The sequence below is a fragment of the Patiria miniata genome, unplaced genomic scaffold (genome assembly GCF_015706575.1).
Source record: "Patiria miniata isolate m_02_andy unplaced genomic scaffold, ASM1570657v1 HiC_scaffold_3, whole genome shotgun sequence".
In the NCBI taxonomy this organism is placed as follows: domain Eukaryota; kingdom Metazoa; phylum Echinodermata; class Asteroidea; order Valvatida; family Asterinidae; genus Patiria; species Patiria miniata.
This window is the reverse complement of record NW_024037069.1, coordinates 39,592,633-39,652,642: the sequence shown is the minus strand read 5'-3', so window position 1 is coordinate 39,652,642 and position 60,010 is coordinate 39,592,633. Positions and strand designations below refer to the sequence as shown.

The 60,010-nt window shown below is 42.0% G+C and overlaps 3 protein-coding genes across 5 annotated transcripts; 1 reads left to right on the top strand and 2 right to left on the bottom strand.

Annotated features, from left to right (window-relative positions):
- Window positions 1-2,884: 2,884 nt before the first annotated feature.
- Window positions 2,885-19,457, bottom strand: LOC119736399 (dynein assembly factor 5, axonemal-like). Of its 2 annotated transcripts, none has more exons than XM_038210417.1 (9): window positions 18,561-19,457; window positions 17,886-17,994; window positions 17,050-17,282; window positions 15,912-16,121; window positions 15,069-15,212; window positions 14,372-14,540; window positions 13,635-13,933; window positions 12,601-12,949; window positions 2,885-3,531 (listed from the first exon to the last, which is right to left on the bottom strand). In XM_038210417.1, exons 1-9 carry the CDS (start codon window positions 19,419-19,421, stop codon window positions 3,401-3,403), a joined length of 2,505 nt encoding a protein of 834 aa, XP_038066345.1. In that variant the 5' UTR covers window positions 19,422-19,457; the 3' UTR covers window positions 2,885-3,400. The 2 variants fall into 2 exon arrangements, with proteins under 2 accessions (XP_038066345.1, XP_038066344.1); XM_038210416.1 differs by lacking the exon at window positions 2,885-3,531 and adding an exon at window positions 10,969-11,945 and having other exon boundaries at window positions 18,561-19,456.
- A 2,967-nt stretch (window positions 19,458-22,424) lies between these two features.
- On the top strand, window positions 22,425-32,721 carry LOC119736400 (SPRY domain-containing SOCS box protein 3-like). Of its 2 annotated transcripts, none has more exons than XM_038210418.1 (4): window positions 22,425-23,128; window positions 27,784-27,980; window positions 29,338-29,575; window positions 30,815-32,717. In XM_038210418.1, the coding sequence occupies exons 1-4, from the start codon at window positions 22,567-22,569 to the stop codon at window positions 31,192-31,194; spliced, it is 1,377 nt and encodes a 458-aa protein (XP_038066346.1). In that variant the 5' UTR covers window positions 22,425-22,566; the 3' UTR covers window positions 31,195-32,717. The 2 variants fall into 2 exon arrangements, with proteins under 2 accessions (XP_038066346.1, XP_038066348.1); XM_038210420.1 differs by lacking the exon at window positions 22,425-23,128 and adding an exon at window positions 25,297-25,690 and having other exon boundaries at window positions 30,815-32,721.
- A 2,858-nt stretch (window positions 32,722-35,579) lies between these two features.
- On the bottom strand, window positions 35,580-59,351 carry LOC119737610. Its single transcript, XM_038212071.1, has 13 exons — window positions 59,095-59,351; window positions 57,188-57,485; window positions 55,002-55,876; window positions 53,574-53,669; window positions 52,469-52,516; window positions 51,535-51,705; window positions 51,084-51,176; window positions 50,781-50,902; window positions 40,418-40,559; window positions 38,774-38,889; window positions 37,888-38,077; window positions 37,270-37,326; window positions 35,580-37,021 (listed from the first exon to the last, which is right to left on the bottom strand). The coding sequence occupies exons 1-13, from the start codon at window positions 59,221-59,223 to the stop codon at window positions 36,914-36,916; spliced, it is 2,445 nt and encodes an 814-aa protein (XP_038067999.1). The 5' UTR covers window positions 59,224-59,351; the 3' UTR covers window positions 35,580-36,913.
- Between the last annotated feature and the right edge of the window lie 659 nt (window positions 59,352-60,010).

Below are 60,010 nucleotides of genomic sequence, written 5' to 3'. Positions count from 1 at the left end.
CTTTCCCATAGAATAGGTCAAACTGTACCCGGTTCCTTATACCCACACCTATTCCCTATTCATCTCATCCATTCATTAGGTCAAACTGTGCCCAGAATTTCATAACTTCATTAATTCATTTTTATATCTACATATTTCCATATTTACATATTTTTGTGACCTTTACATATTTCTATGCCAAAGGTCAAAGCGTACCAGACAGTCTACTTAAACTACTCAAAGCCTCCAATCTTACTTATGTCCACTTTGTAGATGTATTCAATCTGCATCCTTGAGATTCCTACTTCCATTTTTTTTAAATAAATATATCAATAAAATCATTTTGGTTATTTTTGGTGAACCGATTCTTCGCAATCCCCTTTCCCACGATCAATCAACAGGACTTTTCGTTCTATTCTAACGTTGGTGTTGCCCTGTTCTCGTTATTTCCAGGGTAACTATTCCTATCGAATATGACTTCGAGAACTGCGAAGGAAACTTTGACGTAGAAAACTGCCTGTATACGTTGACAAGGAAAAACGACACAGACATAGCGTGCGAGTTTTATGCAGCTGTAATCAACTAAGGCACGACTTTCATTTTGCATTAAGCTGGTTGGTTGGTTGGCCGCATAAGATCCAATGGGGATCATGCTACCGCTCCTTGGGCTGATTGTTTTCGGCGCGCCCGTCCTTCCTTGCGCCACTTCTTCTCCGCCGCATCTGCTCCCTCATGGACTGCTTTCCGCCACGCTCCCCTCACAGCACATAGCTCCTCCACTCCGCGTTCCTTGATCTGGCAGTGTCGTAGTTCGTCCCGTACGCGGTCTTGGAAACGGAGTAGAGGTCTTCCACAGGGTGTCTATGCAAGCAGATATCCTTTTAATTTAGAACCGCGCCTGTAGCTATTGTTCCGATAATCCGTCACAGTTGCTTTTGTACAATAGCAAGCACAATGATTTCTACATTGAACTTGAAAGGGGCCTCGTCAGCGTACAATGATCACGTGTAGATTTGTCTATAGGTAGGCCTACACTGGTTGTAAGCGTCAAAGTGTGATTGCTGCTTTTGTTTAACCGAATGCTCATGCGATCATTGATCATGGCCATAAGCAACACACAGTGCTTAAACTTATCTTCAGAAATATTGTAATGAAACAGCATTAGCCATTACCTGTAAAGTTGGGTACGGTACTGGGGTGGATGTAGCTTTGGCTAAAAGAGGGGGGGGGGTCACTGACAAGAGGATTGGCGGTTTACAGGCACGTGCTACTTTTTCTTCATGATTCTATTATTTATTTATTTTGCAGCCCAAGGGAGGGGGTTGGCAGACCACCACCCCCCCCCTTCCGTAGACTCGCAACTGGTAATTATGACCAAATAGATAAACCAGTGTATGAGTAATCTGAGTTTACAAAGACAATACTTTGAACCTCAAGTTGTCAACAACAAAAATCTGCAATACACTGGGAGTAAAAAAATCATAATTGTATAAGTTGATGCAGTACCAAAATCCAAGGTGCACAATCCCTTCAAGACTTCAAAAAATCAGCAAACTGGACAAAAGTCATAAAATACTTAATATTTGCAGCAAATAGAAATAAGCAAATGCTGGTTTGTGTGAACACTAGAATGATCAATCGATAGAATGGTAAATTCCAGCAGGTCAATTGGGTAATAAAAAATAGCAAGGTTTTAAAATAAACTCACAAACTATGGCACATAAAACATATGGTTGATGCTGTACCGTCTGTCAGATTGGTTTTTCTTTTAATAGATTTCTTGGCCCAAAGTCCAGCCAGCATTGCCTTTCGGATAAATAAGAGCAGTGCATGTATTTAGTTATTTCGGATTTAAGAAATGAAAGACAACATTTTCATAAATTCTGTGTCAATTTAATAGTCAACTTTGATGAAAATGCAAATTAAATCTCCCCAAAAAATGGTAACACAAATTCTAATAAATGTCACATGAGATTTGTTTTTTTCTTTTTTCAAATTTCTATTTTCCAAACTTCGTTGAACTTGAGGATTGGCTACTTTAAAAACAAAATGGTTCAGTGGGCCATTATCATAGACAACTGTGGAGGGGAGAGAGAGCGCTAGGCATTTGAAGGAATACCCTGCTTTTTGAAGAAGATTTTGCTCCAGACTTTAGGATCCCAAGCTATTGAAAATGATACAGATGGGAGCACTTAGTTTTGAACACTGGCTCAAAATGACGGGCCATTCAGAGTCTGATAGTGGCCAGTGCATAGATTATCAGACTGACATATGATTTAGGGGGTCAACCTAATTTAGATATCCACGTGCATACCAATAGCATATGGTGTTAAGGGTGAAGTCTGAGTGTGAAGTGATTTTCATCGGGTCAGGTTGACGAGGCTAAACCGACCAGAGACATTTATTTTATAAACCAAATCAGAACGGAAACCGAACTGGACTACCTAAAACCGACCCGACCTGATAACAATACAAAGAAAACCGACCCGAACCGAGCCGAAACCAAACCAACCCGAAAAAACCCCGAATATCATGCTTCGGCAAATGTGTCCGCTTCTTGCGCCTGAACTGACCAGCTTTCTGTAAAAAAAAAATGGCGGCTTTCGGTAACGGAATCATGCCGTGTGGTACTCGCAATGTGACCTACAGGACTACATGCTATAGATAATGAAAGGTTTGCGGAAACACCATGTGCGAATAATTTCTCAACTAAGAGAATGGTTCTGAAAGAACCAGAGGTAGAAACTCGACGTTCCGGTCAGTATGCTCTGACCGTCTTCAGGAGACTCTCCTGAAGACGGTCAGAGCATACTGACCGGAACGTCGAGTTTATTCCTCTGGTTCTTTTCAGAACCATTCTCTTAGTTGAGAAATTATTTGCACATGGTGTTTCCGCAAATCTTTCATTATTTAGTATCTCCACCATGCAAAGCCTCAAATCTTATTTACATGTTATAGACGATCCAGCCAGACTGCAAACCATTTTCAGTCGCACTGCGCGCAGTGATTCTGCACTAAATAGTGCACCATGTGAATTTCCATTCAGCTTCGGTTCATTTTGGTTTATTTCAAGGTTTTTCCAAAATGGCTTAACCGACCCGACCGGAAAATTGCAAACGCAAAACCGAAACTGACCCGACCCGACTAACATGATGGACAAACTGACCCGACCCGACCCGAAGTCGGTTTCGGGTTGGGAGACATAGGCCAATCAAACTATAGGGGAGGTGGCACAGCCGAGACGCAAAGCAACCAATATTAGATATCAGAAGCACTAGGCCATTGCCTGTCCTAAGATCAGGTCTTCAGGTCTTTGGTCTGGGCAGTTCTTTGCCCCCACTCTCAGAAATATTTCACAGCCGCTGCCTTACTCCTCAACAAAACAAGAGACGTAGTTTGTGACAGCGTTCGTTGGTTCCGTTCATTCTGTGAGAGTCTTAATGTGTTGAAGGAGCTCATCGCAGAGCAAGAAGCTTCGGTGTTTGTGTCGGACCGTCTCCACCTCCTCTTGGAGTAGTTTGGGATGCAGAGGGGCTGCCTGCTTCAGTATGTCTGTGGGAAAATCAAAACCACTACAGGGATGAGAGGGGGAGGGGAGGGAGATGAAAATCCACAACATAATTGGCAGAGGGTTTGGGGGCCGTTGAAGGCCACGGAGTAATGTTTGTACTCGCCAAAAGGCAACCTTAAAACTACCCTATTCTCCAGGTGTGCCTGGTACAGAACCCTGTCGTAGTCGGCAGGGAAACACTGGAAGAAGGTCTCGAACGTCTTGGCCACGGCCAATACATGCACTTTTAAAGTTACATTAGATACATGGCACAAGTGAGTGAACTAAAAAATATTGACCCATTATTTAAAAGCAAACAAAAGCAAACGAACAACTGAAACGGACAAACACACAAACAGCAGACCATAGAACAGATACATAGATAACGAAGGACATTACAAAAACAACAAACGGGCAGAAACAGACAAACAAACTCATGGCAATTATTTTAAAATGTACCTAAGTGCAGTAGTTGTGGATCTCCTGTACCTGGTGGTACGGGATTTTGGTATTTGGAGACCAGCAGTGCATGGTACTTTTAACATTCCAACTGCAATTATTATCGACTGGAGGGGGGCACTTCCCCCCCCCCCCCCCCCCCGATTTACCCAAGTACCCATCTTGCTGACAAAAAAATGTTTTTGAAATAACTGGGAAAATCAGGGGCGGCGAAATCAGGGGGTGGGGGCTGGGGGGGGGCACTTTCCCCCAGCCCCCCCCCCCCCCATTTTCCCAAGAGGGGCACTTGCCCACCCCCCCCCCCCCCGATTTACCCAAGTGCCCCTCTTGCTGGCGCAAATGTGCTCCCTCGAGCATAAATGTGCCCCCTCGCGATGAAAACAGAACTAGTCCAAACATTTCGGGTAATTTGTTTTCAGTTACAATTTCCCAAAATGGCATAAAGAGTTCTGATATGAACGAGGAATATGAAAACCGAGCCCCAAAACCCTTACAATGGGCCCTTAAATAGGCCCTGCAAAATGGCCGGTTTTGAAAAGCGCCCCCTATTTTGGAAGATAGTACCAGAGGCCCCCCCCCCCCCCCCCCCCCCCCCCCCATTTGATTTTACGAAGGCCAAGTGTCCGGTGAAAAAAACGTGTCGACATTTTAGCTCGGATGAAGCAAGTGACCCTTTTTGGTGAAGCCCCCCCCCCCCCCCCCCAGTTTGACAACCTCGGACGAAATTGAATGTTAGAGTTGGTGAATGTGAATTTAAATGTTTTAAAATAGCCGGGAAAACCTATATTATATTTTGGAGGGGTGATAATAATGCTCTATTTTCATTCCATATACGACTGCACGTTTGGAATATCAAAACTAATGAGTATCATGTATAAGGCCAAAATAGAATCTCCGGTTTCTGGTATGCGCACGCGTCGCCGTAGCCATGCGCGTCGACAAAATGAAAAAGTTTTTAACAATTTTAACATGTTTTTAGATGGTTACGATCGAGTATAAGCTTTATGTGGCCTCTCTGAACTCCCATATATGCACTGAGTCCGGCACCATTTGTCGTCACCAGCCGACATTTTGAAAAAAAAAACGGTAAAAAAAAAAGCCGCGCCGTCGCACCACTTTTTGGGAAAGCTCCATACCAGAAACCGGAGACTTTTCTTTTTGCCTAAAGGGCCCATGTAAATTTTCATTGCCTATGATAAGCACTCATTATATTGAGCCATTCGTCCCCACGTCACCTAGAAAAGCGCACATGTAAATACAGCATGACGTCATTAGGTCTATTTGGTGACTTGTTCACGTACAAGCTCCGTGGGCCCCTGGTTGAGGGACATGCAGCGCCACGTGACCAGAGCTCAGCCCTTATATCACTATGACCCCGGAAGTGGACAACCTAATTTACCCTTTTTTTTAATGCTATAGCAGAATTTTAGGGTTTTTTTAAGTTGCTACACCCGGTTTTAAAAATGTCAATTGTCTGCTAGCAGAATTTTGGATTTTACTTTTACTTGGACAACTCTCTCGGCGCCCAAATTACCCCAGACACAGCATTAAAAACACCACTGATTTAAAGCACAGCCAGGCACCAGTCTATTCTTAATTTGCATGTACAAGATTTTTGACCATCCAATACCAGGGTGAGAGAGCCGGTGGTGGGAGCGTGCTGCTGGACACCGTGGGAACGAGGCTGCATTCAATGTGCTTATCATTTTTTTTACGAAACATTCTGTTGTGTCGGAGACCTAATTAATGATTGCTATCCATTTACCTTTTTTTTTTAAATATTGAATTTCTATTGTGAAGGGGATTAACATGGCCCTATTAGCTGGCGATCGATCAAAATTAATGACACATTATCAATAACCAATCCATAATATCTTGAGTATATAACGATCTCATTGTTGATCCAATTAAAGATGCGACACATTATCGATTCTACGTGGGAGCCAGTCTAAAGCAGTCACCCTTCGAGAATATCACAAAGACAACCAAACTAATAAAATTCACAACTGGACCTTTAAACCGTGAGAATATTGACAAACCTGCAGACAATTTATTTTTAGATTTATGGAAATGTCAATGTTACATTGTTGGCAATCCAAATCAATGCGGCACGGGGAGTATTTAAACCAAAATTGTAGAACAGATCGTCACAAACCTCAGATAGCTAGAGTAACAGCGGGAGAAATCACAGATTATAATATTGGAATCCATTCCGATACGAGCGTCAAGGTATGTATTACATAATTTGTTTTTAATCTATGGCTTGTGGCGTTGGAACTTTTGTGGAAGATTTTTCACATGAAAGGAAATTTATAAGAATTCAGCTTTCGCTTTTGAAATACTTGATGAAAAGGCTATTGTATACTGCTTTACGTCATTTGTTATAAACTCCAACTCAATATGTCCCAAATATATTTCCTTCTTTAATTTGACCGCATATCAAACATTATAGAGTTCAGATTTTCTGAGACTTGTATACATTTATTTCCTCTCTTTATCCAGATCAAAATTGCCAAATGTGTATGTGTGTGTGCGCGCAGTTTAAAACTCAATTTTGCTCAATTCAAAAATTTGTTTTATCTATACAACTAACCGATTTAAAACTGTAAAAATACAACGGAATAAAATACAGGCTTTCAGCTTAAGAAAAGCTCACAATACGGTGAAATCGCGATGTATCTTATATAGTCTTGTTTTGGGAGTCGTAGACTAAACAAAAAGTCAGTGTGGATATGGGTTGGTATTTCACAACTGCTGACACTAGTCTTTGACAAATTACTTCCCAATAACTAGCAGGTAACTTCATACCAATGTTGGGCAACATGCCCAACAGTTCTTTTTACCCAAACTCTTTATGAAGTGTAAATGACAATCAGAGAAGTTTCCCAAAATCTTCCTTCCTGTATTAGGACTCTCAGAATGAAGGGGGCTGTTATTTTGGCCATGGTCCTACTCGTCGTAGCAAAAGCCTACGCTGCAATGTTCATGGTGGCTGACAGTAAGCATCTCGGCCGGTCTTTCATTTATTTATAAATGTAGCCGTTAGTTTTTGTCTCTTTCCCGCCACAAAGTTACAAAAGTTACATTAATTAAAGCTGCGTCCCCGTGCTCTTTTTGAGTTACAAGCCCTTCCCCCCCCCCCACGCCAATAAAATTCTTTTCCAAATTGCTATTTTTCTAGCAATACAAAAGTTATTCACTTGTGAATAAGACATTGACCGGAAAAAACCCGTGTTTTGAATTATTAATTTGCAATTACGAAATATTGGTTGCCAGGCCGTGCTCGTGGCGTAGCTGGTTATTGGGATTATCGGGATTTAAGCCCATAAGCGGCACCCTAACCATCCCGAGTAAGCCCCCCCCCCCTCTCAAACAGATCAGTCTGATATCCAAATTGCGATTTTCTTTTTTATTAGACTGAATTTCTGGGAATAAATTTCAAGTTTTGAAAAGGTCCCTCTTCGTTCCCATATCAGTTGACTGTACTCCGGGAAAGGGGTTCAACTCTTCGGATGAATTCGACCTCCCGCCATGCTACAAGTGCAGCTGTTTTCAGATGTCCGAAGGCATGGCAGGCGCAAGTTGTCATGGAACATAAGCATTTCATTTCTCTTAATATATGCCTAAGCTATTCAATTTCTAAAGCATGCACCGCCCGATGGTAATGTTTTAAAACGTAGGTAGAATAACACGCAATGTCAGCCATTTTGCAAATTTGAAAATTGCTTGTTATTCTACTATATTTTTTCAAAAGACAAATCTGCAATGACCATATAGCCAAATATCGTTTTAAGACATAATCTGTGTGCCAAGTGCCATGCTTTTATCATCAAAGGCACAATTGCCCCAAATATTTCCCCTACTGCCTCACTATATGTTCGATATGATGTCATCCATTAGAAATTTTTAATTCAAGTTTTATAGCCTTCCTAAAAATGAAACTTCCATTGATTTTGGGTTTTTTCAGAGTGGGATACGGTTTATTTTCTTTCTCCATTCGCGCCAGTATACTGACACGCATTCCCGCAAATTGTTTGGTTGGCAGTCACAATGAATGATGCCGTAAAAGACAATGTTCAAATAGTTAGGTGACGTGACGTCATCTGCACGTCCTCTATCCTATCCCGTCATACAAAAATCAATGAAAGAAGTTTTTTAAATGCGAGTTGTGAATCAGGATCACATCCAAATACATGTCCACTTTTAAATGAAAAGTTTGCGAAAACACCATGTGGGAATAATTTACCAAAGAGAATGGTTCTAAATAGAACCAGAGGTATACACTCGACGTTCTTGTCAGTATGTTCTGACCGTCTTCAGGAGAGTGAAGACGGTCAGACCATACTGACTGGAACGTCGAGTTTATACCTCTGGTTCTTTTCATAACCATTCTCTTAGTTTGAGAAATTTTTCCCACATGATGTTTCCGCAAACCTTTCATTCATTAGTATCTCCACCACGCAAAGCCTCAAATCTCACTTATGTCCACTTTGTAGATGTATTCAATCTGCATCCTTGAGATTCCTACTTCCAATATTTTTAAATAAATATATCAATAAAATCATTTGGGTTATTTTTGGTGAACCGATTCTTCGCAATCCCCTTTCCCACTATCAATCAACAGGCTTTTTCTTTCTATTCTAACGTTGGCGCTGCCCTGTTCTCGTTATTTCCAGGGTAACCGTTCCTAGGGAATATGACTTCGAGAACTGCGAATCAATCTTTGACGAAGAAAAGTGCCTGTATACCGTGACAAGGAAAAACGACACAGACATAGCGTGCGAGGTTTACGCAGCTGTAATCAACTAAGGCACGACTTTCATTTTGCATTATGCTGGTTGGTTGGTTGGCCGCATAAGATCCAATGGGGATCATGCTACCGCTCCTTGGGCTGATTGTTTTCGGCGCGCCCGTCCTTCCTAGCGCCACTTCTTCTCCGCCGCATCTGCTCCCTCATGGACTGCTTTCCGCCACGCTCCCCTCACAGCACATAGCTCCTCCACTCCGCGTTCCTTGATCTGGCAGTGTCGTAGGTCGTCCCGCACGCGGTCTTGGAAACGGAGTAGAGGTCTTCCACAGGGTGTCTATGCAAGCAGATATCCTTTTAATTTAGAACCGCGCCTGTAGCTATTGTTCCGATAATCCGTCACAGTTGCTTTTGTACAATAGCATGCACAATGATTTCTACATTGAACTTGAAGGGGGCCTCGTCAGCGTACAATGATCACGTGTAGATTTGTCTATAGGTAGGCCTACACTGGTTGTAAGCGTCAAAGTGCGATTGCTGCTTTTGTTTAACCGAATGCTCATGCGATCATTGATCATGGCCATAAGCAACACACAGTGCTTAAACTTATCTTCAGAAATATTGTAATGAAACAGCATTAGCCATTACCTGTAAAGTTGGGTACGGTACTCGGGTGGATGTAGCTTTGGCTAAAAGAGCGGGGGGGGGGGGTCACTGACAAGAGGATTGGCGGTTTACAGGCACGTGCTACTTTTTCTTCATGATTCTATTATTTTTTTTGGAAGCCCAAGGGAGGGGGTTGACAGACCAACACCCCCCCCTTCCGTAGACTCGCAACTGGTAATTATGACCAAATAGATAAACCAGTGTATGAGTAATCTGAGTTTATAAAGACAATACTTTGAACCTCAAGTTGTCAACAACAAAAATCTGCAATACAATGGGAGTAAAAAAATCATAATTGTATAAGTTGATGCAGTACCAAAACCCAAGGTGCACAATCCCTTCAAGACTTCAAAAAATCAGCAAACTGGACAAAAGTCATAAAATACTTAATATTTGCAGCAAACAGAAATAGGCAAATGCTGGTTTGTGTGAACACTAGAATGATCAATCGATAGAATGGTAAATTCCAGCAGGTCAATAGGGTAATAAAAAATAGCAAGGTTTTAAAATAAACTCACAAACTATGGCACATAAAACATATGGTTGATGCTGTACAATCTGTCTGATTGGTTTTTCTTTTAATAGATTTCTTGGCCCAAAGTCCAGCCAGCATTGCCTTTCGGATAAATAAGAGCAGTACATGTATTTAGTTATTTTGGATTTAAGAAATGAAAGACATTTTCATAAATTCTGTGTCAATTTAATAGTCAACTTTGATGAAAATGCAAATTAAATCTCCCCCAAAAAATGGTAACACTAATTCTAATAAATGTCACATGATATTTTTTTTTTTTTTTCAAATTTCTATTTTCCAAACTTCGTTGAACTTGAGGATTGGCTACTTTAAAAACAAAATGGTTCAGTGGGCCATTATCATAGACAACTGTGGAGGGGAGAGAGAGCGCTACGCATTTGAAGAAATACCCTGCTTTTTTAAAGAAGATTTTGCTCCAGACTTTAGGATCCCAAGCTATTGAAAATGATAAAGATGGGAGCACTTAGTTTTGAACACTGGCTCAAAATGATGGGCCATTCAGAGTCTGATAGTGGCCAGTGCATAGATTATCAGACTGACATATGATGCAGGGGTCAACCTAATTTAGATATCCACGTGCATACCAATAGCATATGGTGTTAAAGAGGTTGTGGAATGCTCGAAGACATTTCCGTCATTTTTCGGGTATATGTAGCCTAAGGTGTGATGAAATAAAAACAACTATTGTTTCTGTCGTGAAATGAGTGCAAAAGGTACTTTTGAGAGCTGTTTTTCAGGTCCAGTTTCGACCCGAACGTGCAATTGTGTAAAAGTCGTCGTTGCGGGCAGCAAACAAAACACAGTAAATCGTGACGTAATAAACAGGACTCGTGTATGCTACTGTGCATCGGGAGTCCTGTTTATTACGTCACGATTTACTGTGTTTTGTTTGCTGCCCGCAACGACGACTTTTACACAATTGCACGTTCGGGTCGAAACTGGACCTGAAAAACAGCTCTCAAAAGTACCTTTTGCACTCATTTCATGACAGAAACAATAGTCGTTTTATTTCATCACACCTTAGGCTACATATACCCGAAAAATGACGGAAATGTTTTCGAGCATTCCACAACCTCTTTAAGGGTGAAGTCCGAGTGTGAAGTGATTTTCATCGGGTCAGGTTGACGAGGCTAAACCGACCAGAGACATTTATTTGATAAACCAAATCAGAGCCGAAACCGAACTGGACTACCTAAAACCGACCCGACCTGATAACAATACAAAGAAAACCGACCCGAACCGAGCCGAAACCAAACCAACCCGAAAAAAACACCGAATATCATGCTTCGGCAAATGTGTCCGCTTTTTGCGCCTGAACTGACCCGCTTCGTGTAAAAAAATGTCAGCTTTCAGTAACTGAATCATGCCGTGTGGTACTCACAATGTGACCTACTGGACTACATATGTTATAGACCGATCCAGCCAGACTGCAAACCATTTTCAGTCGCACTGCGCGCAGTGATTCTGCACTAAATAGTGCACCATGTGAATTTCCATTCAGCTTCGGTTCATTTTGGTTTATTTCAGGTTTTTCCAAAATGGCTTAACCGACCCGACCGGAAAATTGCAAACGCAAAACCGAAACTGACCCGACCCGACTAACATGATGGACAAACTGACCCGACCCGACCCGAAGTCGGTTTCGGGTTGGGAGACATAGGCCAATCAAACTATAGGGAAGGTGGCACAGCCGAGACGCAAAGCAACCAATATTAGATATCAGAAGCACTAGGCCATTGCCTGTCCGAAGATCAGGTCTTCAGGTCTTTGGTCTGGGCAGTTCTTTGCCCCCACTCTCAGAAATGTTTCACAGCTGCTGCCTTAATACTCCTCAACAAAACAAGAGACCTAGTTTGTGACAGCGTTCGTTGGTTCCGTTCATTCTGTGAGAGTCTTAATGTGTTGAAGGAGCTCATCGCAGAGCAAGAAGCTGCGGTGTTTGTGTCGGACCGTCTCCACCTCCTCTTGGAGGAGCTTGGGGTGCAGAGGGGCTGCCTGCTTCAGTATGTCTGTGGGAGAATCAAAACCACTACAGGGATGAGACGGGGAGGGGGTGAGAATCCACAACATAATTGGCAGAGGGTTTGGGGCCATTGAGGGCCACAGAGTAATGTTTGTATTCGCCAAAAAGCACCCTAAAACTACCCCATTCTTTTGTTCGACATTGACATTGATACATACAGAGAACTTGAATCTCACAAATCCCAGATTTCAAAGGGATTTTTTTAACAATCCTGACAAATCTCAACCATGCCTATCCTTAATTAAGGATAGCAGTTAAATTGTGGAGTTGAAGATATTGTCCTCAAGCAGCTTCTTATCCATGAGGCTACACAAAAAAAGCAGATTTTTTTCTGATCCTTTTTTGCCAATAATGTCTTTGAACTCAATTTTGTTATAAAATTTTAAATTGACTACCTCATATGTAAATCATAGCCAACACGAATGACAAGTTATACACTTTGAAATTATTTGGGAAGAAATAGCTTGTTCCATATGTAAATTCTTTAAATATTAAGGAGAATGGATCATTTAAAAAAACACATCAAATTCCCTAAACACATGTTACTATAAATTTTCAGTTATAACCGATAAATTGCTTAACGTTGTGGGAGACTGAAATTTACCAAACTCTCTCAGTCCCTGAAACGGGTCGAGCCTTACCTAGTACAGCCTGCTGTATATTTGGATCCGGGTCATCCATGTGGACCAGCAGGCCTCTGTACAGCGTCTCCAGGTGCGCCCGGTACAGAACCCTGTCGTAGTCGGCAGGGAAACACTGGAAGAAGGTCTGGAACGTCTTGGCCACGGCGACGCGTATCTCGTCGCTGCTGTCGTCCATGCGCTTCAGCAGCTCCATGTACATGGTGTGCAGGCGGTCCGGGTCAAAGGTCGCGCCGCAGAGGGCCAGGATCTTGCGGAAGACGCGGCAGGTGATGAGGCGGGTGGAGCGGCTGTCGTCCTCGAGGAGGGAGGTCAGTTGGGTTTGAAGGTCATCCATCACGCTGCTTACCTGAAAGGTATCAATTTATGTTGAGTCATGAAAAATCAGACTTTTATGTGTCAAGGCGATGTAATTCGTTCCTCAAATATAGGGTTTTACCCCAAACTGACGTAAGGTTCTAAGCACTGCACACAAATTGCCTTTTTGAACCTGTGAGAATCAAGTCAGAAAGTCACTCAATTTGACACTACAACATTTTTGTATCTTAAGTTTGTTATAACAGAGGGCCAGAACCTTGAGTGGATGAACTATATCCTTACAGAGGTAAAGTCCAATGCACTTCACGTACATGTAGAGCCCGGTTCACACTTCATGCGAAAATGAAAGCCAAGCGAAATTTGTGACATCGACAATACGTTCAAAGCGCGTCCACCATTGTTGACGACATGAATTTTGCTTCGCACTTGCTTTCGCGTTAAATATGAACCGGGCTTAATGCCAAGACAAAGTCAAAATGAAGACCTTCACATTCAGATCGCATCTTTTTTTCTTATTTAAATGTTAGCTAATAATAGAGTCTGTATCACCCACTGTCTGTGGCCGTTTTTAGAATTCTGTTGCATTGTGTAAAACAGCAGTTACTGTGACTTGAAAATTCAGTGCAAATTGAGGTTGGGATTTGGGTTGGGGTTTGGGTTGGGGTAGTTTGAACAGTAAAAACCCGAGCACTTTAGCGCTTTTGACCCTAACTCACTTGTTCAGCAGTCAGCAAGCCACTCTGCAGCAGCGCCCAAAGACACGATATGCCAGTGGTCCGAATGGCGGAAGCCGTCCTTCCGCCATGCCACACGCAGTTGGGTATGACCATCTCCCTGACCACTACTAAGGAGAAGTCACCAAATCTGGCCTTGGCTTCGGGCGACTCGCCGGCTTTCATCACCAGCCGCGACAGGAGAGAGAAGAACTTGAGACGGAGTTCCGGGTCCTTGTCGGTCTTGAGGTTGGCTTGCAAGACGGGGAAAATGTCGTCGAGGAGCTCGATGACCAGCACACCTGATGATGAAGATTGTATTAATTTTTGAATGAAAAAGTTAAAATAGATTTGATAAAAAAAATCTATTTTGCAGAGTGAAACTTGAAATAGCACGAGGAATGCATATTTTAAGAATTATGGTGGAAACAAGTCACTTAGGTGGGAGTGTGGACTAGTGGCTAGGGTTCGTGACTCATGATCAGAGGATCAGGGGTTCGACTCCAGCTGCTTGGCCACATGTTGTGTCCTTGGGCAAGCCACTTCACCCCCACTTGCCTCTCTCCATCCAGGAATATAAATGGGTACCGGCATTAGCTGGGAGTAAACTGTGATGGACTAGCATCCCATCCAGGGGAATAGAAATATTCTCAGTCGTTTCATGCTACTGAAACCGGAGATAAAAGCCGGCCTCATGAGCCACATTGGCTCGTGACAGACTTTACTTACAATTTACTTACCAGATTCCGTAAGCAAAGTGTCAAAGATTGGCCGCTCCACTGAGAAGTTCGTCCACTGCTCGTAGTTTCCCTTCAGCAAGTCAAGCATCTGACGGCTGTGCTGCCTATAGAGGGCGCTGCTACTCTCCATGCCTTGTACTTGGGCGAGGGACTCTATGACGTCTCTGGTCTGCGGTTAAAAAAAGGGTGTAATGGACTTTATGTCATCTTTATTGTTGACAAATGATAAAATAACCCACATAGACAAATTGACTAGGTGTACTTTCTGATCAATATTAGGTTGATCAAGGGAATTGACTGGAACATGATTTAAAATCTGTAATATTGACCCATTAGGAGACCAAAAACAACATTGCGTCAATGGGAGACTGCCCACCTATGGCTGATATCTTGGTAAAACCAGTGCCACAGGTTTAAATCCACTTCAACTTTATATTTTTGTCAACAGAGTTGATACGTTCTTACAAATTCAGAAAGAAGTGGTAAGGCGATTGGACTTTCCATCACACTGAATTTTGAAAGTTGGATTTTACTGCAAGACAGCCTCTAAAATGTAGCCTTTTAGTCAGTGGTGAAATAGGTTGTGACTGTTCTGTAAACTTTAGCAAGTGTTTCTAACTCCAATCATCACTGTAACAGATAATAAAAAGTTTGATTGGGACAAAAACAAAAAACCAAAATTCCAGTACTGATATACCTTATTTTTCAGTGCATCGTCCCTCTCCAATGCTAGCACAGTTACAAGCACCATGAGTAATGATAGGCTGACTTCGCTGCACTGCTCCTTGCTAGTACCCATGATAGCTTCAATGCAGGACACCAGATGAATTTGGTAGGAATGCTGAAGAAGATAAAGCAAAAATCACAAACAATTATGTGTCAGTTTGAACCATCAAGACTTATATCTGTTGTTGAACACTGTGTTGTTAATTAGGTCCAATTTCATGGCTCCGCGAACCACAGGATTCCGTGCTTACGATCACCACTTTGTGCTAATAGCGCTAGCAGAAACATTTGGTGCTTACCCGGTAAGCACAGAATCCTTAGTTACGGGATGTAGGCATGTTCAGAAACCAAAATTCCTCGCTAACCCATGAAATACGCTGAATAATACAAAATATTTATATGGCGCTATACGATGAACAGAGCACCTTACAATAACAAAGAGGGGAGAGATGTGAACATGTACACAATGCAAAAACCAAACCCACAATTACGAACTAACAAAGTAAACAAGCATATCAGGAAGGTTTTGGGAAAAGAAATGTCTTGAGGAGGCGTTTGAGGACAGGCAACGAAATGAATTCTTTGTTTAACAGGAAGCCAATGCAGCTCTGCCAGCAGGCTACCAGAAGGCTGGTCCCATCCACATGCCAAGACTAGCCGCGCTGCCTTATTTTGCAGGCGTTGTAGGCGTTTCAGGTCAAGTTCATGCACTCCAAACAAAGTAGAATTGGCGTAGTCAAGGCGGGAGAGGACCATACTTCTGACAGCATGATGGCAGGCTTCTTGTGTGAGAAATTGGCGTGCAGGCTCTGACCTGTTCGCCGCGGCAGACTTCAGGATCCACCAGCACGTCGCACACGCTCTGCAGCTGTGGATGGAAGCCTTCCTGCGTGGATCCACGGATCAACGCAGCCAGCGTCATCAGCACGCCTGGACTCTGAGCCAACTGCACAGTTGGGGACATCAACTTCCAGTAGATGGCTGGATCCACAAAGAAGCCCACCAGCTCTGCAGACTGGAGTATCTGTATTCGGTACATCACAAACAAACAAACCATAGAAGAAATTGTACGGCAAGATTACCATATGTGAAGTTCACTAATTTTCCTCTGTATTGACTAACAAGCCCCCAGATAGCAATTTCATGTCATCAAAGTCAATTTGAGCAGTGAGAAAATACAAGCATTTTCTTAGAAAACACTTAGAAAATTTTTCAGTCCACTCTCATAGGGTTTGTACACAGAGTGTTGAGTGAACTTCGTATATGGAAATCTGTCCAATTGTACCCTTGAAAATCAGCTTTGACTACGGCCGTGTCCGAAACGGGCATCCAGAGCTACGGCTACGTCTATTGTCAGCGCGTCCCCGCGTATTGCGAATGGGCGCAGACCTAGACCTAGCTCTAGACGGCTGATTCGGATGCAGCCTTAGGGATATTTCAAATTGTAAGTTTACTCCGTCTACTTGACTTGCTTTTATTGCGCTGATTATCATCCTAGATGCAGTGTGATTTGGCAACTTTATGAAGGTGACTCGAAATCTAGTAATATAAATTTTTTCTTTTCAAATTTTTTTTAACTTTCTGTTGTTCACATGCTGTTGCCTCTTGTTGTTGACTTAATTCAGGCCGAGAGTACAATGCTCTCGGTTATTGTCCGAAGCATTTTAGTTATGACTTTTATTGAACTTTATGCAAAAAAGTCTGTGATCTCTGTACTTTCGAAAGAAAATGTGTAAAAATCACATAACTGTATATGAATTTTAGATGTGCCAATAAATGGTTCAAAAACCTTCTTAATCTGTAACCCTTCAAAATTTTGATTACTAAGAATTAAAATGGTAAGTACTGCGTGTACCCTCAAAACACTGAAGGGATACAAGACCTGTTGGATACAAGACCTGTTAGATCTTGATACACTGGGCAGGTTTATCAACCATCCGTGCATACTGTACCTGCGTCACAACCTCTTTCTCCTCGTCGCCACAGGCCTTGTACATTCCCGACAGCAGCTTCTCCATGTGCTGGGTGGTGTGGTCCTCGGCGTTCAACAGCAGCATCCGCAGCAGTTTGGCCGACATGATGCGATTGGAGGTGGTCCAGTCAGTCAGGTCGTGGAGGAGCCCCGGCAGGATCTTGGACAGGTTACGGAAGATCAGGGTGCGGCAGCCCAAATTGGGTCTTTTGGCTACAGATTCCATGGATAACAAAGTTGGAAATATTGTTAGTATTTACGCAGACTGGGACCTGGAGTGTTCTTAAACGTGTAAAACTAAATCAGGCCAACTTTACTCACTCTTCAGCCAGCCAATTTCTCCAAAATTTTCGTTGGGCAAAGAAAAGGGCCTCAGTGTTTCACCAACCAAGTTTGAAGACTCAATCTAATTTTTAAAGGAGACATTTCTTAAATATTTTGCACATGAGAGGGAAGTCCAATCATTTCAAAATGAGACTAAAGACTACACTGGTATGTCCAACTGTTTGAAAAGACTGACCTCTTCATTCAGTGTCATTAGTCTGGTGACTGACTATGGAGAAATGTGTCGTAAATAGAGACTAGTTCCTAACTTGCCACATGTTTCTTTTGGCACAGTTGATTGATGCAGTACTGAAGCTGTTTTGGACTGGTTGTTTTAGGTGCCAGTCTATTTTCTTGTTTTGCATGTTTTCAATACCTTACGTTTTGGGACTCTCATACAGATCAGTATGTTATTAATGTATTAGATTTACGTAGGAACACAAAAATACAAGACCAGGATCAAAGCAACTGACTGGTCATCGGAAAACGTACTTTCTCCAGGAGGTAACTTGACATATTTTCCAAAGTCCATCTGGTCTTTCAGTTCTTCTTCATTCTCCTTGGCATATTTGTCTCCAATATCATCCCAAAGTTTGAAAGCCTGTCGATGAGAAAGGTTAAAAAAAAAACACACACACACAGAATTAGAAATATTGAACAAGAATCAAACTTTTAAGTTCAATTGGGTTTTGACATATTAAAATATTTGTATACAAAAAACAAAGAACAATTGGGAAGCAATTATAAAATTAAAATTAACTTAACATTGAATCAAAATTGTCTTAGTGAATTTAAGTATTTTATCATATTATCACCGTTTGCTCGATATTTGTAATTTTTTATTTAGAACAGTAGCTTTATTTATATCCAGCCCTAGCGCCTCAGAAATTGTTGATTACATATTTCAAAACACAAGCACACAAGTTACAGCTCTTTACGGCCAACTCGCAGGCAACAGCTAGTCAGTTGGTCATCTACAGGTGAGATACAATAAAAGGCCTATTGTTTTCTCTTGGTACAGTTATATTCCCTCCTCCCCCCCCCCCCTTTGGTTCACTTATATCTTATTCCCCCCCCCCCCCCCCCAGAAATTTATGTCAGGCCATGGAGCTATAGGTCAGGCTGCCTTCGTAAACCCCAAAATGTCCAAGGAAATATATGATTCACCCTCTGCTGTATGTCTGGCAGTTCATCTGTCTGGCTGGTGAGTAGAAGAGGGATCAACTTATGATGGAAAGAGTACCGGTCAACAAAGTCCAGCAGCCATCCGCCCACCACATCAGTCACTGCTACCCGTACCTGCGGCGACTGGTCAAACAATCGCTGCGCAAGGTGGGATATAACCTTGTCCATTGGTTTGTGACTGCCGTACTGTAAAACATCACCGATTGTCAAGGTGCACTGCGTGCGAACTTTTGCGTGTTGGTGACTGATGCAATGCAGAAGTGGTGTGATGAGCGATTCGGACTGCATGTGGAAATGCTCAGGAATTGAACGCGCCACCAGACTTGTACACTTGCAGCTCTCTCTTCGGACATCCGGAAATGGATCGACGATAGTTCGTTGCAAAATTTTGACCAGGTCATCAAGATATGGCGCAATTTTCTTTTTTGTTAACTCGGAAAGCTTTACGAGTAAACTCACAAGGCTTAGCCGCAGTTCCTCTGATGTTTCAACTATTTCTTGGTTTCCTAATCGTTGCACGACTGTTGGCATAAGATACGGTAACGACCCCTCTGGCATGGGAACAGCGTCAAGAAATTCTGACACAGCATCAATGGCCAGTTCGCGACATCTCTCAACGCTGTCTGCGAAGCATTTCAACAGCGGTTTGAGTAAACTGTCGAAAACGCGCTGCAATATCTCGGGATCCAGAGCCGGTTTCTTGCCCAAAGTTTCCCTGCGGATGCTTTCGAGTGCCCGCTTTTTGGTAGCCCGGTTGTTTTCGGAGAGGCAGTTGATATGACGAGTTACTGCCTGAAGAATTTCCGTGGTTCTTGCATCAACACTCTCCACGTTTTCCGCCATTTTGTTGGTGACGACTCCTCGTTCGTAACTATTAGACATACCAACTTTAATATATACACTTCGGTTTAAATTGAAATTTAAATTTGAAATGAAAAAAAATAAAATTATAAATTGTATTCATTTTAACGTAATAAAAGTTTATTAATAATATTAAAAATTGAAAATTAATTTCTTTAGAAAAAAATATTACAAAATACAAGAGGCAAAAGTTAGACTGGTAACGTAAGCTGGCAACTAAATAGACTAGTAAGCAGGAAACTAACTGCAACCCCGTAGGGGGAGCTAGCTAGGCAAGCGCTCCAAATGAAAACGTCAGTGGCCCCAATATTAAAGGGAAAATACAACATTTGCAAACATCAAAAAACGAAATGATCAAATTATCACGAAATACCTTACTGAATTGTTATGGAATGACAATCTAAAGCATCCTGTAAAATCGTGGCTCCTGGTGTGCTGACATTTTATTTTTACAACGCTGGCAGCCGACCAGCCTTGGAGAAACTGGCTTTTTTTCAAAAATTGTTCTTGATTTAGATGTTACGAAACGGGGGCGGGGGAATCGGATGTCAGTCTCCGTCATAAAAAAAAATGGGGGGGGGCTGGGCCGGGCGGCCAGGAGGGGGATTATTGCAACTATTCAAAAATAAGGGCCCCACTTCCGCCGACCATTATTGTCTCCAAAATATATTCAAAATTTAATCAAATTAATGAGGATATTATGTCCTGAACCAAAAATGTAAATATTATGTAAAATCATGGAGGAATAAGAAGGAATTTAGAGCAGGCGCGAGTCACCATTGGTAATGGGAAAGCTGACAGGTTTTTGCCAGTACTAATTTTTTTCCAGGCTGCTCCACAAATTCTGAGTTCAATGGGGAGGATCATTGGCGTAGGCTATCCGGAAGCCGGCGGGACTGAGGGGGGAAACTCCCCCTCAGCGGATGATGTTTTATTTTTGTTTATAAAGAGAGGTCTGGCATGAACGACGAATAAATAAAGCCAAAAAAAACATAACAATGTGTCAGCTTGTCAGCAACAGAAAATGACAAAAGGTAGATTTTTGCAAACCCCCCCCCCCCCCCCTCACATCAAATGTTGAATAAGCCGCTAAGACTTTTGATTTTGTAACCCCCCCCCCCCCCCGGCCCTGCCCACTGACATCAAAAGCTGGATTTACGTCGCTGGGAGAGTTCAATTAGGTGTGGCCGTGCCATATATTATACGCTTTTTGTTAGCAAGGGCGTCAATTTTCACTTCTCAACGGTGGGGGGAGGGGTTATACCTTGAGTACTAAATGCGAGAGCGAAGCCCTAACGGCGTGGGGTTGGTTGGGGGCCCCAAAAATTGTGCTGTGGTGCAATCTGAGGCGGCACTGACTACTAAGATCATCTTCTAAACTGAAAGATCATCTTTTAAACATCATTTTCGAGTTTGGAATCATTGAATCAGCTATTCTGAGCTATAGAATCATTATAAAGGCTGCAATATTTATTCGGGGACGAAAAAGTGGGGGAGGGGGACAAACGATATGATCCCCCCCCCACTTTAAAAAGTGTGGGGGGTTGTCCCCCCCCCCCCCCCCCCGTCTCCCACCGATTGACGCCCATGCTCGTCAGTAGTGGCGCTGCTGTGCCAGTTGGAAGGAAAGAGAAGGAATTGCCTTCTTTCCGTCTATATAATTTCGGCAAATGGCACACCAACGTCATATGAAACTACTGAGAAGCATTATACTTTAAGTATAGTAGGGTTGGGGGATGGCCGGCACGACCATGCCACACCCCTAGACCCCCAAACGGCGTATCCAAGCTCTTGACGGTCAGCCGAAACGGGTGGGGGCCGGGCAAAATCAAAGTCTGGGCATTGTTAGTTCGACTTACTGAATGCAGAAACTTTAACCTGTACCTCAGCGTTTGTCACTGTACCGTCGAGTCCAGCATTCCCCGGTGTTGCCTTGACGACTCAGAATGAGGAAGGAATTAGGACATGCTTGTAGGGACTATGTACTAAATAATATTTAACTTACCATTTTGCCTCTGAAGCAGATCTTTTTCAGATCAAAACGTCAGACCGCATTAATTGTTTAGATTTGTACTAAATAATAGTTATTTAATAAAAAATTTAAAAAGGACAAACAATGCAGTATTAACTACATGTGAAATATAAGTAAATTTATGAATTCACCCATCATTCAGTAAAAGCAAGAGTGTGTGATGTCAAAAAATGAGGTAGGCAACCACGGTTCTAGAGCCTATATTTTAGGGGGGGGGGGCTAGCAGGGCCCTAGGGTGGATCCAGATATTTTTGCAGGGAGGAGGCGTGCTGAAATGTAGACCGCGTAAGTTTTTTTCTCCGGACTTAGGCCCACGAAAATAAATAGGTGATGGGGGAACCGTTAGCACGTGACGTCACCTTCTAACATTTGCTGTTGCCATTTTTTGTATGGGTTAAAGCCAAAGCCAAAGCCCCCCCCCCCCCCCCTAGAACCGCGCCTGAAGGTGGGTGACGTAATGTCAGTCGGTCTTGGGGATATACCCGGGAAAGTCCAGCAGGGATGAAGGGTTACATTTTTAATCATCAAGTTGGAACAATGAGGAAGTTCATGGCCTGCTTTCCCGGCCTTAATTCCACCGCGGAGTTCATTTCTTGGAATGAAGGGTCCGACGCCATATCAAGAAAATGCTTGCCAAAATCAATTAATGTGGGACACCTGTCACTAAATATTTTAATTCACTTTTATCTCGGGGAAAAAAGTCTTTTCATTTCCAAAATACAATTTACAAATCCAAAAGGGACGGTAAAAGTTTATGGAAAAAATCACATAAAAAAGCTAATTTGAACAGCATTATTGTAAAATTGACAGAAAATACTGCTGACCAAACTTAAATGCTCATTGTTACTTAAGAACAAAATACGGTAACAATAATTATGTCTATGATGTGCTGACCACAGACATAATCAACAGCATGCCTTGCACACACGAAATTACAGATTGGCAACATTCTTTTTGATCGCTAGAGGGCGTAGTTGTTTCCTAATCATGTTTACGTCGCTGCAAAGAAACCCGAAGTTCCGAATCGCCTAAATTTGACCAATTTGAACCGAATACAGGAACCTTCCATCGCATAGTTTTCTATAGCAGAGCAGGATGACGAATCATGCCAAGAAAGGTAGCAGAACTAGAGAGGGGTCTCCACGATCTTCGGATTTAACTGACACGGATCACCCATCACGACCGAAGCGAGCTCGACAGCAGTCGGGTACGGGTTCCGCGTCAAGCAGCGTATCCGGGTCAGCTGCACTGCCGCCGCCCCGTGGCGCAATGTCCTCGTCGACGGCAACTGGAGATTACGGTCTGTCTCAAGAGCAGACTGACAGTGACATGACTGAAGTGCGTGATTCTAGTGAATGCTCACTTACAGCTTTAGCGAAGCCGCAGGAAACCCACCGAAGAACTGGCGATATTTCGGACTCAAAAGACAAAATGAAAGACACTGCAACTAGAGGGGAAATCAGAATGTCTCCTCCCGAATGCCCAGCCTTGCCTCATGATCCCCAATTCGTTGCCATAGTAACTGTTGACGATGAACATGATGATGAGGGGAGAAAGGAGGAGACCTCTTGTAGTTCTGTAGATGATGGACATGTGGTCAGGAAATGGGTGTCAAAACAGAAGTCTAAAAACACTACATGTAAAAGCTGTATTTTAAGTGAGTATTTCCTTAAATTTTTATTATTATTTTAAATTTTTAATGTAACTTGTACGCAGTATTTCTACTACAGTTTTCTAATCCTTGACAATGTACATACATGTACATTTAATTAGGTGTTATTTCATTTGCTGTCCATACGTTTATGACAATTGCAGTTTTTTCCCTAAAAATATCTCCAGTCTCTCACTCTTTAAGCACAAATACAAAAATAAATTATTGGAAAAATATTTAAGTACTTAATTTTTTTTTTTTCACGGGGTTGCAGCTGCATGTTATTCGAATATTCATGTCTGGTGTTATGTCCTTATGTTTAGTTTGTGTGTGTAACTTGTAATATTTTTGTATGATTGTAACTGGGGATCTCTACTCGACAAGCATTGCTTTTTAGGGATCCCCATCCACATATTTTGCATACATTTAACTCTGATCGTCTTTTTTTATGTGGAAAATAAAGTGAATTGAATTGATTGAATTGATTGACAATATCTAAATAACTGATTACATTTTATCATTTTACAGTTACACATTGTAAAATTATTTGTAAACAATATATTTTAAATACCTTTGGGGCAATTCCACGGTAACGGAAGGATGTTTTCACTCATTAAACAAAATTTCAAATGTGTGTATCACAGACACTGTTCATAGTTACAGCAAACAAATGTCACAATTGTATTGCTATAATGCTACCTTCAATTTCCACACTTTTGGGGGGCATGAATGCCTCCCGTTTATGAATTATGAATATTAATGAGGTCGGTAACGGAAGGACGGTAAAACGGACAAGGGTTTTCCAACTTACTCGCATTTTGCGTAAACTCTGTGAATTTTATGGGGCAATTATATTTTAAAGGTAAGAAATGGAATCCCTGAAGCTTTATCTATACTACATGTATACCGCCTTTCATTTGACTTTAAGTGTTTCGGTAATATAATTACAACATTTTAAGCAGATTATAATTTGGTAACGGAAGGACGGTAACGGAAGGACAAAAGGTTTACTCAATTATAGCATGAACAAAATGTGAATTTACACTAATTATACAAGTGAAACAAATTGCTGAAATGTGTAACTGAATGTGAAATCAACAATATGCAGACCTGGCATAAATAATTATACCCAAGAAACTATTGAGATAAAGATAGAAGCCTGCTAATTAATGATAACAAAAGAAAAACGAAAACAACCCAAAACACATAATTCACGAACACAGGACTACTACAGAAATAGACTTCAAACCCATCACCTCAATCCTTAAAAGTTTAAATACACAGTATTTGAACTCTTGAGTATATTGGTTACATGTTCACCAACAACGTTTAATAATAATACCGGTAGGTTCAAAGGTTTACCTAAAGGGTGGGGGGGGGGCGACCAGCCTACATGTACATTTAAGGTAAAAACATCTACCGGTAGAACTGATGGCTTCAGTTAGGTGTTGCTTTTAACTGAACTCTAAAATCAATGTTTAAAATCAAAAAGATCAACCTTCAACATGGTTAACTAGTAACATGTAGATGGTGAAATTTCTTTTGGCTGAGAAGTGATCATCATCATGTAAGCAGAAATTCATGTGAGATCAAAGAATATATACATAAGGCCGAGCAAAAAACAAGTTTCTCGTCCAGGATTTTTAAACCAATGAAGGAAGCGAGTGGTTGTTTTTTTCAAGATTGGGGATATCCCAAGATGTCACATGGATTTTCCCATTTTCTCGACTCTTACTAGTCTTAGTCTTTTCCTGAATACAACATTGAGTCCAAAGGAGCAGCAACCCTTCTGAACTTCCTTCCTCCAAGAATATGCATAGCAACAATTTTGTTGGAAACAGATTAAACAGACATTTTTAAAAATGGACATTTTAAAAAAAAATTAAAATGGGGGCGGGCATGAAAAACAGAAGTGGGGGGGGGGGGACGACAAGAAATTGGTTTATTTTTGTAACTTGGCCTAAATGTACCCCTTGATAAAACCATAGTTTTTTTGCTGTATGGTATGAAATATTATGCTCAACAAGGACAAAATCCAACTCCTTACTAGAAAAGGTCTTGATACTGATAGGGAATGTAAATATTATGTAACAATGAGGAAACGGCTGTTTATTGTGCAGCACTTGTATACAGGATGTGTGTACTTAACCTAATACCACCTGCATATATGTATAAAGGTGCCTGGTATTTCTTTGGCAACAAGTGTTAGGAGAAAAGTGCTGTTTATCTACTACTATAATGCTGAAATCTCACTGTTTGGACATACATGTAAGTTCTAATCGTGAAAAAAGATGGGCATCCATGATAAGTTACAAGCGTTTGTGAGTCAAACAAATGAGCAGATCATCAGGATATTGAGAACGTGTATCCATGTGACAGTGGGAGCTAGAGACAGTAGCGATGTTGGAAGAGTTGGAAGAGAGCCAGATCTGCTGTCCAACACACAAAATAGTTGTGTTACTCTGTGTACATTATGTACGTGTACATGTCCAGTCCAAACGGATGGTGTTATCGGTGATTATTACATTCACATCCCCATTGTTTTGTCATGCAAAGTTCAAAAACAAAGTGAGTAAATACACATAGATGGTACTGTTTTCTTGAATTTCGAAATGTGAACACATTTTGGAAAGAGTTCCATACCTGGACGTCACTTGACACCCTCTGCACAAACCCTATGAGACTGGTCTGAAAAATTCCAAGTGTTTTCTCAGTAAATGCTTCAATATTTTTCCTGCTAAATTTGACTTTTTAGGACATGTTATCGCTTTCTGATGGCTGATAGGTCATTGCAGAGAAAATCTAGTGATGTCCATGTATGAAATTCTTCCCCAAATGTTTTCAATAGTAAAGTATTTTGTACAGCAGGGACGGATCTTACTTTCAGGAAGGGGTTGAGCAAAGGCATGCAACGGAGCAGCTGAACGAGGCAGTTTGCAACCCCAAACCCCACTCTAGATCCGCCGAGTACAGCTTTGTATTTTTAAATTCAGGCTTGCACATCCGTGTTTAACATTCGCTCTTTAGTGCTTCCTCTGCATCTTGACGATTTTGAACTTGCCAACAACATGGGCTCATTTTTTACATATAAAGTTAAGTCCATTTGCTCTAAATTGACCAGCATCGATCAATTCAGCTGTTGGTGTCAACACATATCTGTTAACACATTTGCCTTCCCATGTTTTATCCATTTTGATCTTCTCACCAAGGATTATGTGAGGAAACTTATTATTGGTTCTTCCAAGAAATCGTGTTTGTAGGATCCAATTCCAACTTATTTGTTGGTTGATAATTTGGATGTTTTATTTACCTTTCGTTTCCCGGATCATGAATGCCTCCTTAGAATCAGGTTGTTTTCCAAAACTTTGGAAGTCGGCAGTTGTGCTTCCTCACCTAAAAAAGGACAGGGTTGAAGGCCAAGGTCGAAAAGTATCGTTCAGTCAGCACTTTACAGTTCATTTCAAAGATGCTTGAAAAAAAAACTGTTTGCGACCAGTTACAATCACACCTTACTTTTCATTTATGATCATTTTCCTACATTTCAGTCAGTGTATCGTAAGTTCCGCATATAATGGCATTATTGAGAGTGAAAAACTATCTGTTATTGGCCATGCAACAACAAGCAGGTTACCTTGCTGGTTTTGCTCGACCTAAGCTCTGCTTTTGACACATTGGATCACAATCTCCTTTTGGACACATTATAAAGAACAAAGTTCAGATTCGATGGCAATGTACTCCAATGGTTCAGGTCATGTTTGTGTGGAAGATATCAATGTGTTTTGCTCAACAGTAAATTGTCTGATAAACACAACCTTGACAGGGGGTGTTCCACAAAGTTCCTGTTTGGGTCATGGTAATTTATTTTACGTATCATACTAGTGAGTTGTTTGACATTTTAAAAGCTCATCACCTTCTTTGTTATGCGGATGGCACATAGTTGTATATTTCATTCTCACCTGATGTAGTTAAGAGACAAGAGTCAGCTTTCTCTGTCATGGAATCATGTATTAAGGATGTACGCACTTGGATGTCTGCACATGCTGCAAGTGGGTTATTCTTAAATGATAGCCAATCTGAATTCCTGGTTATTGATTATCGTCAGCAGTAGGCTAAGGTTAAGATAGACAGGATACAGGTTGGGGGATCAGTCATCTGCCAAACCACTCGTAGGCAATCTCTCGCCTGGAACTTTGGAGCGTGGTTTGATGTTAATCTATGAAACTTGAAAGATCATGTGGTTAAAACATGCAATTCAGCTTTTTATTATCTTCATAACATGAGATCTAGGGTTTAAGTATTTTAACACATTATTGTTATCAATAATATAATTATTATTTCTTTTTCTGTTCAGGTTATCTTCTCTTTTCTATTTCAAGCTGCAAATTTGTTCTTTCACTGTAGCATTTTAGTATAAAAGACTTCCTTTTAAACCCTCCCACTGTTTAAGAGGCCCCTAATGGTCAACATGTTTGTATCTCACCTCCTGGCCTACTGTGTACAAACCAATGGGGGTCTTGACCAATCGCAATAACCAGGCTGACACTGCATGTTTCCATAGAAGGGTTAATCAAAAGTTTGAGTGTATAAAGTTTAACAAATTTCCAGCTGAAATGCGAAGCCTAAATAACATTTCTTTGGTTTCTTGTTGTGTCGTCTTCAAGGAGAACTAGACTGGCTTTGGAATGAGGAGGAGACATCGGATGCATGCGTTCACGTCTTGGGCAACAGCGGGGCGCAAGTGTTCTTTCATCAGGACTACAGCTGTGGCACTGCGGCGGCGCGGGGCACGCAGCCTATGTCACAGGGCCAGCATTTCTGGGAGATCAAGATGGACTCGCCCGTCTATGGAACAGCAATGGTAATAAGCCATTTGAAATACAATAAATTTGAAATGTCGGGACTATTGTTTTATTGAAGTTCTGCATGTAGCACTTTCAAAATATAGAATATGAAAGCCCAATTTTATAAGCTTTCTTTTAGTACAAGAATCATTCAAATCACTCAAGTACTTTTCAAGTTATCGAATTTTAAACACAACCACCGTTTTAAGGTTCTTTCCACAGATCCCCAAAAAGTCAGTGTTCTTTCAGCAAAACGAAAACAAATCACATGGGGATGTGTGTGAATTGTTTTCGTTTTGCTGAAAGATCGCACACCATTTTGTTGTGATCCGTGGACAGAATTTTATAACAGCGGTTGTGTTTAAAATTCCGTAACTTGAAAAGTACATGAGTGATTTGAATGATTTTTGTACTAAAACGAAAGCTTATGAATTGGGCTTTCATATCCTAGATTTTGAAAGTGCTACATGCAGAACTTCACTAAAACAATGGTCCCAACATTTGGGTTTTTTGGGTTTTTTTACTCACCCTGTAAATGACCAAATACCAAGGACCTGTACTGTTTCCTTGTTTTCCCATGGTTTGGACATAAATGTATAATATCTTTTTCTTGATATGCCCCATAAGGTTTGTACATGAAAACTACTAAGGACTTGGGGCTAAATTTCACGGTGCTGCTAACCACAGAATTCCGGGCTTACGATCACCATTCTGTTCTAACAGCGCTAGCAGAAAAGTCTGTGCTAACCGTGTAAGGCAAAAAAAAAAGTCTCAGGTTTCTGGTATGTGCGCGCGTCGCTGTAGCCATGCGCATCGGCAAAATAAAAAAGTTTTTTTTTTCAATGTAAAATAATGTCTCAAAACCGCCAAACTCACTGGTTTGACTGGAATCCTGCTGCTGCACAATTTTAACATGTTTTTAGATGGGGTTACGATCGAGTATAAGCTTTATGATGCCTCTCTGGGCTCCAATACATTTTGCACTAAATTTAGTCACCATTTGCAGTCATCAGCCGACCTTTGAAGAAAAAAAAAGTAAAAAAAAAAAGCCGCGTCGCCGCACCACTTCTGGGGCAAGCTCCATACCAGAAACCGGAGACTTTTTTTTGTTGGCCTAAGCACAGAATCCTTAGTTTTTGTATGCCTACGCAGAAGCCAAAACGCCTCATTAACCTTTGAAATATGCTAACCGTAATCATAGAATTTTCTGCTAATAGTAAGCAGAGCATGACATTTGGCCAAGGTCCTCACGTTACTGTTTTCTTGGGTACCTTTTTGTTCCATGTCCTTGGTCGTGTACAGTGTGTTGTGTGTTGTTCCCCCAAATACATTTATATAGCTTTTACAATCATTTATTGTCTGTTGAACCCGCAGATGGTTGGCATAGGCACCAGACAGATCGACTTGACCCAGTACAGCCACACCTTCTGCAACATGCTGGGCAGCGACCCAAACTCAGAGAGTTGCGGCCTGTCATACACAGGCCGATTCTACCAAGGAGGGGGCCAGGGAAAAGCCTACTGCAGTAAGTTTGGCCAGGGAACGGTCATAGGCGTACACCTCGACATGTGGTTTGGGACCCTGACATATTACAAGAACGGCAAATGCCTAGGTGAGATCAGATCGAATATTGTAGATATTTTGTTTTCACAAGTTACCCTCCTGCTATTTAAACAGTCACAGACAGTCAAAATGTCCATCCGCCTGCCTTACTATACATTTAACACATACTAGTCACCAGCAGTCAGATCATATGTCAAGCAAGCACTGTGACTAGTCAAACTCAGTCAACAGACCATGAACAGACGAAGCAGGCAAGTTGTTCGCACAGCTGGCTTATCAATTACACACAGTCAAAGCAAAGCTGTATCAAGTTACACAAACAGTCACAGCCAGACTGCTTTATGTAGGCTGGGAGCTCTTACCTGTTGAAAACAGTCACGTGATTGATTTTGACTGCAAGGACAACTTGGCACAGAATGTATGTTTGCATAGGAGGGATAAAAAAGTGTTGTTTAGGCCAAAAAAAAAAATAAGTCGGTCTCTGGTCAGCGCGCGCGTCGATTTTAATCATGCGCGTCGATCTTTTTTTTTTCAAAATGTTCCGCGGTAGCTCCAACAGCGCACCTCCTCTATTTCCGCACCTCCTCAATTTTTTTTACCAAAGAGCACCAAGGAATGGGAAATTGCACCAAGGCAAATGATCGAAAGCACCAAGGCAAATTATGGAGGCCACCAATGTACATGAGGACACCAAAAAAGCAAAATAGTACCCCACCTTGACTGTACAATCCAAGCTTGAAGAAAAAAAAAAAAAAAGCAAAAAAAAAAAAAAAAGGCACGTGGCCGCGTCAATTCCGGAACTATGATCTGACCAGAGACCGAATATTTTTTTTTTTGGCATTATATACATCAACAAAATTGTATGGTACTGAATTAAGATGGTGGACAAATTCAATGAACTCGATGCATTGCATTTAATGGACACGGATGAAGCTTGCTTTAACTTGGTTTGTAATTTACTTTATTTATTGAAAAAATTGGAAAAGTTTAAAATTGTGGGTTTTTTCCTCATTACTCTGTAAGACACACATGTTATTGTTTGATTGAAATTTGGAATTGTAATCATGTCCTCACAAGTCCTCACAAGGCAATCCCAAGTCATCCAGTTTCAAGTCAAACTTTCAAATGAACTTTTGCTTTGTCCATTCTTCCTTTGTTACTTGTGACTGTGTTTGTGTTTGACTTGTGATTTGACTTGCGATGCACTTGTCCTTAGACTTGTCATATACTTGTGATTTGACTTGTGATGGGCTTAACTACATGTTAACTTTCATGTTCCTCTACGCAGGTGTTGCCACCAAGGGCCTTCTGGGCAAAGCCTGGCACCCCATGATCAGCTCCACGGCCGCCCGGTCCAGCATGTGCCTCCAGACGGCCCGGTCCTTCCCCTCCTCCCTCCAATTCTGGTGCTGCCGGACCCTGCGACGCGCCGTCCCCACCGAACACAACGTCATCGAAGTCCTGGATTTCCCCCCAGGCATGAGGGCGTTCCTTGAAGACAACCTGCTGTGGCTGCTGGATTCGCACTCCAGGGGCGAGGTGGACGTGGTGACCAAGAGCACGCAGACGGACCTCAGCATGGCCACCCACCAGCTCAGTGACGTACCCTTGAAGAAGAGGCCTGCACCAGACACGGGGGAAGATGATAAATCGATGCCCCCCAGTTAGTGAATTCTGAACAAGCCTTCACAACTTTTATCACTATTTGTAGTAAACCATGGAGCAATTTCAGGCAAGGACCATCGGTTAACTAGTAGTTGATTTGTGATTTATGATGCGTACAGCTATTGGTAACCAGTGATGCAAACGTGCCCTAGTGCTCGAGTTCCAAATAGTTGACTAGAATAGTCCCAACCATCCTTCGTTCGAGGGAGCTTAGTCAAACTATGGTTATTTCTAACACACCTCTCGCTTGTTCTTTATCCTGGTTGGCTGAAACGCGGTCACGTGTGATTCACTGATATAGGCTAGTGTATGAAACTTGTGTCAGTGTGAACTAGCCGCGCGTCGAGACATTGCGCGCACGTAATTTCCAGAGTATAGTGCCTGATCGGGCACTATACTCAAAAAAATTTGACTGGTAACAGCGCCCTCCGACAAAATACAAACTCCAAAATGTAATCTAGGGAAACTAAAAGTGTTCCTTTAATTGCTGAATTGCTTACGGTTGAATTGCCTATGAGCTAATTGTTGGATTAAAACAGTTCAATAATAAAATCTTGCAAACTTTCTTTTCTTATTTTATATTTTGGACAGAGGTGAGTTATAAAACACTATGGACTGGCATAATTCGGTCCCTAGTGCACGTCTATGCCCCCCGGGCCTGTGAGTGACCAGAAGAGGGTCCTATTCCCCTCGGCCACTCCCAGTCCCTCGAGGCGCATAGACGTGCACTAGTGACCTTATTGCCAGTCAATATGTGTATACTATAGTCGCACCCCAACTTGCCGAGTGCTGACTAACCTTAATCAAACCCAAGTCAGTTGATGATGGTTAAACTACTCTACTGGTCTTGACCAGCCAACTAGGCTTGGTCACATTTCTGGTCATCAGTAGCTGTGTGTACCATAATGCATAGCAAGTATAATGCATTTTATTCTTTCGTTGACTGGTGTTTTACTTATTTTACTTTTCAACTGGCTTCCAACACAATCATCTGTGTCGGTGTAATTTTGTGTTAACGTGAGCAGTGCCAGTTTTGCTCTTTCATAGTCGCAGGCTCTGCAAAACAATCCAAGTTCACAAGTACATACATCCTCAGTGTGGTGAAACAGAGACACATAATGGGCACTTGCATGTCATTGCCATCGTGCACGCACACTTACGAGGCATGATGGATAAGTTTGTGGCCGAATAAACAAGTCTTGGCTAGTACTACAACTGTTCACTTAGTTTCAAAAAGTAAAATTTCCCGGTGAATTTGCTCTCCGATTCTAGGCCCTTTCTATCAAGCTTCAAGCATCTCCCTACATAGTAATAATGAGTATAATAATGTGACGAACACTCCCTGAATTATTTTGTGTTTTCTGCAAATGAAAGTAACAGTATTTTTTGGCAATATTATGTGTACATAAGCAACCATGTTTGCAACTTTTTAGTTAATGTTTCAGTTATATATAATTCGTCATTTTTTTGGCCAATATTTTTGTCCAGTTTAAAGCTATAGTCCATCATTTGCAGCCATCCGAAAAGTAACTGGCGTAATCATTGTTGAAAAACATACTTGGTTGAAAGATAGTAAGGGGACTAAATTCCCTGTGAAATTATTCTTTCTGGCAAGCTGTCATTTTGAAGTAATCAACGAAAGAAGGCCTTTCCAACGGTGCGTCTTAAGATGCACCGTAGGAAAATTTAAATTAGTAGTTCGTTTTGTTATTCGGCGAAGCGCGCGCAAGCATTGGCACGACGCACACGCGTGCGCGCTTGCTATAATTCGTCGGATCAGTGCGCGACATCGCGTATAGCTACAATCGGCTCAGTGAGAACGCGTCTCGGACGCTGAATTTAAGCAATTCAAAACATGATTCAGCAACTTTTGATTTGAAATTGAGATCCTAGAATGCTGTTTATCTCAAAATATACAGCTGAAGCTGAGCTCAAACTTCATCAGGTTAGTTGTTCTGTACCCTTCTTTAGATTTTGAACACTTTTGTTGCTTCAAACGAACAAAATGCACAAATTACAAATGATGGACTATATCTTTAAAGTAGTTCAAGTACCGTAATGCAGTTTTAGTGTATTGATGTGGCTTGGACATGTACATGCCAGAAACATTCACATTTTATTGTAATATTTCATGTTGTCATCGAGTGGTCAATGCAGTGCCAGTTACTGTGCAGACAAACACTGCTTACATTTTACATCTGAAAGTACAAGTGGCATTGCTTCATTATGTCCTAGTTGTAAAATCTAACTGCTGAATGCAATCTTGATATCAAATATTGAATTGATATGGTGTCTAAAAATACCAACAACTGAAAAACTGTCATTATATTTTTCTTAAAAATGTGTAATGCCATAAACATGCTTGACATGGATAACTGTTCGGTGAACTAAAATTGACCTATTTGGGTTCTCTGATGAAATATTAAGCATTATAGTAGGCCCTAAATGTACCTGTGGGCAGTTCTTATCCGTGGTACGTTGTACATTCATGTATAGTGTTCATACTTATATTAACTGGGTGATTGACACAAATATGTAAATAAAATATCTGTTCTTGTAAATGCAGTTCAGTCCATATGAGAGCTTTTGTCAGGTGTGCTTGTGTAGAGGCAAACTTTGACATTTCCTAAACAATGGATGCCTCTCAGCTTAGGCTGCAGTATCCGGAGCTTTAAATTTAGGTCCATGGTCTGCTTCCTGAACATCAAATCCCATGGGCTCTGTGCGCAAGTACCCCCTCATCAGTTACAAAAGCAGAGTTGGGGGAGACCACTGGGAAGGACTGACATTCAAATGCATTGCTAACAACGCCAAGACACACAAGTTTACGTTACATACCTAGTGTGGACATTCCTTTGTTTTCGTGAAGTTAAAAAAAACCTGGTAAAAAAATCATTTTACTCACACTGAAAACACTTTCAACCCAAATTTGTTCTATGATTCCCTTCAGTGTTTCTCTTCATTTTGCCACAGATAAACCTAACCCCAAAATTCCTCTAAACCTGTTTTCCAGAGAGGGGGAAACATTGTGTGCACGTGGGCAAGTCCACACAACGACGCTGCTACCTGGTTTATGTGGACATCTTTTGTTCAGAAGTCCACACAGTGAATATAATGCTTGTACACCTGGCACTCATTCGAAGGCGCTTATGGACTTGTGCACATTCAGATATAAAATTTGTTGTGCACACTTTGGGCCACACGCGCATGAACCAGTACGCGCATGCGTGGTGTCTTATCCATTGGGCTCTCGACAGTGGCCAAAATCGCCCTCTACAGTTCGTGCGTTGTGTGAGATCACGTTTTTCGGCATTTTCATGATTTGCTTTGGACATAAAAAGCTTCCGATTGATTCGAAGCCCACCCCACTTTCTCGGCCCCGCCCCCCTCTCACCAACCAAACAAGACAAGTTTATATTTTCCTTCCAAAAGTATACTTTCCATTGTCTAGTGCTGTACAATTTTGAATAATTAGTATTCCATTATTGGAACTTGGATTTGATCGAATATTTGAATATTCAAATATTAATATTGAGGTGTATATAACATCAATATATTTTTTTGAGAAAGCTTACTACATGTATTTGATATTTGACAGATTTTAAAAAATCCAAATTTGGGCTAAAAACCATTCACCTTAAATGTCTCTTTTTGCGACGGCTCACTTTTTTCCTAATTTTCTATGTGGTTAATGCTATTTGGATATTACGTACAGGGTGAGTCAAAAAAGCAAAACCCACATGTTGGGACTATTGATTTAGTTAAGTTCTGCATGTAGCACTTTGAAAATCAAGGATATAAAAGCCCAATTCATGACCTTTCTTTTAGTACAAGAATCATTCAAATCACTCATGTACTTTTCAAGTTACGGAGTTTTAAGCACAACCACCGTTTTAAAGTTCTGTCAACGGATCACAAAAAAAAGTGTTCGTTCTTTCAGCAAAACGAAAACCATTCACCCACATCCCTATGAGATTTGTTTTCGTTTTGCTGAAAGAACACTTACCTTCTTGTGATCTGTGGACAGAACTTTAAAACGGTGGTTATGTTTAAAATTCCGTAACTTGAAAAGTACATGAGTGATTTGAATGATTCTTGTACTAAAAGAAAGCCTATGAATTGGGCTTTCATAGCCTAGATTTTGAAAGGGCTACATGCAGAACTTCACTAAAACAATGGTCCCGACATTTGGGTTTCGCTTTTTTTTTTTTTACTCACCCTGTATTTTCGTCACAGCCCTGGTGTTGTCCGACTGGATTCTGCCTCTTCCCTAAAGAGTGTGATTCTTCATTCTTATATATTTAGTCAGGGAGAGGGGCAGAATTCAATGGGTGTGCCATCGCATAATGAACATTACACCAAAACAATTAACAATTTTCAGAAAAAAATTTGAATGGCATGCATTTCTTTATTATAAAGATAACAAATCGTAACAAACGAGGCATTTCTCATTTTCTTGATATATGACACTGAAATACAAAATTACAAAAACAAAATTGGAAAACTTTCCTGTACAATATAAAATTACATGGAAAATACAAGAGATATACGTGAAATAACTGACAGATTATCCAAGTAAAAATGTACATGCTGGCTGCACTGATGTTAAAAGAAATTTGGAAGACAAGGAGGCTAGTTTTACAGTACTACGTTTTTGAGTAGTAATCTTTTGTTACATTAGCAACATGTATCTGCACAGTCAAAGGGATCCCTGATTCTGAACAAAACCAATACAACCTGATTACTTTAGACTTTGAGAAATGCATTGAAAATTCCTGAGGTCTTTGGCAAACTTAGCTTCGGAAAAAAAGCTCACAGGTCCAGATCTGACTGTCTTGATGTCATGAGTGTGTGGATTCTCTTGGATAGCTCTGGGCCAACCCTCTGTGTTGTTGTAGCAAGCTTACAGGTCCAGGTCTGGTTGTCTTGATGTCATGAGTGTGTGGATTCTCTTGGATAGCTCAGGGCCTACCCTCTGTGTTGTTGTAGCGAGCTTACAGGTCCAGATCTGACTGTCTTGATGTCATGAGTGTGTGGATTCTCTTGGATAGCTCTGGGCCAACCCTCTGTGTTGTTGTAGCAAGCTTACAGGTCCAGATCTGACTGTCTTGATGTCATGAGTGTGTGGATTCTCTTGGATAGCTCTTGGCCTACCCTCCAGGTTGTTGTAGCGAGCTTACAGGTCCAGGTCTGGTTGTCTTGATGTCATGAGTGTGTGGATTCTCTTGGATAGCTCAGGGCCTACCCTCTGTGTTGTTGTAGCGAGCTTACAGGTCCAGATCTGACTGTCTTGATGTCATGAGTGTGTGGATTCTCTTGGATAGCTCTGGGCCAACCCTCTGTGTTGTTGTAGCAAGCTTACAGGTCCAGATCTGACTGTCTTGATGTCATGAGTGTGTGGATTCTCTTGGATAGCTCTTGGCCTACCCTCTGTGTTGTTGTAGCAAGCTTACAGGTCCAGGTCTGGTTGTCTTGATGTCATGAGTGTGTGGATTCTCTTGGATAGCTCAGGGCCTACCCTCTGTGTTGTTGTAGCGAGCTTACAGGTCCAGATCTGGTTGTCTTGATGTCATGAATGTGTGGATTCTCTTGGATAGCTCAGGGCCTACCCTCTGTGGTGTTGCAGCGAGCTTACAGGTCCAGGTCTGGTTGTCTTGATGTCATGAGTTTGGGGATTCTCTTGGATAGCTCAGGGCCAACCCTCTGTGGTGTTGCAGCAAGCTTACAGGTCCAGGTCTGGTTGTCTTGATGTCATGAGCGTGTGGATTCTCTTGGATAGCTCTGGGCCAACCCTTCTAGTTGTTGCCAGAACACCTTCACCTCTTCTTATCTGCAAAGTTAAGTTATTAAACATGTTACTAAGCATTCTACATCTTCTTTTCAGTACGACTGTGCACAACACACTACTATACAGTCGACACTGTAATCCCAATTGATTATTTGTATTATCTCTGGCAAGAAGTGATGCTTCAGAATCTTGCTTGTTACAATAAACCAATAGGAATGGGTAACTGTCTTAGGTATTTATGAATACAAATGTAGTTAGTGAAATGATTAGGCCAATGAATTTGAACTTACCACAATGTCTTGAAGTACTTTCCTTGCTTCTTGAACAGAATCGCATCTGGCATATGCCTGGTTGGAAACGCAACAAAGTCGCATCATTAGTTTCAAGGTGTGAATGCATATAATTAATGAAATTTACAGTGTCATTAAACTCAAAATCTTCCTTTAAACTACACTTTGGCTGATTAAAACAAACTTTTGATATCAGACCACAAAGCTATCAATGAGAAAAAGAGAGTGGTATCACGGATAAACACGCAACGAGCGAGGCTGGAAATATCTGTCAGTGACCCGCTCGCAGCGAGCGAGGCCAGAAATATCAGGGTGTGCTATCTGCAGATGATGGCCTGAACCCGTCTGGCATCGAGGTTTGTGAAAAACAATCCCGCGCCTGGGTCCGGTCACTGTCAAAATAATCCCGGCGCGAACTGGTAGACTGTATCACGTATGAGTTGTGCAGGATTCGGAGACTTTTCCATGAGTTTGTATTCTGGAAATATCAACTTCCCAGGCTCCCAGTAAAATAACAAAATGTGACTTGTCCATGACTTTCCATGATTGTTTTAAATTCCAGGATTTTTCCAGGATTTTGCCATGACTGTGGAAATCCTGAAAGTGGCACGTACAAACCTGTAACAGTTGTCTTGGCGAGGGGTACACAGCGATGATGGAGTTGGCCACCTGGGGACTGACGTTGCGGAACTGCTGCAACTGCTGTCGCCACACCCTACGCAGACCCTGGCCGTCCTTCTTGACCTTGACGCCCCCGGCCCACTCGGTGTCAACATGGAAAGAAAAGGTGGCTTTGTCTCGCTCCCTCCTAGTAAAAATATCACAAAGGGTGCAGTAGTATACAAATATACCATGCTTTGAGGGTGGCTGTATGATATAGACTATCCACCCAAAATAAACCGTGTTATATTTGTTTTACTACACCTCAGTTAGTCCACTGTTTGTTTGCAATCAGTTACACATCCATGAATGGGTGAAAGCCACCTTGTCTGGTTCCCTGACCTGACAATTCCCAGACGTCAATAAATTGCTCCGTTTTGTCTGAAGTTAGGGACATGGATCAAAACTACAAGAACAGCATTTTTTTTGGGGGGGGGGGGTTGGGGGGGGGGGTCCAGCAGCTATGATCACAAAAAGGTAAACAAGTCAGTACAATAATTTCTATAACGGTCAGAGCATACTGACCGAAACGTCGAGTTTATACCTCTGGCTCTTTTCAGAACCATTCTCTTAGTTGAGAAATTATTCGCACATTGTGTTTCCGCAAACCTTTCATTATTTAGTATCTCCACCATGCAAAGCCTCAAATCTTACTTAATTTCTATAAAGCACTAACCCCCAAATTCATCTTTTTTTGAAATTTACAGCAAAAGCAAATGTTGTATATTACCTTTAAAATAACAAAACAAATAAGAGTTTTCTCTTTCAAGAATGAAGACAGGCTAATTATACACCGACTGTTCATGTATTTGAACAACAGTGGGGGTAAATAGTTGTGACTTACTTGAATGGCGTCTCCGCCACTGACTTAGTAACCATGGCAACCAGATCAGCTACTTCAGCAGGTGTCTCCACAAAGCGCACGTTGCATCCTACGTGTAGCTGCAAGTCAACTAATGCCTACAAAGATTAGAAATGTGAAAATATGCCAGGTTAAAGAACAAAATGTTATTTCAACTACTGACTCCGCACAAGAACAGCAGATGATACTGTGTGACAGCTCAACAGGTCGGTATGCTGGGGGGAGGGGGGGGGGGGTTTGAATGACAACAACACCCCCCCCCCCCAAAAAAAAGTCTCAGGTCATGAAACAGGCCTGCTCAAGATAGCTCCAATGTATATTGGGGGGGGGTTGAGGTTTGAATGACAACAACACGCCCCCCAAAAAAAGTCTCAGGTCATGAAACAGGCCTGCTCAAGATAGCTCCAAGATAGCTCAAAGAAGTGTGACACAGTGTGCATGCACTGGTTTTTGCACTGGTTTCTGTAAGCACGATCTGGAGACGAGTAAAAGTCGGAGACAAGAAGTAGACAATGGGCTAACGAGATTGAGCAAAAACTTGTTTCAAGACCTGTCTCAAGACCTACAAAACTGTTTTCGATGACATATTAAAGGGATTTATCCCAAAAATAACCAACCAAATTATTATCAAAGCTCTTGGATTTAAGATTGTACTGATACTAATCACCCCGTGATATTATTCCGTCCGGCTTGCAGTCGTTAAGAAGAAATGAAAAAAATGTGGGTGACTTCCAACAATCCGTTAATTGACTGATTATTGGAAATGAGGAGTGCTATTGACGAAATCATGTTTCGTGATCAAAAGGTTGTGCATGGTAATTCACTATTTTCTCAAAAAGTGTAATACCCACTGAGCTGAAACTTCAACAGGTTAGGTTTTGAACAGTCTTCTTTGGATTTGGAGTGGTGATATTATTGAATACGAATGAAACACATCAAGAGCAAGTGATCCTTTACAGGGTGACCCAAAAAAAACGCAACCCTAAAACAGTTGCATTTTAAAAAAAAAAGGATCAGTGGATTTTTATGTTTTTGGTATCAGATTGAGAGGTTTTTCTTTTCAATACTGAAAAAAATCATGAAAATAGCACTTTGGGTTGCTGAGAAAATTCTGATTATGTAAAAGTAGTCATTTTTCATCCTGTACACAAGTACTTCAAACAGTGAAACATAACTGTAAGCCTACTGTGCAATTATTCTTCATTTGTGCAATTTCTTTAATATTTTGACATAGTTATGATGCCGAAAGGGTTTAAAATAGGACTAAAAAGGATGAGATACCTGTTCAGGTGGAAAATTAAAGGTATTTCCATCAAATTAATTTGTACTCTTGTTATTATTATGTGCCTTGCTGTAAGGATTAGAACATGTACAAATAGGTACAGTGAAAATCCCTTACTGTGGTAATGTTTTGTTCACAGGATGAAAAATGACTACTTTTACATGATTGGAATTTCTCAACAACCCAAAGTACTATTTTCATGATTTTTTCAGTATTCGAAAGAAAAAGCTCTCAGCTTTAATTTGATACCAAAAACATAAAAATCCACCGATCCCTTTTTTTTTAAAGGCAAACGTGTTAGGGTTGCATTTTATTTGGGGTCACCCTGTATGCAGGCAACTCACTTCTTCCACGTCCACCCTGGTCACAACGGTGGTGATATCTTCAATGGGTCGTTTCTTGCGACGCGCCTTGGCGGCGTTTTCAGTTGGCTCGTTGCCAAGGACGGCCGATCGGAAGTTCCGCTGCCTCGAATTCTTCTGCAACCTGTGCAAAGAATCCGAGGAGTACGTCGAGAATGTTTGTACACTTACTACACATAAATACGTGTCTGGTTATAAATATTTAATTCTTATCCTTCAAGTTGATGATTTTGTAAATGGAATGTGATGGAATATCAGATGTCCTAGCAGAGGGGGGGGGGGGAAGGGAATTGGCACATACAAAAAAAAGGATTAGTTTCTTACCTGCAATTTCATCTTCTTTTCAAAAGAAAAGACAAATATCCTTTATATAAAAGACGACGGATTAAGTGAAAGCAAACATAGACGAAGAAGCGGACAGCCATTACACTTTGTTTCAATCTTCTTTTCATTTAATCTGTGTAAAGTGCTTTGGGACGTCAGTGTAAAATGCCATATAAGAACTGTTTTATTATTATTAATAATTATTTATAAATACCTAAGACAGTTTACCCATTCCCATTGGTCGAGAGCCTGTCACGTGGCTGGTCTTAAACAGATGATAAAGACATGGCTGGCTGGTCTGAAACACTGTTCCAGTGTCACATGAAATTTTGGCTCCTATGAAATCCAGTGCTTTTTATCGTTTTATTGGTTGACCATTCACAATCCTCACGTAGGCATGCGCAATACTACCAGTGAGTCAGTATTTCATAGTCCTACATTCACAACACACTCATCACAGCTGCATCTGTGCGTCATCGCGCAGTACACGGAAAGCGCGCGCCAATCTCCATAAAGGGAGTCATTTACATCTTACTCGTGAGCTGGACACGCCATTATATAGCTAGGGGGGTGTTTCAACAAACAGAAAGTAAAATTGTTGAACAAAATCATTGGAAATTGTTTATTTTTGACTTGTTTTGACTTTTGGACAGAAAAGGTTTGATTTTTTGACTGAAAAGGTATTTATGAATGGGAATTTCGCCGAGGGTAATCATCAGCATTCCAGACTCCAACGAGTTGTAAACATAATGTTTAATGCCGACCAAGCACATATTTATTTCCTTATTATTATTACAGGGATACTCCAACTATCTTAATTTTGAAGGCATGTGAACAAAACAAGTTTTAAGTAAGAATGTAGGTTCTCAATTTTTCCCATCAGAATGTGTAGGGACCCGATCTGCTCCTCCCCACACAAAATTGTTGCACCCCTATTTTATTTTTGGAATAGTCCTACTAGCTAGTACTTGTACCTGCACAACATGTGGCCTACTTGTGGTCATTCTTGAATAAGACCACACTGAGAGAACATCATATTCATCTCTCCCTGTTGCAGGTATGTTGAAGATTATTCTTTTAATTTTGATACGTTCAAGTTGACAATACTTTTCACTTGTATATATTTTCTCTCTGTTAATGCATTTTAGCTGAACTAGATAACAGAATTAGCCATTGGATAAGGTTTTGATCTAGGAAGATACTGTGTTCTTGAGACATGTGAGATGGTGTTTAACTGAATAAGGATCATGGCTAAGTACAAGTTGAGAACAGAAGTAACAGTGATTTATCAGTTCTTTTCTAATTCAATTTTATACTTTTGTTACATTACTTTGTAGATTTCTTTATTAATCATCTCTTTAACTTTTATCTAGTTAGCATATAAGTTACTTTTAAATCTAGTATTAGAAGTACAGTATTTCCTGTACTGAGTGCACCTTTAAGTATTAATAGTTAAGATGAAATGGAAGTTATGGTTTGTCCCCAGTACTGAATTTAGACCACTTGATAGATAGAACGAGATGGAGTTAGAATAGAATAAGTATTGTAATTTTCACACTTTTCTGTGCAGTCTTTTGACCAAGGACATTTGTGTAAAGAGGAACGGTTTGTGTAGTGAAACAATGTTGCCAGTGATTATGCCTCAGGCACTTACACTGTTGAGCATGGGCATGGTAAAAAGTGTTGGTGCATAAATACTTAGTTGGCCAGAAACCCCCCCTGGGGTGGGACCACTACTGTATATAGAGGATTGCGGTCCAGCACCAGATGTTAAATCCATTATCTAAGACAGTAGTTCTTTGTTTAGATAAGGAGACCAGAGCTCAGTGCTACCAAACCTCTAGGCAATGTTTCCATGGTAACAAGACTTTTGGCCAGAAGAATTCTGCACGTTGTTACTCAATTGTTAAATAGGCTAGTCTTGTGTATTTCTACTATGGCCACACCAGTTATTTTAGTTGTTTCCATTAGCTATGTACATCTGTTATATCATGTTATATGTTTATTGAATAATGTTATTTCTATTGTGTATCATTGTAAAATGATTGATTCTTGAATAAGACCACACTGAGAGAACATCATATTCATCTCTCCCTGTTGCAGGTGTAACATTTGGCGACCTTGCCAGGACGGGTTGTAATTGGTAAGTCTCTTTTGAGAGGAGCCAGTTACACACCCATGCCTGCCCGAACACAGACATACATGTAACCATGGCGACGGAGCTGGAAGCAGTCCATAAGGAAGTTAACAGTGCCCTCTACCTTTTGACAACAGCACAACTCGAGGAGGTTGCGGGTAGCCTTGACGTGATTGGCTTTCAGCCTGACCTGCCTCACCTAAGGCTGGTAAAGCTCATCACGCGCCATCTAAACCGTGATGAGGTGGACGAGCAGCCGGATGGGGGACTGTCAATGCTCCAAGCCTTGAAGGAGACGCTTGGGAAGATGGAAGTTTCCAGCCCCGCCCAAAGTTCCCAGATGGGAACTGATGAGGCATCAACCTCTGAGGCCTCAGCACCCTCCCCATCGCCCGATCCAGTTCCAGCTGCTATGACCTCCCCATCTCCCAGTGCAGTTCCAGCTGCCATGACACTGCGCCGGGAGTTCAAGATTGCTGGTCAAATCGGGGAACCTGGCCAAAAGGATAAGCTGTCCTTCCCCAGTTTGATCCACCAGATCCAGGTTGGTGTTGAAAAGAAATACCCGCAGAAAGAGATCATCGCAGCAGTTATCAGAAGCATTATGCCAGGAGCCAAGCTTCGTAGCTACCTGGAAGGAAAGTCAGATCTGACACTCCCCACTCTCCGTCGACTGCTGAGATCCCACTTTAAGGAGAAGGATGCCACGGAGCTCTTCAATCAGCTGTCCCGCCTGGCCCAGGAGCAAAAGGAGTCTGCCCATACCTTCCTGATTCGCGCTCTGGAACTGCGCCAAAGAGTGCTGTTTGCATCTCAAGAAGCAGGTTCCACCTTCTCTTACGAGCCAGCGCTGATCCAGGGTGTCTTCCTCCACTCGGTACTTACGGGCCTGCGGGATGCCAGCGTCAAGGCAGAGATGCGTCCTCATCTTGCCGACAAGAGTATATCTGATGAGGACCTCTTTGAGCATCTTAATGTTGCGGCAACCAACGAAGAAGAAAGCCGGTCGAAACTTCGGAAAGGTAGTTCTTCTCAGGATGCCCGGGTTGATGCGGTTGAAGTGCAGAGTGAGCAGAATAGTCCCCCAAAGAAGTCCAATCCCCTTGTCCAGGAGGTCCGTGACAGTACAGCTGATATAAATCTGCTAAAGGCCCAAATAGCAGAGATCCGAGAGGCTGTGATGAGTCTGAAACCAGGTCAAGCCTCAAGCCGTCCCAGCCCTCCGCCCCGACCTTACGGATGCCGGTCCTGTAGGCAAAGTGGTAATGGGCCATCCTGCTCACACTGTTTTAAGTGTGGCTCATCGGAGCACTTTGCAAGGGGGTGTCGTCAAAGGAGAGGACCTTCGGGAAACGCCAGTGGACTACCGCCGAGGGACGAGCAGTAGTCGGAGAAGGTCAGGAGTCCCAGGGTACAAGAAAGTCCAAGTCATCCCTTTGTCCAGAAAACCAGGTGCGAGTCTGCCATCTTACACCGAAGCAGCATCACAAAGTCGTTAGACTTGTCGGTAGAAGATGCACAGTTAGTTGCTCCCTCCAAGGAGTTCGCACTGACGCGTTATGGGACACTGGGGCCCAAGTTTCGATTGTACCCCTCGGTTGGATGGAGCGGAATCTTCCAGAACTTCAGTTACGAGCCATTGAGGAGCTGATGGAAACGGGTGAGCAGTTCAATCTTGCAGCGGCAAATGGAACTCCCATCCCGTTCAAAGGATGGGTGGAGTTAGAGTTTAGGTTGACTGGGGAGACGGCATCGCCGCCAGGAATGACAGTTCCTGTCCTCGTCAGCACAGATGAGATTGAACGACCCATCATCGGCTACAACGTAATTGAGATGTTAGTGAAGACGGAAGATTCCTCTGCATCCATCAAGTCAGCCTTTCCTGGGCTTCGACCCGCTCAAGTGGCTGCGTTAGTGGGCTTCCTCCATACCAACGACCCAGATGATTTCTGTGAGGTGAAGCTGGGAAAAAAGGATGTGGTGATTCCAGCTGGAGAGAACATGGTAGTCACTGGGAGTGCACATCCAGGACCAGTAACTGAAGACTTGACGGTTCTTTTTGAGCCTGATGTCCAACGCTGCTGGCCGGATGGTCTGCAGATGGATGAATCAGTTGTACGTGTTCCAAAGGGTTCCTTCTGCAAGGTGTGCATCCTAGTCTGCAACCATAGTAAGAGTCCTGTCACGCTCAAACAGAAAACTGTACTCGGCAGACTACAACTAATCCATTCCATCATCCCCGGTGAGATACAGCCTGACATCCCAGCCACGACTGACCAAACAAAAGTAGAAGTGTCCTCTGTTCAAACCAGTGGGGACAAGTGGAATCCAGAAGTAGATCTCCTTCATCTTCCTGAGAAACAGCGAAAAGTCGCAGAAAAGATGTTGGAAGATGAGTGTCAAGCCTTTGGAAGAAATAAGAGCGACACTGGATGTGCGCCCGACTTAAAGATGCGGATCCGCGTACATGATGAACAGCCAGTGCGGCGCACTTACTCCTCCATACCAAGTCCCTTGTACAGCGAGGTTAAGAATTACATTCTTGACCTCCTCAGTAAAGGCTGGATCACCAAATCTCAGTCCCCCTATTCATCACCTGTAGTTTGCGTACGCAAGAAGGATGGAACACTTCGCTTGTGTGTCGACTACAGAGAACTCAACAAGAAAACCATCCCCGACAGACAGCCAATTCCGAGAGTACGTGATGTTCTGAATAGCCTGGCTGGGAACACTTGGTTTTCCACATTGGACCAGGGGAAGGCCTACCATCAAGGGTTCATTGACGAGGACAGCCGACCACTGACAGCCTTTGTCACACCGTGGGGGCTGCATGAGTGGGTGCGCATTCCCTTCGGCCTAATGAATGCTCCGGCAACATTTCAACGATACATGGAAGGCTGTCTAGAAGGACTCAGTGGGGAAATCTGTGTAGTCTACCTTGATGATGTCCTGGTCTATGGTCGGACTTTCGAAGAACACCTGGAGAATGTCCAGAAAGTACTGCAACGCCTACAGCAGCATGGTATCAAACTGAAGTCAGCCAAGTGTCACCTGTTCCTGAAGGAAGTCCGTTATCTCGGGAGACTGGTCTCAGCTGCAGGACACAGAGCGGACCCTGCAGACACTGCAGCTTTGCAGGCAATCAAGATGAAAACACCTGCAAATGTCGGTGATGTGAGAAAGGTGCTTGGACTTTTGGGATACTACCGGCAGTACTTGGAAAACTTCTCCTCCAGGGCAAAGCCACTGTACGAGCTGCTGTCTGTATCAAGAAGTTCAAATGCCAAACCAGATCCAGTACCGACCAAGAAACAGACGAAGAAAAGGACATCCCCTTCCGCTAAGAAGTCAGGACAGCTCCCTTCGCACCAGCCAGTGACATGGACTCCACAACATCAGGAAATTCTCAACTCCCTAATAGACCGTCTCATGCAACCACCAGTGATGGCTTTCCCGGACTTCACCCAGCCTTTCTTCTTGACCACAGATGCATCTCAGGAGGGCCTGGGTGCTGTACTATACCAGAAACAAGAAGGGAAAACCAGAGTGATCGGTTTCGGGTCCAGAACACTTAGCCCAGCAGAGAAAAACTACCATCTGCACTCGGGGAAGTTGGAATTCCTGGCCCTGAAATGGGCGATAACAGATAAGTTTCGAGACTATCTGTTCTACGCACCATCATTTGTAGTCTACACAGACAACAACCCTTTGACATACATCCTTTCCACCGCAAGACTGAATGCAACAGGTCATCGCTGGGTTGCTGAACTTGCCGATTTCCGGTTCTCTATCAAATACAGACCGGGGAAAAGCAACAGAGATGCAGATGCCCTGTCCCGCATTCCCATGGACTTTGATGCATATGCAGCCTTGTGTACACAAGAAATTACACCCAATGCGCTCACAGCAACAGTTCAAGGCATTAATGCCTTCAGCAAGCATCAAGTTTCCTGGGCTGCAGCTATTGGTGTGGATGATGAGTCTCTGCACCCAGAGGAGAAAACCCCAGTCCCAATACAACCTGTCCTCAATAGAGCCTCACTTGCACAGTCGCAGCGGGAAGATGGTGCAATCAGTCGTGTCATCCATTACCAGACTTTGAAGAAACGACCATCCAGACAACAGCGACAAGAGGACTTACCAGAGACACGAGCACTGATGAGGGAGTGGGACCAGCTTCAGCTGGATACAGATGGCATCCTCATCAGGAAGACTCAGTCCCGTAAGCAGGTAGTCCTCCCACAGAAGTACAGGGCCAGGGTTCTCAAGGAACTACACGATGAGATGGGACACCTTGGCGCAGAACGGGTCGTTAACCTAGCAAGGGATCGCTTCTTTTGGCCGCACATGGCTCGAGACATCGAGACATATGTGACCAAAGAATGCAGATGTCTTAAAAACAAACGTCCCAACATTCCAACCAGAGCCCCACTGTCTAGCATCACCACCACTGAACCCTTCGAGCTAATTTCTATTGATTTTCTGCATCTGGAGAAGTGCAAGGGAGGATACCAATACATTCTAGTGATCATGGACCACTTCACCCGATTTGCACAATGCTACCCGACGACAAACAAATCTGGCAAGACAGTGGCCCAGGTGATATTCAACGACTTCGTTCTCCGATTTGGGTTTCCAAAGAAGATACACCACGATCAGGGTGGGGAATTTGAGAATCACCTGTTTCGCGAGCTAGAACAGTGCAGCGGCATTGGCCACTCCCGAACAACGCCCTATCACCCACAGGGGAACGGCCAGGTGGAGAGATTCAACCGGACTCTACTTCAGATGCTGAGGACCCTAACAGATGAAGAAAAGGCCCGGTGGAAGGACTCCCTCAACAAGGTAGTGTTCGCCTATAATAGCACAAAACAGGAGACAACAGGGTATTCGCCATTTTATCTTCTGTTTGGCCGAGCCCCTCGTCTTCCGGTCGACTTGCTGTTTGGTCTGACGCCAGGTTCCGGAACCCACTGTTCAAATCCCAGTCCGAAGAAGTATGTGGACCAATGGCAGAAAAAGCTTCAGGAGGCCTATGAAATCGTGAGAGGGAGAGCAGAGAAAGCCGGAACACGGGCCAGAGGTTATTACGACAGGAAGGCAAACTCCAGTTGTCTTAAGGCCGGTGACCGTGTTCTTGTTCGACGTTTGGCGCTCCCTGGAGGTCCCAGTAAGCTGGAATCTTATTGGGAGAAGCAGATCCATGTGGTCATCCAGAGGAAAGGTGACATGCCGGTGTATGATGTACAACCAGAAGACAACTCTGGTAGAGTTCGTACTCTTCATCGGAACCATCTCCTTCCATGCGAGTGTCTAGCTCCAGACAAACCGGAACCACAGATAGAACGCAAGAAACCACGCAAGGTGACTCGCTCCCATCCCAAGCCTCAGTATCAAGACCAATCCAGTGACGACAGTTCTGCAGAAGAGAACGTCACGTGGATGGGTTTCCAGGAAACAGATGAACTGACGTCAGATCGACCTACTCATCTTCGACCCGAGGCAGTCCCCTTCCAACCTGATGCCCAAGCACCTGGCGAGGATGACACAATGGATCTTGACCCTAGTGATGAATTGGCCCCAGATGAGCCCATCCCTACTCATGAACCTGCAGAAGCAGAGATCAAGGATGAGCCAGAAGTGAGTCAAGATACAGTCTCAGACCCAGGTGAGGATGATCCAATCGAACGTCCAGTGCGAAATAGACAAGCCCCAGCCAGATTTACCTATGATGTCCTGGGTGAGCCAAAAGTGAATCATGTTCAGCATTCAGCCACTCCAACTGTTGTGCCTCAGCCACAGATGCCACACCAAGGACCATGGCCAAATGCCCTAATGACCCGTGCAGGTGGCTGGACATGGTTACCGCAGATTCAAAACTTTGCATGGATACCACCTATGAATCAGTTCCCTTACGTGTATCCTCCTAATGGACCAGTCCCATTGATGTACCCTCAGAAGGGGCCTGTCCCAGAGATGTTACCCCACGGATAGGAGTGTCATTCATGTACAGATGTTCCGAAGGCCAGATGGCAGAAATTTGGTTGTTGACTACGACAAGTGAAAAGGAGTTACGGATGGACTGGATTAGGCTGGCCAGCAAAGGATACTTGGAGACATTCGTGAACACTTGCGGTTTGATGGGTTCTAACCCACCTACGAGTTAAATACGATGAGGAGTCTCCATCAAAAGTTAACGCCATCCTGTAACAGAGACACTTGTTAGGCTTCAAAGTGTTGCATTTGCATTAACAATGTTGGAAGGCTCGGAAACTATAGAATGATCCTTTTGATCTAGAAGTCCTTGGCCTCCAAGAATTAGCTACTCTAGGACCCTTGACTTCGATATTCATGCAGTGCCTGGGAAACACTACTGAATAGCATACAGTTTGTTTGCATTTCTGAGCTAGATATTTCCTATGTCCCACTTGTGCACTGAAGCATTTATAGTTTTGATGTTTGTAAATAGTTTAAGTTAATTTTTTTTTCCTTAAGAATTAAGTGTAGCCATGTAACAATTTTTTTCCCCAGTTTAGACCGTCGTGAAAGTTTTCTTGATTTTTTTTCATAATTGTGGTATTTTCAGAAATGTTTGGGACAACATTTATTTTTTGGGGGGCGCATGTAGGGACCCGATCTGCTCCTCCCCACACAAAATTGTTGCACCCCTATTTTATTTTTGGAATAGTCCTACTAGCTAGTACTTGTACCTGCACAACATGTGGCCTACTTGTGGTCATTCTTGAATAAGACCACACTGAGAGAACATCATATTCATCTCTCCCTGTTGCAGGTATGTTGAAGATTATTCTTTTAATTTTGATACGTTCAAGTTGACAATACTTTTCACTTGTATATATTTTCTCTCTGTTAATGCATTTTAGCTGAACTAGATAACAGAATTAGCCATTGGATAAGGTTTTGATCTAGGAAGATACTGTGTTCTTGAGACATGTGAGATGGTGTTTAACTGAATAAGGATCATGGCTAAGTACAAGTTGAGAACAGAAGTAACAGTGATTTATCAGTTCTTTTCTAATTCAATTTTATACTTTTGTTACATTACTTTGTAGATTTCTTTATTAATCATCTCTTTAACTTTTATCTAGTTAGCATATAAGTTACTTTTAAATCTAGTATTAGAAGTACAGTATTTCCTGTACTGAGTGCACCTTTAAGTATTAATAGTTAAGATGAAATGGAAGTTATGGTTTGTCCCCAGTACTGAATTTAGACCACTTGATAGATAGAACGAGATGGAGTTAGAATAGAATAAGTATTGTAATTTTCACACTTTTCTGTGCAGTCTTTTGACCAAGGACATTTGTGTAAAGAGGAACGGTTTGTGTAGTGAAACAATGTTGCCAGTGATTATGCCTCAGGCACTTACACTGTTGAGCATGGGCATGGTAAAAAGTGTTGGTGCATAAATACTTAGTTGGCCAGAAACCCCCCCTGGGGTGGGACCACTACTGTATATAGAGGATTGCGGTCCAGCACCAGATGTTAAATCCATTATCTAAGACAGTAGTTCTTTGTTTAGATAAGGAGACCAGAGCTCAGTGCTACCAAACCTCTAGGCAATGTTTCCATGGTAACAAGACTTTTGGCCAGAAGAATTCTGCACGTTGTTACTCAATTGTTAAATAGGCTAGTCTTGTGTATTTCTACTATGGCCACACCAGTTATTTTAGTTGTTTCCATTAGCTATGTACATCTGTTATATCATGTTATATGTTTATTGAATAATGTTATTTCTATTGTGTATCATTGTAAAATGATTGATTCTTGAATAAGACCACACTGAGAGAACATCATATTCATCTCTCCCTGTTGCAGGTGTAACAAATGCAACACAAGTACAAACAGCGTCGACATTTTTACCTGAAGTATTTTTCCATTCCTTGAACGATGAACGTGACTGCATTCCCTTGTAGTATTTGCTGTGTGTTTCTGGCGTACGTCCGTAAGGACTCCTGGCCTGTGCAGTAAGCACCCTGTTGCTCCTATACTCAGAGATGCAAGATAACACGGGAAATGTTAATCAGCAGATGGTACGTAGTGCACATTCGTAAAAGTTGAACATATTTCAACTCAGGCGAATTTCGCAGCGAACGTTTCATGACATCGAATTCCCTTCGCATTCGCATGAAGTATGAACCGGGCTTAAGATGTGTACATCTGTACCTGTTTGAATGCGTGCACCAAGTCAACAAAGCTGGCCACAGAAAGCTGAATAAGTGCTTCGCACTCCTCCTTCTCATGCTGTAGAGTCTGCAACTAAACACAAATATAAATATTGCAGTCGGGGATAAGAGACAATGATTAACGCACAGTGTGAAATGCGAGCACTATCTGCCTTCAAACCTCAACTGTTGTTTTAAGGCTTAGAGTCTGCGATGGTACGATACATGGTGTTTCTCTGGCCTACTCATGAGAATGCCAATAAAAAAAATGGCCTGCTTCCTATTCTTGATTGTCTTGCTTGCGAAGAGGTAAAAAAATTGATGGGAGGCAAAAAAGGGTGAAATAGAAGAGGCAAAGGTATTTTTGTTTGTTGAGCATGCTGCTGATCCATTTAATAGAGTGACAGAGTTTATGAGTGGGTTTTTAAGAAGTATTCTTTATTTGTCACTACCTGCAAATCATCTCCCAGATTGTGTTGCATGACTTGTCGTCTCCACGTTATACTCCCAGGGATGGCCTGAGATTCAACGGCCGTTTTGCTGTTGAGTTCCTGCAGTTTGGCCAGCAAGGTAGCACCAACAGAATCCTCTAACAGTAACGGATCTATCACGACAGTAATGTACTGTTCACGGGGGAAAAAGTACAAGATGAAAATGTGTTGGAATTTATAGAAAAATCTGTGGTGACTTCGGTCACTGCACCAGCTAAACTCACTCCCGAAATGGAGAACTACGCACTTTCTTGTTGGCACATGATGGTTATTGCAGTTTTCTTGGTCATATCTAATCAAATATGCGAGGTTTGGGGTAGGAATCAGGTCACAAGTCTGTATTTTTCTGAATGTAACATAAATGTACAGGGTGGTGCCAAAAGAAGGAAACCCACTTTTTAAAGTAATTTTCAACTACTTGTTGAGCATATTTCAAAAATACTGATCTTTAAACATAAGTGACGAAAAAATAATTGCAAATGCATATTTTGTCTCTGAGATATGGTAGTTTAAAATTTCATGTGCCAAATCTGTTTGTCCGTGGACGGCTTTACTCCACCCGCTTGACTGAGCTTCAGAGCTTGATTTGAAGACTAAAAACACTACATAAGACTTACACGTTGACAACAGTATTTTTGGTGACTTGTATTCGAATAAGCATAATAACACTATTCTTGCAATTATATTATAGATTTTTTCACCATGTATGGTTGAAGAGCTATACTTCACTACATTAATTTAAACAAAAGGTCAAATAAGTTAAGTAAGTAGGCTAAAATTCCTGTCAAAAGTGGGTTTCCTTCTTTTAGCACCACCTTGTAGCAAACAATGAAAAAGTGACTACATAGCAAAAGATAATTTCACCAGGTGACTTAATCGCCAACCCATACCTTACCTTCATACATTCCTCAGGCTTGTCTGCTTTATGTGCTTCTCGGAGTGCCTGAACAAGAACACACAAAATTATACTGTTTAACTGTTGGCTTTGCGCTAACAGATTGCAGATTGGCAGTGCGCAAATGAGATACCGTGCAGTGTTGCAGCTCATGCTATTTAACTGTGAACCGCAAAACGAGCACGAGTGGAACATGGAATAATGTAGTGCGTTTTTTTGCCATACGTGTATGCCACAAGGCAGAAGGCTTAGTGGTATATGGGACACAGAAGCACTACATTTTCCGTGTTCTACGAGCATGAGTGGGACAACAAATTTATATTCAAGCAAACTTGAAACACAGTAAAGATGGAATCCACACGCTGCACACGAACTTTTCAGCAGTTATCATATTACACATGTGCGTGCAGCAGGATTATTAAATCGTGTGCTTGGATACTGTAATTTCATTGGTCTAAAACGGTCACGTGTCTGGACAATAAAAATGCTTGTCACATACTGAGGGTAATATCGCACTGCGTTCATTGTGCGCGTTGCGCGCGTGTGGAACCTGCCACTGCCAGCGTGCTACAGCTTTGCGCAATGAGAAATGCAATGTGAAACACTCAGTCTCATGTCCGGCAGAACATCAAAACCTTCAGTTGTCAAAGATTACATCGCAGAGATTTAATTTATTTCTCACACAGTAAGTTAAAACCATTTGTCTTTTTGAGTTATTGGCACCATATAACAAAACAATTGTTGGCTGCCGTGATGTGGGATATGACGTTTTGAACACCCTCTGGGCGCATAGCACCCTCGGCTTCACCTCAGGTGCTATGCACCTCTCGGGTGTTAAAAACGTCGTATGCCACATCATCCCAGTCAACAATTGATAAACGGCACGTGCATCTTAGAATAGCACGATATCATATGTGAAGTGCGATATGGACCGTGGTATAAGGGATATCACACTGTTGTTGCCATGGATCGACCAATCAGGATCGAGGATTAAAGTTTGCTTGAAGATAAAGACTTCACAACTCTTCATTTTATATTCAACACTTCAAATCAAGTCACTATTTAACTTAAACCATCCCCAAAATGCCGAAACGTCATCATTTACCCTTTGTACTTGTGCCTCTCGTTGCTTCTGCTGTTTCCTCTCCTCCAGTTGTCTCATCTTCTGCTGCTTCTCCTGATCTTTTTGAGCTCGTCTCTCCTGGTAAGAAGGGGAAAAAATAACGTTCTATCATTTATCCTTCACGTTCAACAAATAAACCACAAAATATGAAGACAATTTTTAAGGGTTTGCCTGCTCAGATGGTGGAGCACTAGTTAGGCGAAGTAAAAAAAACAACATGTTTCTCGTCCCCGCCTGCTTCCTTTTTGGAGGCCGCCTGGATTTTTTTATTATTTTTTATTTTTAAAAAATCCAGTAAAAAAACACAGAAAAAGTCCACAAATTCATCTGAAAAGAAATACTTGCGAAAATCTGTTCATTGTAGACCAATACAACTCAAAATGACACTGTAAATATGTTCAGTTCTCTTGTCCAACTTGTCTTTCATTTTAAAAGTGTCTTTGAACAGTGGAAACACCAACGGTTGCAGAAAATTTTAAAATGGCGGCCATCTTGACCAAAATAAAAAATAAAAAGCCCCTCTTCCTCCTTTTTTTCAAAAACCCGGACGAGAAACATGTTTTTTTTTTATTTGGCCTCAGGAGTTATCATAGGTTACAGGTTTAGAGTTTGTTTCAGTTAAGTTTGTCTATTTAACAGATGATTGATTAAAAATGTTCTGATGTAGTTTATCTATTCCCAAACATATAAGATTTGAGGCTTTGCATGGTGGAGTATCAGTATCGTTTTGGTTTGCGGTAACACCATGTGGTAATTAATAACTACTGTTGCTCAGTAGATATTTAGTTGCGACAAGAACTTGTCCTGCTTATTATCAACTTTGGCTAAGTAGTTTCTGATGATAAGAACAGTCCTGCTTAGTTCTAAAAGAACTTGTCTTTGGTCTCAATGTTTCGACTAGCCTGCTCTAGTCGTCGTCAGGAGACTGAGGAGAGTTGGAGATGCTGCTCCTTAAGTAGGCTTGAGAAATCAGAACTGATTTTGTTTGGCAAGTAAATTTGGGGGAAACAAAGATAAATTTAACTGCTGCAAAATAAATCATCAACAAGTTTCGGATGATGGGTGGGCGGGGGCAGGGGTAGGAGGTTCATGGGGTAGGGCTGGGAGCATGCTGGACAATGGTTAGTAAGAATGCATCCCATAGACCTTTAACATGCTGCCACCATTTCAGTCATGTTCCCTGTATTCAATAACAGTACTGAATGATCATGTTTTTTGTGCAAAAAGGAACCAGACTATTTTTCCTGATTTGAATGGGAAAAAATCAAGATGGCCGCAACATGACAATGGTCTATAAGGAAGTGCTTCATTTCACATACCTCAATATTAAAAAAAGGAGTTTACCAAATACAGTACATGAATTCAATACTACAGATTCCTACGAAGAAATACTGAGGTCTTCAATCTCACCAGTGCTTGTTGCTTGGCAGCTACAATCTCTTCCGGACTTCGCTTGGCTTTCTTCCTGACAGGCGCCGTGTCATAACTACTCTCTTGAGAAAGAGCACTGCTACTACACGATGTACCCTGAGAAGAGTGTAATGTCTGCTCGTCTTCTTGCCACCTTGATGCACAGTGTCCTGATTCGGGCAGACGAGAGTGACAAGTTGATGAAGAATTTGTTCTCACGGAAGCATCGTCCTCGTCATCTGACGAAATGTCGTGGTACTTTTTCGAACCAGTCTTGGGACAGTCTGTTTTCTTTCTGTCATGGGAAAGATTGGCAACATTCCTATCGGAGGCCTTGTAGCTTTGGTAATCGTTTTTAGTAGTTGTGACGCCACAAGTGTCTGCCTTGTCTTGAGGGTGACTGGATCGGTAGTTTTCAACAACAGTTTGATGATTTTTGGTCTGTTTGCTGCGTATTCGGTGAAGTAACGACAAGGTGATGCCTTCTTCTTCATCACTAGAAATTGACATGGGACTGCATCCACCATTGGAATCCATTGTATTATTCCCTGAGCGACAATCGCCTTGATCAGGAAGTCCTACCGTTTCAATGCCTTCGAAGTTAATTTCTTTCTCAAAAGTCTCGGAACCCTGTATTTTGTCCAGCTGCTTTCCAGTTGAGTGATGAACCACATTAGCATTGTGTTCTAAGATGTCGTATTCTGGCGATGTTCCAGTTCTTCTCAAGCTCCGTTCTGATAAATCTTGGCTGGGGGAGCGATTCTCGGTGTTGGAATTTTCACTGTCAGAGTCACGACTTGATAGCGATATAGGACTGCAAGTACTGGGACCTTCACCAGATTCAAAGTTAGGAGATGGAGACCATGCCACTACCTCTGTAAAAAGAACACACACAAAAGTAAATGAAGTTGTAGAAAAGCTTCTCAAGAAAAGTGTGTGGTCTCATCGTGGCAAGATATCTCCTTTAAATATCCTTAAAGGAACATGTTACCTCATTGATAGTCCGAAAATTTGGGACTTTCGATTCTGTGTATGAGAGTCCCAAAACTTAAGGTATTGAAAACATGCAATACAAGAAAATAGACTGGCATCTGAAACAACCAGTCCAACAACCCTTCAGTACTGCAAAATTAACTGTGCCAAAAGAAACATCTGGCATGTCTGGTACTGGTCTCTAATATTTCTACACATTTCTCCATAGTCAGCTACCAGACTAATGAAGAGGTCAGTTTTTTCAAACAGTTGGACCATGGTTGGACATGTACCAGTCTAGTCATTGGCCTGAAGTTGATATCAATTGACTTCCCTCTCAGGTGCAAAATATTGAAGAAAAGTCTGCTTTAAATATTGAATTGAGACTTCAATCTTGCTTGGTGAAATACTGAGGACGTTGTCTTTGCCTCATGAAACAAATTTGAGAATTTTGTCAGACAAAGAGTTGGCCTGATTTCGTTTTGCATGTTTTTCAGCACACACGGTTCCAGTCCACCTCACTGATAGCCTTTCGCCAAGGCCATCGTGGCTTAAACAGGCATTATTAGACGGAGCAGAGAGGCCGCGAAGTGACTGGAGCAGAGACCACACACACGAGTGGTGAAGCCACGATGCCTCTTCCAACTTGTCAGGAATTTATGTTTTTCTTTATTTCAGCTACCCTAAAAGGGTAGCAAAATTCCAACCAATCATTAGCCTTATAAATACGCGCGTAAGCACGCGCGCACACGCCTAAATGGAGTTAGAAAAGGCCTCATGGCTTCACCACTACGAACACTGGCTTGGTCTTTGCTCAAGTCGCTTCATGATTTTGCAGCTTCGCCGCTCTAAGCCACAGAGGCCTTGGCAAAAGGCTACCTAACTGACTGACTGTCACTTGTGAATTGGACATGAACTTTCATGATACACATGTGCACATGTAGGCAGTGAGTGGAGACTCCCACGCGAACGGCAACATTTCCTTTTTTCTTTTCCATCATGTTATCACTACCGCTTTCACTACAAACTTTTTGGCCATTCCGAATCAATAAATATACAACTGTGTGGGTTTTGGGACCAGCTTTACTAGACTTGCCAAGTCTTTGTTAGCCCCAAAATGCAAATCACCCAAGTGGTCTTTACCCAAGGCTTAACAGCAGTTGTTTTGGCAGCATTTTGAAAAGTTGCATGAGTATATCTGCTTATGAACAAACCTTCATCAAAACTGCTTAAATCTTGCCGCGTAACTCTCTGACGAAGGCTAATATCTGGCAGGTCACTGCAATCGCTAGCATCATCAGAATCAGTATGCTTATCAGAACAAGTGTCTGTACTGCTTCCGCACCCGGTAATTCCAAAATCGTGCTGATGCAATCTGCTGTTATGGTTGTCCTGATTTCTTGGTTGATGATGGGATGAGAGCTCCTTTTCATTCAATGGAGTTGGGGATGAAAGTTGTCTTTCAGCTACTGCGGGCGGCAGCTCGTGTTGTGGTGCAGCGCCAACTAGAAACTGGAAATTGAAAACAACAATCATATAACTGAGCGCTAAAAATTAGAAAGTTCCCAAAACTGAGTGATACATTTACTATCTAAAGTGAATCCTCCAGAGCTATGAATCAAATGAAATATTCTGCAATGAAATGTAGGATTTGATTTCAAGCAACTTCAAGGGGGCTGGCACCATATTTCAATAGGGGGCGCTGTTCAAATTTGACGATTAGTAACTCCAGATTACAGAATGGTGTACAAATGCCCACTATCTAAGCTGCCTCTGTCCGTATGTTGAACAGGCGGGCATTATACCAGTATATTTATTTTTTGGGAGTGTCAGAGCAGGGGGGGTTCGCATTATTTTTTAGGAATTTCTGTGAAAAAAATTGTGGAAAGAGCTGGGTTTTTTTACCCCCCCCCCCCGATCCGCGCCTGACCACTGCCCTCTGACTCCCCTCAAGTCAGTGATTAGCAAACTACCTACACAAGAATCTTTCAACGTCATTGTTTTAGGATACGTTGTACTTAAAGGAAAGATTCCCATATCTGGCCATCACTAATTTTTCCCTTTAGTGACCTGTCAGCCATCAGAAAGTGCTAAAATTGTAAAAAGTCAAATTTAACAGGGAAAATATTGTTGAAGTATTTACTAAGAAAACACTTACAAATTTTCAGACCCGTCTCAGACATATGTTGGTGTTCCCTAACGTGGCGCACTTCGATGTTTGGCTGACTTTCCTCGTGTAGTGTTGCCAAACCACTTTGGTGACAAACCTCAAATTCATGCAGTGAAATACTGGTACTTTGACCTTATTAATGCTCGTTATTTAACCTCTGTGAATAATATTGGTTTCATGAAATTTAATCCGAAATTTAATCCGAAATTCAAAAAAGGTGGCATCCGGAAATTGGGCACAAATTGGCGGAGTGTTCCCTAACGTGGCACACTTGAATAAATCTCGGAAAATTCCAAATTGACATTTAAGAATTCCTGTAAAGTTGATAGATTCTGATAAACCATTATTATCTCTACTTACATACAGAACCAGAAGTTTGTCAGAATTTTTTTCTTATTTTTCGGGGCATTTTCAAAGGGTTCACTTTGCACTTCAAAATAAAATCGGAAAATCACGCCAATATGAATTTTTCTTCTAACTTTGACTTTGTAACGGGTAGACAAACTCGCGATTTATGAACGGGAGTGTTAAGAACTTGATGAAATTTCCCTTTCTGTGAAATTTCAGTTAAAACTTTTGCTCTAGGTAGGCGCTACAGGCGAAAATCAAAGTGCGCCAAGTTGGGGGCCGCGCCACGTTAGGATACATCAACAATACTACTACTAGGGAGTAGGGTTTGTGCAAATTACCGGTTTGTGCACAGCATGCACAGGGTGACAAGTGATGGCCAGATGGGCAATGATGGGAATCTTTCCTACTTAACTTATGAATGCCAAACTACAAAGTACCAAGGTAACAACAGTAACAGGGACAGGATAGAATACTACCCTGAACTAAATTGATAGTAGGCCCTAGTATCCATGGTATCGGTCTCCCAAAACTAAGGTGTTCACAAAATCACAACAGCCTACTACTAGTACTAGCCTACATTCATGAAAAATAATAACGCACATTGCCTTCGAAGATTCGGTTGATAGTCTCCTGAACGTCTGCCGTCACCGATAAATCTCTTTCAATATCTGCTCTTGGAATGTCTGGACACACCATCAACACCTGCTCCACCTGCTCAGCCAGATCCATTGAGAATAAACAAAGGCAATTGTCTAATTTAACTTCATCCAGGCATCTGTCGATACTTTGTCAAGAACTGCGATTCAACACTCGCGCACAAAATGCATTCATGACAGAATGACAGTCTCATGGCCACCAGAGGGCGGTATGCACACCTGACGGTCAAACTTTTACGAGCAAGCGCATGGCGTTTCCGAAACCCAGGCTACTCGAACGCATCGACTCGACTCGACCTTCTCGACCAAATGACTCGACTCACAAAATTCAGTGACACGCTACAACTCTGTATAACACTAGAATGTTTGAAGTGTCTTTCTTTGGGGAAACATTCTGAAATTCACGCATTAGTTTTTCATTGGTTCGTCTCAAAAGTGACAACCAATGGGCCACTTTCAGACAGCCCCCCAAAAGCAGATTTCACACCGGGGTTCATTTCATCCCGCCACGTAACAGGCCTTTCTCCCAGCAGCTCATCAGCGGTGTTTCTTTGTAATATGGGGAACTTTTGATTTCGTAATATTTTCTTAAAATGTCGAGGTTTTACTTTTAGTCAGTTTATAAAATAATAGAAAACAAAGAACGCAACTATCAAACTCACAAAAGACTTCTGTGAATTGTTGTTTTTTAATAATTGTGGAAATACACATACAGCATAGACGAATTTACAAACAACACATTCCCTTTTATTTATTTATCAATAAGTTATGATTTTAAAAAAAATGGTGTACCTTCTAATCTTCCAAATACAGTGTGTAGTCTTTGTCAGCACTGATGTTTACAAAGCAAAAATTTGACA

What these genes read in the sequence shown, in the direction of transcription:
- LOC119737610 (XM_038212071.1), bottom strand. Translation starts at nt 59,223, where the DNA reads ATGGATCTGGCTGAGCAGGTGGAGCAGGTGTTGATGGTGTGTCCAGAC. An exon ending in TTTAAGCAGTTTTGATGAAG is followed by an intron (nt 55,877 to 57,187) that starts GTTTGTTCATAA and finishes TTCTTTTTACAG; the next exon opens with AGGTAGTGGCATGGTCTCCA. An exon ending in CCAGGGTGGACGTGGAAGAA is followed by an intron (nt 38,890 to 40,417) that starts GTGAGTTGCCTG and finishes TAATCTTTGTAG; the next exon opens with GCATTAGTTGACTTGCAGCT.
- LOC119736400 (XM_038210418.1), top strand. Translation starts at nt 22,567, where the DNA reads ATGACGAATCATGCCAAGAAAGGTAGCAGAACTAGAGAGGGGTCTCCA. An exon ending in CCGTCTATGGAACAGCAATG is followed by an intron (nt 27,981 to 29,337) that starts GTAATAAGCCAT and finishes TTGAACCCGCAG; the next exon opens with ATGGTTGGCATAGGCACCAG. An exon ending in CAAGAACGGCAAATGCCTAG is followed by an intron (nt 29,576 to 30,814) that starts GTGAGATCAGAT and finishes TCCTCTACGCAG; the next exon opens with GTGTTGCCACCAAGGGCCTT.
- LOC119736399 (XM_038210417.1), bottom strand. Translation starts at nt 19,421, where the DNA reads ATGGCGGAAAACGTGGAGAGTGTTGATGCAAGAACCACGGAAATTCTT. An exon ending in TGCCAGACATACAGCAGAGG is followed by an intron (nt 17,995 to 18,560) that starts GTGAATCATATA and finishes TCTCATCGACAG; the next exon opens with GCTTTCAAACTTTGGGATGA. An exon ending in CAAGTTACCTCCTGGAGAAA is followed by an intron (nt 17,283 to 17,885) that starts GTACGTTTTCCG and finishes TGGAATCTGTAG; the next exon opens with CCAAAAGACCCAATTTGGGC.